At 43.1% G+C, this 72,089-nt stretch overlaps 1 protein-coding gene across 1 annotated transcript; it reads right to left on the reverse strand.

Annotated features, from left to right (window-relative positions):
* Nucleotides 1–25,135: 25,135 nt before the first annotated feature.
* On the reverse strand, nucleotides 25,136–59,379 carry RBP2 (retinol binding protein 2). Its single transcript, XM_006257986.3, has 5 exons — nucleotides 59,272–59,379; nucleotides 45,688–45,816; nucleotides 34,153–34,331; nucleotides 31,185–31,286; nucleotides 25,136–25,378 (listed from the first exon to the last, which is right to left on the reverse strand). The coding sequence occupies exons 2-5, from the start codon at nucleotides 45,758–45,760 to the stop codon at nucleotides 25,325–25,327; spliced, it is 408 nt and encodes a 135-aa protein (XP_006258048.1). The 5' UTR covers nucleotides 45,761–45,816; nucleotides 59,272–59,379; the 3' UTR covers nucleotides 25,136–25,324.
* Nucleotides 59,380–72,089: the final 12,710 nt, after the last annotated feature.

Here is a 72,089-nt window from a genome sequence, read left to right on the forward strand (position 1 = left end):
TTGAACTTCATGAGATGTCTTTTGGACCAATACTCCAATTCGTCTAGGTAACTTTGAATCACAGCTCTACCCTCCAGTGTATCTACTGCTCCCCGCAGCTTGGTGTAATCTGCAAACTTGCTAAGGGTGCACTCTATGCCATCTTCCAGGTCGTTGATGAAGACATTGAACAAAACTGTCCCCAGGACCAACACCTGGGGCACTCCACTTGATACCAACTGGCTGTCAACTAGACATTGAGCCATTGATTACTACTCTCTGATCCCAATGTTCCAGCCAGTTTTCTATCCACCTGACAGTACATTCATCCAGCCCATACTTCCATAGCTTGCCTGTGAGAATGCTGTGGGAGACTGTATCAAAAGCCTTGCTAAAATAAAGGCTACACTACATCCACCAGTTTCCCTGCATCCACAGAGCCAGTCACCTCATGATAAAAGACAATCAGGTTGGTCAGGCATGACTTACCCCTGGTGAATCCATGCTGACTCTTCCTAATCACCTTCTTCTTCTCCAAGTGCTTACAAATGGATTCCTTGAGGACCTGCTTCATAATTTTTCCAGGGACTGAGGTGAGGCTGACTAGTTTGTAGTGTCTTGGATTCTCCTTTTTCCCTTTCTTAGACATGGGCACTATGTTTCCCTTTTCCAATCATCCAGGCCCTCTCGTAGTTACCATGAGTTTTCAAAGATGATGGCCAATGGCTCTCCAATCACATCAGCCAACTCTCTCAGCACCCTTGGGTGCATGCCATTTGGCCCCATGGACTTGTACATGCACAGCTTTTCTAAGTAGTCCTCAACTTGTTCTTTCACTACTAAGGGATGATCTCCTCCTCCACAAAATGCTGCCTGGTGCAGTAGTGTGAGAGCAGACCTTGCCTCTGAAAACTGAGGAAAAAAAGGGTGTTGAGCACTTCAGCCTTTTCTGCATCCTCTGTCACAAGGTTGCCTCCCCTGTTCAGTAAGGGACCCACCTTTTCCCTAATCCTCCTCTTGCTACTGACACACTTGTAGAAACCCTTCTTGTTCCCCTTCACATCCCTTGCTAACTGCAACTCCAACTGAGCTGTGGCCTTCCTGTGGTCTGTATTCTTCCTTAGTTATTTGCCCATGTTTCCATTTTTTATAAGCTTCCTTTTTGTAATTTAGTTTATGAAGAGTTCCCTGCTAAGCCAAGCTGGTCTTCTGCCATACTTGCTAGTCTTCTGCATATTGGGATGGTTTGTTCCTGCACTCACAGCAGGGCTTCTTTAAAGTACAGCCAGCTCTCCTGGGCTTCTCAGGGGATCCTGCCCATGAGTTCCCTGAGTGAGTTGCAGTCTGCTTTTCTGAAATCCAGGGCCCTTACTCTGCTGCTCTCCATACTTCCTTTCCTTCAGTTCCTGAACTCAATCATCTTGTGGTCACTGCTGCCCAAGTTGCCATCCATTATTACACTCCCCACCAATTCTTCCCTGTTTCTGAGCAGCAGGTCAAGAAGAGCACAGCCCACTAGTTGACCACTCCAGTAGTTGCACCAGGAAGTTGTCCCGAATGCACTCCAAAAACTCCCTGGATTGCTTGCGCACTGCTGTATTGCCCTCCCAGCAGATGTCAGGGTGACTGAAGTCCCCCATGAGAACCAGGGCCTGTGATCAGGAAACTGCCATTAGCTGAAGAAAGCCTCATCAAAACCTCATCAAAACTGTTTGAAAAAAAGCTGTTTGGAGAAAGCCTCATCTTCCTCCTGGTCTGGTGATCTATAGCAGACCCCCACCATCGTGGGACTCCTACCGTGCCCCACTTTCTGGTGAACCTGACTCTTATCCCCTTCTGGAATACTGGTTCTTAGGGTAGGCCTGGAGCCAGCCCTAGCAGGACCCAATGCTAAACCACTGGTGCACCAAATAAAAGTATCTCAGCACTCTAGTAAATCCTCCAACTTTTTCTGAGTTGGGTAACAAAAATAAAGGCCCCTTGCCAGTAGAACTCAGTCTTTCACTGTTCAGGTAAGCTTTCCCTGTTCCCAGGATTGCAGAGTGGCCTAGCCTGCTCACTGCAACTTCAGGAGTCCTGCTTCTCTGCTGCCAGGAACTCCTCATTGTATGGCTCCCAGAGCTGAACTACCTGGCCAGCTGAAGTCTTGGGCTTATATAGCTCCAGCCCAGCCCTCTCCTGGTCAGGTGACTCTCCAATCAGCCCCCTCTGCCACCTGCAAGACTGCCCCTCTGGGTGCTCGCACACTTAAAGGGGCAGGTGTACCCCAGTGCCCTACCACAATTGGATTGCAGCAATTACCATGCCATTGAACTCCAGTCCATGACTGGGAAGATCCAAGCCCACATTCTCTTCAATAGATTCACTCCTGTTGCTGAGGAGATTCTATCTGAGTCCTACTGTGGTGTCAGACCACTCAGAGTTACAATAGACTTGATCTTTGTTCTTAGACAGCTGCAGGAGAAATGTTGCAGCAATACTGAGATCTTTACATGGCCTTCATTGACCTGACTAAGGCCTTTTATTCAATCAACAGAGAGGCCAAATGGAAGGTCTTGATGAGATTTGGATGTCCACCAAAATTTGTTACCATTATCAGACTACTTCATGACGACATGATAGCAACTGTCCTAAACAATGGCTTAGAAATGGACCCCTTCACTGTTAGAACTGAAATCAAGCAAGAATGCATGATAGCACCAAACTTTTTTCCCCATCTATATCACAGCTATTCCATACCTCATCACTGATAGACTTACATCTGGAATCAGCATCCAGTATCACATGGATGGGAATCTCTTTATCATCAATTGATTATGTTCCAAATCCAAGATAACCAACATCTCCATTACATTTATGATTGTAATGTGAGCCCACTCAATTGGAGTGCTCCAGGTCATTCTCAACTGCTTCTGTGAAATGTATGAAATGCTTGGATTCACTGTCAACTTCATGAAAATCAAGGTACTTTACCAACCCAACCCAAAACAAACAGATGTTCCCCTACGTATTAAAATTAAAGAGCAGTCCTTAATGAATGTTGAGCATTCCTCCTAAACGGGCAGTCACCTTTCCAAAAAGTAAACATAAATGATGATATTCAACATGAAATAAAATCTGTTAGTGCTGCTTAAGATGTATCTGAAATCACATCTTTGATAATCATGGCATCAGGACCCAAATGACACCTCTCATCTATCAAGCTGTTTTCATCCCTACCCTGATGTGAAACCTGTCATCCCTACCCCCTGTGAAACCTGGACAACATCAGAATCATTTGAAAGTCTTGGATGTCTTTGGAAAATCCTCCATATAAATTGGTAGGACAGAAGAATGAATGCAAGTATCTTGGCTCAAGCAAACACCACCAGCTTCAAAGCCATTTATAACATTCATGCCACATCAGCTCTGTTTGACAGGATACGTCATAAAGATGCCTGACCACTGTCTCCTGAAACAGGTCCTATATGCCCAATGAGCCAATGGTCACTACTGTAGAGGTGGGCAAAAGAAGATATTAAAGGACACCTTGAAGGTCTATCTGAAGAAATGCACTACTAACATTGAGCACTTAATTGTCCCCAATGGTGCTGTGAAGTAGGACAAGGCATTGACCATTTTGACCAAACTTGTCTCATTAGGGAGGTAGATAGGTGAGAGAGGCAAAAGGAAAGTACTGTGACCTGACATCACCAGGTTCCACTCTTTCCTCCTGGAACTGTTTGCCATGCCTGCAGTCAAACATGCAGGTCTTGGATTAGCCTCTTCAGTCATCTCCAGACTCACTGATGACTTCTCTATGTACCAGCAAACTGTCATCCTTGTATCAAGGAACTGCCGACAAAAATGCAGGTCAAAAGGTGGTCATCACAGACTGCCTTCTGATGATGATCCATGTACAGAATAGGACACTGGGGATAGAAGTCTGTATGTGACAATTGTATGTATCTGAGTTTGCCCAACATATTAGTTGTTGCTTATACAGCTTCTGCATGTGCACAAGTGTTTAGGAAAAGGTAGAACTATATGAAGGAGTACAAGCTTCCTACAAGTGGTCATGGAAAGAGAATGGAAAGATATGAAAACAGATACTGTAAGCAGGACCCAAGTTGGGCTGGGCACTGGTCATAGTGCTTGAAGGGGAGGGAGAGCCAGAAGCCAGAGGAAAGATTAAGGTGGTGTTGCTTTTTTAACCAAAGGGGATGGAGTCAGTCTAATTGGATGCTGGGAGATAGGGAATGAAGCAAAACTGGGGTTTTCATAAATTCTCTTTGCTATAGATTCTATAAGTTTCCATCAAATATATATATATATATCTATATATATAGATATATAGATATATAGAGATATCTATAGATATAGATATCTATATATATATAATTTTGTGATCTGTGTGAAAGAATTGGTGGCCTTATTCCAGTCTTGAAATCTTTCTTCTTAGCCACTGCTCTGCACCTCAGTTGAGATTCCCATTTTTGTCCTTATATCTCAGAGAAATCCAGGAGTACATAGGCAAGAACTCTAAATTATCTTTAGTAGCCCAAGAAAAGTCTAGAATTGTGTTTTCAGGCTTAGAGACTGTCCCTGTACAGCCACATCTACACCAGAAAAGGTTTGATGAGAAAACATACCGATTTGGTTGTGAAATAAGCTATGCCAGCAAAAACCCTTTAGTGCTGTTATAATTACATAAACACAAATATTTTATCTGGTATAGGAACAATGTAAAAAAACCTCTCATCTCTACCAAACTTAGTATACAGACAAACATTTTTAGTGTAGATATGGCATCAGTCAGGGATGAGCTTATTAAAAGGAGTGGTTGAGTGCTATTTCATATCTAATTGCAGGGTGAACATTTTGACAATTCCAAGTTCAATATAGTTTTTACTTACTGTGGAGTTGACTGAAAATTAAGGTTTTACAAATAAGTGTTTCTGAGTACCATGCAAACAAATCTTATGTTCATCATGCATTCAAGACATTATTTTTTAACTTTGGTGTCAATAAATTCACTTCTATGATACAAATGTTACTAAATTGAATGTTAAGCATCTAAGTAGCTACCAAATCCCAAGACTGCCTGTGCTTGGTCTTTGGATAAATTATCCTGACAATGGCATACATAATGTGCAGCATGTTGTACTATAAATTGTCTAAAAAGAGTATATTAAAAAGTAGTGAAGTAGGGAGTTGAAAGTAACAGAAAGATATGTCGTTTTTATTCAATTTGTTTGTAATGACTCAGTGGCAGTCAGATACCACAGGAGATGAAGTAGTTTGAGTCATTTTTCTTTCTGCCAAATGCACATGATATTTCTCTACTTGTGATTGCTAGTTATCAGGGACCTCCAGAATTCCTGAACTGATATCTACTGATTTCTCTAAAATAATTCTTTTTTGTAATATGGACTTTTATAACATATTTAAGCTCCAAAATTATCTTTCCAAGTCAGTTGTATTTATTATTTATATTAGATCAGTATATAGAACAGTGGTTCCCAGGTTTTTGGATGGTGACTCTAGTCCTGAGCTTGGAACCCCACTTCCAGTTAGTTGTCTTGATATTATGTGTGACCCATGCATGACCTTTTATCTGATTCAAGTCCATGTAGGCTAACTGAAAGTCTGGGACTCATGAACCCTCTCATAAGGCCTCTGGGGTCAGAGTCTCAAGTTGTATGATCACAGTCTCAATTCTTGGGGACTGCTGGTTTGAGGCCTGAAAATGCTCAAGTTACCATTGTGTTGTGCATTATTCAAATGCATTATCAAAGACAGTTCCCTGTTCTATTTTACAATCTAGACAAGATGGACAAGAACAGAAGGAGAAACAGAGGCAGAGAGAAGTGAAGTTGATTTCCTCAAGTTCAGAGGCAGAGTTAGAACCCATGTTTCTTGAGTTCCAGTTGACTATGTTGTACTTCACTAATGCATGTTGCCAAAACCAATGCTTTTGATCTGTATGTCATAAATTTAACATATTGGATTAGACTATTTTCTCTATAATTCATAACGTGTCCTATTGGCAATCCATGAATTAAAAATGTGTGTTGGTTTAAGAGTGATTTAAAAATCCCTGCTGAAATAAGAAATACTTACTTATTTTTAAATATATACATATATATAGGACATATATGGGATACATATGACAATAGGACAATTTATTGATTAAAGTGAAAATCATCTGTTCATATACACACTCACACATATATATACTTGATAAGCAGAGTCCATAATGTTGGAAATTAATCCACGAAAAACAATGTAAATATTTTTAAAGAGTTTTATGAAGACTTTTTTTTTTTTTACTATGCACACACATTCATAACTTCCACTGAAAACAAGGACTAAAATATTTTAACTTATTTTATATTTGTTTCTTTGTCAATTTGCCATAATGTAAAGTGGAGGAAGTTAAGAGTTATTTGTTTCCTGGCAATTTTTTAAAATCAAAGTTAGTTGTAAGGACTTAAAATTGAATGTTGCATTTTGTCAGATTTTGTATCATAAATTTGGTCACTAGGTGGTGCTTAAATTCTGTCCAAACCTACAATTATTCTTGTATTGACTGAGGCTATCTAAATCCAAATTGAACTGAGAGTTAATCAGTTCAGTTATGGCAAAGATCATTTAGATGTTAGCATTTGTTTTATCTTTCTGTAGTGATAATCTTGGAGCCTTTTCTGCTTGAGTAAATGAAAAATAATTTAAATCCATTTTTCACAGGTTCTCTTAACTTCAGCCTCTTGTTCTTTCATCAGACTTCCTTTACAGCTACACTTACAATGTAGTATCCTGATATTAAAAAAAAGATCATTTTCAAAAGTAAATTTTTCATGCAAAATATGACATCCATAGCATGGCCTTTTTCCATACAACTTTTACATTTGAATTTACCAGTAAAAGCAGCTCAGCTCCTGTGGGGATACAGTTAGTTATACAGGCTACATGTGTTTTATTTGATATATCTTGTTTCTGTGCAGGTAGGGTATCTTTCTACTCATAACTGCAGCAATACTAGTGCTGTGTTCATTTTATCAGTAGAAATCATACACCCTGACTGACATATTCACACTTATACCGAACCTGCATCTAGGCCAGGCTTTAGAGAGGAGGATATTTTTTGTTTATCTACAGAAGAGGTATATCTGCAGAAGCAGCAATCCCAGACTTCTTCTTTACTTCAACCAACCAGCCCCTGCCCCAGTAAACTTTAAACCTGGAGTCAGACAAATCTACATGAGGAAATACTAAAACTAGAATGTTTTTGGCACATAACTAGGATGACCATATGTCCCAGATTATCTGGCATAGTCCCAGATTTTGCAGGCCATCCAGATGTCCTGGCTATTGGTATAAATTAAAGCAAAGGTCCCAGATTCACACTGCTGCAGGCAGATGCAGAGGCTGCTGCCAACTGCAGTGCCCAGCTGGGCTCCTGCTGAGCAGAGGCTGGACGCAGGGCAAGAGGTGGACTGAGTGGGCCCTGGGCAAACAAACTTATGGGCCCCTACTTAATACTGTATATATTTTTTATAATTTGTATATAATTTTTATAATTTGTAAAATAAGCACAACTGGGCCCGTTCTTTATGTAGGGCCCTAGGCATGCATTTAGTTTGCTTATGCGTTAATCTGGCCCTGCCTGCCTGGGACAAGGATCAACCAGAGTGGGGTGGGCTGGGGGAGGGGCTTGTGCTGGGATCAGGGCTCGGGCAACTCCACGGATGAGCCAGGATGGCCACCTGCTGCTGGTAGCCTTGTGCCCTGCTGCTGCAGTCACTGCGCAGGCCCTGGACAGTGCATGGAGGCCCCAGGTGACTGGCGGTGGCAGGGGCTGCTCCTAGCCAGGTCCAGCCTGTATGCACAGGGGATGGAGCCTGGCTGAGGACCTCCATGTTGTTCTGCCCCACCCTGCCATGTCATCAGGGCTCCTGGGAGCCAACGGGCTGCTGGGGGGGAGGGGGGGCAGTGTTTGCATGTTTGCATGCATGCTGTCTCACCCAGCCCCTCCTTGGAGCCATGGGGTCAGAGCTTAGTTCATGCATGCGCATGTATGTGTGGGTGTGCATGCACTTTGCTGTGCTAACCCTCCTGGCCTTGCTCCTGGGAACCACAGGGTTGGATCTGTGTGCATGCAAGTGTGTGCCTGTGTGTGGTGTGGCAGTACTGTCACTGCTCCCTTGCAACCAAATTTCCCAAACCGTGGGGAGTCCTGCGGGCCCAGAGCTTGAATAGCCCTGCTGTACAGGCCTTTGAATGAGAATCTCTCATCCAAGGAAAACGTTTTATAGAAAATATACTTACTACATCCTTAATTTTATATAATTCTTAAGATATCATTTCTGTCTTTTTACACAAAGTTGCCTACAACTGTTTCTTCATCACCTTCCTGGCAGCATAGCTATATGTTAAATTATCTTGTTTGGCATCCTTGAAAAATGGTAAATCGTTTTCCTAATTATATTGAATATATTATGATTACTAACAGCAATGATGAATTCACAATTAAATAAAAATGCTGTGACTGGCTACCCAGGCAATCAGCACCCAAAGGTTACAAAGCTCTCCATTTGAAGTCAGAAGCAGGTGGAGTCATAATTCATTAGGTCTCTGACCTTGGAAAGGGAAATGAAAAAATATTTCTTTTTTTCCCCTCCATGATTCAAACTAAGGACTTAAAAAAAAACCCCCAGTGAACTGAAATGAATCACTATAAGACTGAAGACATAGACTTGGTGACAAACATGTAGATACAATGGTCACAACTGGTGACCCTACTCCTGAAGCCTGGATGTACTGGTATACACCCAGAAGGCTACTTGCCTGAACAGAGTTTTCCCTGAAGTTAATCCTCCCCTGGACACTGAGACCTGATGTTGCACTAGATATGAAAGTACCCAGGCTGCCTGATTCCCATTTGGTTGCTCCCTGGGGTCCCTGTTGGTCTGCAGTCATTACAGTGTCCTGGGCAGGAGAAAGAAGGAGAAGGTTGTAGAAGTGGTGGGCTCCCTCCATGTTCTGCGGCTAGTGGAGGTGAATACTGTGTGAAGCAGGTAAGGGCAAAATCGGAAAGAGGTTAATAGTGCCATTAGGGGCTTAAGGATGAGATGTAAATAATTATGTTTAAAAAAACCTGAATCAGACTCACTGAAGTTATTTAGTTCAAGTGGAAACAATATTTTTACGTAAACCAAAAATAAATAGTGAACCCAGGCCTTGCCACAGGGGTGTCAAACTTAGGGCTGGACGGCTGGATCAGGCCCACAGTTGGGGATAGAGTGGGAATTCAGGGATGGAGTGAGTGGAGAAAAGCCTGCTGCCACTAGGTCTACCACTGTGTCCAGTTCCAGTCCTGGAAGATCCCCAAAGTCCTGGGATCCAGTCCACCAAAAGCCCTATGCTCAATATATGGCCCAGGGGGGCCAGGTGAATTTGACATTCCTGGACTAGAATATGAGAATGTGAAAGTGACTTTGAATAGAAGTTACAAATGGAACTAACTAGTCTGTTTTAATTGTCCAAGATGAGGGAGTGCAAGAAAATAGATACAAGAGTTTCAAAATTTTAAAATAATTCTTAAACATTAACAATCTAAGCTGTTGTCATTGGTAATGTAGGCAAAGAAGCATGGTCATTTTAAGTGATGAAAGGATACATTTTCAGAAGAAATAATGGCATAGTGCTGTTAAGTGCAGTGGAGCTACACTGATCTATACAAGCTGTGAATCTAGTCCGGGGTTTTTAACTTGACAGTGTCCTTTTAAACTAAGAAATAAATCTGCAAACTGAATGAAAAGGTTTGAGAGTTTTATGCCTGCTTCTTTACACTGGTCCAAAGTAGCAAAACAGGCTTTCATTTGTATCTGCGTAGCCTCAATGCATTCTAAGTCTCCTATCATTTAAATCACAGGCTCCAGAAGTATCCTGGATTTTGGTATGACTGACGGAGAGGACAGGGCTGTGACATACTAATTACATGAAAATGTTACGCTGTGTCTTAAATGCTATTACAGAACTCTAAGAAGTTGGACTCTGTGCATGCCCAGCCTTCTTAAAGCTTGATTATGTTAAGCAAATAATATTTTTTATCTCTCGGCATTATTCATGTCCATTTAAAGGACTGACTTTATTTTAGAGGTTAAGGAAAGCCTAAAACTTTGTGAATAGAGTCAAGGCATCAGTCTACATCTGAGCTCAAGGGCCTGAATCTTCCCTGCCCATTACCTTGCTTAGTTTTAAGTGCCTCCTAAAGTGTGTTTTAAGCACCAGTGGCTACATTAAGAATTGTTCTACAGGCCCATTGGGCAACTGCATTTCAAAGGGGGTCAGAGCAGGTATATGACCATCTTTCTGGTGAACATCGCCCCCATGTAGGATGTTCCCATAACTCTTCAGTGTCCCTAAGGAATTTTCTAATACAGAGAATGCTTCAGTATAAGGCAGGGCCTGGAGCAGATCAGGCTGGGACAGAGAAAGGGGAAGATGTGGTCAGGCAGCTTGGTATCATCATGTTGCTGTCAGCAAAGACTATAGCATAAGGAAGCCAAATTAGAACAGTTATTGGCAGAACCTAACTACACTGTCTCTTGCAGCTACCTGGCACAAGGACAAATTTGCTCCTACCCTTCTGATTTTGGAGTATTTTTCACTCACTTTGCAGAGCTCTAAAGAGGCAATAGAGAATCAAGTTTTGTATCCCATTTTAAATTATACAAGTTCACCAAAACAGAAATAGTTCAATTATGATCACACAAAGCTTCTCTGGAAAACAGTTACTTTGCTTTAGTGAGGTTTGATGTGGTAACATTTTAACTAAGTGTTCATGTTTTTCATATATTCAGTTTGTGTCATCAAGGAAAGCAATTTGCTGTAATGCTGCTCCGGGCATCCATTAGTGGCAAACGGCAATCTGTGTTTTTAGAGAACTAAGGCTGTTATTTCAGAAAGGGAGTCATTCAACTCTGCCTTAATCCTCTACCCACTAAAGCTCATCTTCAAGGTGCATTTCTTGAATATTTTACTGGCTCTTACTTTTCAAAAGTGTTTAGAGAATAAGAATCTAATTTAGATAAATCTGCTTGTCATTTATTTCCAAAAGTCTGAAACAATATATATAAAAATTTAAATTAACAAGTCACTTTTTTGGAGGTAACTAAGAAACTAACCATATGTCTTATGGCCCTGTTTCCAATTCTGTATTGTAATCAGCCAAATGAAAGAAAAACGTATAATGCTTGGATGTTCAGAGACGTATATAGTAGTCTTTCATTAGCTGATGTGTGAAATAGATATCAATAAAAATGAATGATAATCAACATTTTTTTCCTGATACTTGATTGATCTTTTGAATTGTAAATGCATTAAACTCTTTGATTGCTATGTCTAACACAGTGGTTTTCAACCTTTTTAGACTCAAGGCATCCCTGGAAAATGCCAAATCTTAATTTGCACTCATTTTTTGACTATGGAAAAGTAATAGAGCAAGTCTTCAGTTGCAAAGAACTCGAAAAGGCCACAGCAGGTTAGAATGTTTTTAACACTTCTTATTTGAAATCTGTGGATTTATCTTGTGAATCATGTATAGGTGTTTGCACACATGCATAGGTGTGGCAGCACCCTTGTTGAGAATCACTGATTAATGTTAAAGACTTCTGATGATTAGTGGATGCTTATGTGAGTTTTTGTGCTAATATCTTTATGAAATTGGCACATAAAACTTTAATTTAAACTTTCCATGAGCCGTGTCTTTTTAATAAATAGAAGTAAATGTTGAAGTAAATAGAGTTTGAAGGCATTTATAACGTTTGTATCAAAACTCTATTACAAATTCTATGGCTGTTATAAACTTATACTGGGTACTTTTTCCATTTATCAGTAAATATAAGAAAACTGAGCTTCATTCTTTCAAATGAGGGCCTGATCACATATATACACTGGCTACCATGAGTAGTCCTGTTGACTTCAGTAGCAATTATAGTGTGAGTAAAGGTTGCAAGGTCAGGCCCCAAGTCTGTAGTTAATTGTACTTGCAACAATAAAGTGAGCTGACATTTAGTTAAAACCAAGTGAAAAGGAGAGATGAAATTGCACATTTTGAGAGTATACCCTTGACTCAGTTGTCATGCCAACTGAATATTACAAAGGCTTCCCTGGCTTTTGGGACAAAGGCACAATAGCCTCTCTCAGACCAAACAAAGCTAAAGAAGAAAGAGTGTTCTCAAAACAACGTGTTGAAAAGATCTATTTAAATTATTCAGGTAGGTTGTAGGATGTTATTGGAAGCACTGGTAAGGAAGCATTGCATTAGAGAGACCCTCCAATAGCATTTTGGCAAGTAACTTTTACCATTGTTACAACTCCAGAGAAAATATGTACTTGAAATATCATGTGATTCAATTACTGCAGTTCCCTTTTGCCGAAGTGCTGCACACATTTTGAAAAAAAGATTAGTGAAGATAACAAAAACAGCAAAAGAAAGACAAATCAGCTTTATATTTGAAAACTTCCCAGTATGTGAGACGAAACAGGAGTATGTACCAATAAACCTACACTTTTAAAAGTTATCTATTAAAAACAAATAGCACAACAGTAGCAAATGAAAAAATGAAAAAAGAAACCCAGAAGGAATGAAACTGAGGAAATAGGTGACAAATGCAATTAAGAAATTGCAAGGCAGGAAAGATGAAGGGAATGCTTATATTTACCTTTGTCCCTGCAGCCAGCAGCGGACAGCACATAACAGCAAACCCTGGATTCACAGAGAAAGGAGCTGTTTAACTTCCATACCTTATGTTTTTCTTTTGAAATCACAAGTGAGATTCACAGGGACAGTGTCTGTGACAGGGCTTACCTAGATTTTCAGAAAGCATTTAATAAGCAGCTTTATGACAGACTGTTACCTAAACTAGAAAACAGCAGGATCCAAAGTATAGTCAACCTGAAAATGGCTTCAGAAGAGATGGCAGGACTCCCAGGGGGGTTTAAGGTTTTTTTTTTCTTACAATGCGTGTGTTTATGGTTGATAGAGGGACACGACTTGTTTTTCTGAGGATACAAAAGTGGATGCTACAATGGCCCAGGATAATGAAAGAAGTCAAAACAATTTGAACAGGGAGTTGGTTTAATTCTCTAGTGAAACTGAATGAAGATAAGTTCCATGTACCACATGCTAGTCATACTAGGAATGCCAAACAGCCTTCCAGCCACAAACCTAGCCCTTTGACTTCATATTGAATTAACACATGAAGAAAGTGGAAGCATCAGTTTAACACTGCAACTATTTCTTCCCTATATGGTAAACTCATTTTAAAGTGAAGAAAATACCTACTGTATCATTCTCACAGTCTGCCAATATCAGGGATGCCATTTTGCACAGTATTCCTTAGTAGCCTCATGGATCTTATGCAAATCACACTGTGAATTTGCTTAAATTCAATACAGTTTCCCCTGTTCCCTTCAGAGCTCTCACTTCACTGTTCCTTCCTTTCTTTTACTGGCATTTTTGTGTGCATTTAGGAAGAATTTTTATCAAGAGACATGGGGGAAGGAACAAGAGGAAACCTTAGTTTTTGTTGCGGTTAGTGTACTGGAGGAGTAGATCAGGTAGGATTAAGAGATGGATAGGCACTATAGGGCTATGCCTTAATTCCTGAATTCTGAAGCCTTGCACAGACATCAGAATTAAAGGTTACATTAAAAAAAGAGATGCCACTTTTTGTGTTTGCAAACACCAAATAGAAAACATGACTCAGCTGTACCTGCTGTATCTACAGATAGTCTAACACAATACCCCTGGGGGATGGGACTGCCTCATTCATTACTGCAAGTGCTAATGGCAACACTTGCTGCTCATCACTTCAGCTAGTGGATGTGCAAGACAAGGAAGACTTTGGCCCTTGTTCTCAATCCTGCTCCAGTCCACTCTGGTGTTTGGATGTACACAGTGACAGAATGTAGCTCTGTGCATGTGCCTAGGCGTCTGCATCTCCTCACGTAGGGTAGTCTTGCTACCAAGTCCTTAGGTTCCTGAGCCCTTGATAACTAAAGGCACCTATACACGTGCAGCACGACTGCTCCGATGCACTGTATATATATTCCAGCAGACTCCAGTGTCATGTGTATCAGCAGCCCTGTGCTGAAAAATGGTGATAGGGGCACTTTAACTAATGCTCATTCAATGAGCTTTAGTTAAAGTGCCCCACCACCATTTTTCACCATGAGAACGCTGATACATGTAGCGCTATGGAGAGCCACTCTAATTAAAGTGCCCCCCCTTCCCGGATCACGTCTTTAAACACCTTAATTCTGTCGTGTACCCTCTCAATTGACCTTTTTCTTTTATTTGGTGATGCCTGAAGCACTGCAACCAAAGTGTTATAGTTAGAGCAAGTGTGAAACTCAGAAAAATTGACAAAGGGTCTGCAACTCCTGAAAAGCTTGTTCACTTAATTTTATTTTAAATCTCATTTTCACAAGATGTTTCTACCTAAGCTTCTAATCTTCACCATCTGCATAACAAGTGTAATCATCAGTCCAAAATTAAAATATCCACAATCCCTGCCCTTCAAATCAATCACAAATTAAAACTGAAAGCAGTCTGCTCTAGTGGGGAAAAAAATCTGCATTAGAAATCTGAATGTGTCCATCCCCCCTAATCTTTCCTCACTAAGACTAAATGTGTACTCACCAGTTAGAAAGAATGCAAACAAAGGTTGTAATTAAATGGCTTTGTCGGTGCAACTTTATTTGTCTTCATGAGGCCTTAGAGTAAATGCTTATTTAACAGCCCCAGGCATTTTGCTGCATGGTACAGAAGAGTTTATTAGGAGAGGACAATGAAACAGAAATTTTTCACAACCAGCAAAATCAAAGTTAGTGACTATGTGAATATGCTCATAGGAGCTCATGGAAACCAAGGTACGCAAATACCACATGGCTGGATGCAGATGGATATGGAAAAGGAGTACAAACTGGAAAGAAGTCATTGTGATCTAAAAGTTGGATTTTCTACAACCCTCATTAGCCTAATACTTCTCCCATTGAGGTCCATAAACATGATTTATCTTGGAATCATGTAGGCAGTCCTATAATATTAACTTTTCTCTTGGTCACCTGCAATGCTGGCAGAACCTCCTGAAATTTAAAAACTGTATCTAGAATCCATGTAAAAGCATACTGGTGTTGCACAGAGGTGAATCTTCTGGACATTAAGGCTATTGCATAGATGAGAATCAGCATTGTCTTGCCATTAAAATCATATTCATATATCTGTAAAAAGATTTCCCCGGCAAGGGTCTGTTTATTCTGCCTCATTGCTATCAATGTGCATTCAGAATTACAGTAGTTTTCAGGAGGTTCCATGTTGTTTTCTTCTAGCAATAGTGATAATACTGAAGAACCAGATACATTTTGCCAAAACTGACTTTTATTTGTAAGATTTGTCATTATTATATTTGCATGTACGCCTTGTCACATAAATGAGGTATTGTTCTGAAATAAAAGTAATGACTATACTTGCAATCATCTTTGTTGTTTCTGATGATAGGAGACATACACAGTGCACATTTAATATAATACATGTTAGAAAAACTCTTCATTTTTTGAGCAATTTCTCAATCTTTTTACCTACATCTCCCATTTTCCTGCCATAAGATCATAGAATCATAGGACTGGAAGGGACTTCCAGAGGTTATCTAGAACCAACCCACTTATCTCTATCCAAACGGTCCTGTACAAACCATAATGTCTACATAAGACTGCCATCAACCCTGACATAACACAGACCCTAACCTGCCACAGGAAAGGCAGAGCTAATGTTCTGTTTCTATGTAATATCAATATATGCTCAAAAGGTCCTAGGATGGGCACCACACCCTTCACTGCAGAGGGAGGCAAAAACTCCTACTGTCCATACAGTCTGTCCAAAGCTACTGGGGTAAATTCCTTCCCAATATGGCAACCAGTCTCACCCTGGTTAGAGGGTCGGCAAAACCCTCTATATGGATGGAAGCATATCAGGAAATAGCCAATTTTGATATTGGCTATTTCCAATATCCGGAATATTGGAATGCTTATATTTACCTTTGTCCCTGCAGCCAGCAGCGGAAATATCTAGCCCGGAATATCTGGCTTTGGTCCCAGCAGGAGCATTGGCACAACCCAGTCAAAGTCCCCAGTCATTGAGGGAAGCTTAAAAACACTGACACATAGCAGAAAGTGAGGTGGGGGCAACCAGCAAAGCTCAGAATCATGGAAAATACCCATAGTAGAACATAGGCATAACTATGCCTAGATCATCCCCAACCAGTGGTCATCCAATCTCTGCTTCAACACCTCCAGTGATGGAGAGCCCGCAACTTTCCTAGGCAGTCTATTCCACTGTCTCACTGTTCTAACAGTGAAGAAGTTTTTTGGTTTTTTTCCGGATATCCAATCTAAACTTACTTTGCTGCAACTTCAGGCCTTTGGTTTACATCCTCCTCTCTGCAGCAAAAGGTGTTTTCCCTCTTCTTTATGGCAGCCCTTCAAGTATTTGAAGATTGCTGTCATGTCCCCTCTTAAGTGCATTTTTCACAAGCTGAACATACCTAGCTCCTTCAGTCTCTCCTCATATGACTTGCCTTCCAAGCCCTTTATCATCTTTGTTACTCACCTCTGGACCCTCTCTATTTTCACCATGCCCTTTTTAAAATGTGAAGTCTAGAACTACACACAGTACTCCAGATGAGGCTTAACCAATGCCAAGTAGAGAGGCACTATCACATCCTGTGTCTTGCATCTTATGCTTCTATTGATGCATCCCAAAACCACATTCGCCTTCTGTGCAGCTGCATCACACTACAGACTCATATTGAGGTCTGTGGTCTACCATGACTCAAAAGTCCTTTTCCATAGTGCTGCCATCCAGCTAGTTGTTACCCATTTTATAGTTTTGGTTTTGATTATTCATTCCAAAGTGTAGCACCTTGCATTTGTCCACAATGAACATCATCCTATTAGCAATAGCCCAACTTTGCAATGTGTTGAGAACCTTCTGAATTGTGTTCACATCCTCCAACCTGTTCACAATCCTTCCCAGTTTCATGTAATCTGAAAACTTGCTTAAGAAGCTTTCTATGCCACGATCCACACTGTTAATAAACATGTTGAACAGCATCAGGCCCAGACTCCTGTGGGGCTCTGCTTGAAACCTCCTGCCATTCTGACATGGATCCATCAATAATTACCCTTTACTTGCAACTATTGAGCCAGTACCTAACCACCTTGTAGCAGTTTTTTCTAGTCCAAACATTTCTCCAGTCTGTTTATGAGAAGCTTGTGAGGGAGTGTAACAGGGAACCCTAGCCTTGTTACTAGAAAGCCAGGTGGCCCCTTTAAGACCAGAGCCTTCTGGGCACAGCCTGCCAGCAGAGCAGGGGTTAAACTCTGAGCCCAGATGGCTGGTCAGCTGAGGGGGCTTCAGGTGACTGGAAGAGGGCTCAGACCAGAACTACATAAGCAGTGTCTGAGCTGGCCAGGGGAACCCCAAGCTGCAGAGAGGGTTGACTCATGAGGACTCACAGAGAAGCTGCAGCAGCTCCACAAGAGAGAGAGAGCAGCTGGTGGTGGGATGCAGAGAGATAGAGACCCTGGAAATGTTAGCAGGCAAATTGCCTTCTTTACCTTTATTTTTTTGTTATAGCCCAGGGCTTATTGTTTCTGTTCTATTTTAAACTAGTGGTTTGTGGATGAGGCTGTAGGGGAGGTGGAGACTTCATTAGCATCCACGGGACACAGCTGGAGGGCTAGAGAGCTATAGCAGGCACAACCATACAGGACACACAGCCCAGAGCGGAGGGATGCACTAGTGCCCCAATGTTGAGTCCTACCTAGCGGGCCTAGGCTGGGAGGCCTTGCTATAGAATAAGGGGCAAAGCCAGGGGAGGCTGAGGCCCCAACAACTCAGCACCACAGAGGTGCAGCATTAAAGAGACTGGCTTTAAACTAGCCTGGTGCCATGGTATAAAGGGCCAGGAGCCCAGAGTGGTTTGTGGTGCTAGGGCCTCCAAGTTAAGTCTTAGATCATGGACCTCAGCTGGTAGGCCTAGTCAAAGAAAAGGGAGCAGAAGCTCAAGAGGCTGAAGCCCCCACAAAGGGACATTATACAGGCAACAAAGAAACATCAAGATGTGGCAGGCGAGTGAAGGGGAGTCTGTTCCCAGCAGAAAGGGCAAATGTAGACACTCAGGAATACTCACAGGCACCCCTAAAGATTGCTAAGGATGGCACTCTATTACAGGGAGCTTGTCAAAAGTCTTGCTGAAGTCCAGATATACTATATCCACAGCATTCCCTTCATCCACCCAAGCAGTTACATTGTCAAAGGAGATCAAGTTTGATTGACACAATTTTTTTTTCATAAATCCATGCTGGCTGCCTGTGATCAGCCTTTCCTCCTCCAGATGTGTACCTATGGCCCTTCCTTAGGATATGCACCAGTAAGTTCCCAGATGGTGAGGCTAACTGATTTGTAGTTCCCCAGGTCCTCCTTTTTGCCTTTTTTAAGAGGGGCACTATTCTGGCCCTTTTCTAATCCTCTGGTACCTGGCCCATTTCCCATGACTTCGTGAACATCATTGCCAAGGGCTCTGAGATCTCCTCTGCCAGTTCCTTCAGGACTCTGGGATGGACTCCATCTGACTCTCCTGACTTGAATTTATTCAGACCCAACAAAAGCTCTCACATTGTTTCTTTTGTTATCTCTTACTTCAGCTTGCCCCCTTCTTTAATGAAATAATCCTTATTAGATGTCCTAATGCAGCTTAATTTTTTATGAAGATATAGATAAAAGAGCTGTTAAGTAGCTCCACTTTCTTTTATCTTCTGTTAGGAGTTCATCCTAGCTTGTTAACAGAGGACCCACAGCTTGTTGGTTTTTCTTTTCAGACCAATATACTTAGAATCTCTTCTTGTTGCCCTTAACCTCCTTTGCCAGGTGCAGCTCATTCTTTGTCTTTGCCTTGCTGATTTTTGTCCCTGCAGGTTCTGGCTATTTCCTGATATGCTTCCTTGGTGACCAATCCATTCTTCCATTGCCTGTACACTTTCTTTTTGTATTTGAGGTATTTTAGAAGCTCCTTGTGCAGTCACATTAGTCTTTTGCCATTCCTCTTGTTCTTCCATCATGTCAAGACAGTTTCTTGTTGGGCTTCCAATCCTGTGCCCTTTAGAAGCTCCCAGCTGTCCTCGTTGCCTTTATCCTTCAGCCTATCATCCCATGACACCATGCTTATTTATTCCTTGGGTTGGATGAAATCCACCTCTTTGAAATCTAGGATCCTAATTTTGCTGACCTTATTCTTTTCCTCTTTCAGGATATGGAATTCTAGTGTATCATGATCCCTTCCTCTCAAGTTACCCATCACCTTCACATCCTCCACCTATTCTTCCCTGTTGGTCAGGACAAGATCAAAGAGAGAGGCTCCCTGTCAGGAAATCACCGTATACGGATGTGGACCTCTGTGTCCCCTTGACATTCACTTGCCATTCTTATGCTGGACAGATGCCAGTCAGTCAATTAGGTCAGTGCTCCTCTCAGTTCTCACCTGCCATGACTTGATTGAACTGGGAAGGGGTGATGACTCCCCGACCTAGAACTGACTGCCGCCAGTCAGATTGTAAGGAAGGGCAAACGAAAAAAAAAAAACCTCCTTGCAAAACAAAGACAAAAAAAAAATAAAGACCCAATGTGTCTGTTTATCCACTTTTCCCCATGGTGCTGGGGTTCATAGTGGCTGCTATCCCTCCTCTTCTCATTCAGTTCACAAGTTCCCGATTGCTGAAGCTACAATCAGGCATTTTTTCCCCCTTCAATAATTAGCGTCTCACTGGCTCAATTAACCGCCCTCTGCAGCCAATTAACGCAGAAATGCTTTTTCTAAGCTCCTCTGAGCTATATAGACTCTGTGGGTCTGCTGCCTCATTTCCGGGGACTTCAATCCAGACCAGCAGGTGAGCAATTGCCCTCTCTGCCAACCCCTTCTTCTCCTCTTTAACTTCCTTCCTCCTGCTGGTGTATTGGGCCAGAAATAACTCCCGGAGCCTTGATTGAACCAATCCGGCTCACCTGGTGAGCTGATAAGGCTGAGCCTGGGCAGATCAGAAGCTCCCTCCAGAGCTTGGTCATGCCACTGCTGCTGGACATACCCCCCCTGGCTGGGGAGTTTCTCTGGGCAGGTATCCTTGATCTTTTCACACTCCCCTGCTTGTATCCTCTTTCTGGAACAGAATGTTGTCCTTCACACAAGTTAGGAACTGGCTTTACATTTTACGTTTGGCTGCATTGTTCTTCCAGTACATGTGCAGAAAATTGAAGTCTCCCATCTGTACCTTCCCATAGCTTTTGGATAGAATTGTCACCTGCTTGAAGGAGTGCCTCATCCACCTCCTCTTTCTGATTAGGTGGCCTAAAACAAATCCCCACCATTTTAGTGGTGCTGCATCTTTCACCTTTCATCTTCACCCAGATGCATTCTCCTTTTCTGTTTTCTTCCTCCTGAACCAGGGAAAAAGTGTATGTGTTTTTGATATGTAAGGCAAGGCCACCACCTTTTGTGTAACCCTCAATGTTGACATTCCAGTCATAAGTTCTGTCTAACCAGGTCTCTGTGATGCCAATCAGATCATAGTTCTTTTCCAGCTCATCTTGTTTATTCCCCATACTTCCCATATTTGTATACATGCATTGGATGTATTTTGCATTTTGAGCTACTTGCTTCCCTTTTGCACCACTCGCTGCAGTCCTGTGGTCTTCTGGCCCTTTCCCAGAGTTGAGTTGCTGTTTCAAGTCCTTTCCCCTCTGGACTGTGTGCTTGGTACTGTGTTGATCACCATTGCTCGTGGAAACTAGTTTAAAGCCAGATGACACCCAAAGATCCTCTTCCCAATTCTCCTCAGGTGAATCCCATCTCTTGATAGCAGTCCTCCTCCCAAGAACATCCACCTGTTCTCAAAGAAGCTGAAGCCTTCATGTTGACACCACCATCTAAGCTACGTGTTTGCTTCCAGTATACAATGGTCCCTGCCTGGACTTTTGCCTTCCTTGGGAAGAATTGAACACCACTTTGCTCTTAATCCTCCTGCCAAGAGACTGATAGTCACCTCTGATCTGCTCAATGTCATTCCTGGCAGTATCATTGGTACCTACACATACAAGCAACAAAGGGTAGTGGTCTGAAGAATGGATGTGTATGAAAGATGACAGTAAAATGCCCCATGACTTTTTATGGGAGCAAAGTTTAGGCCAGTGCTGTGAGCCTAAAATGCTCTATTCTTACACCAGTGCTATTTCTATCTGAAAGTCTTGGTGGGGAGGGCATGCTACTGATCCTCAGAGTTATACTCAAACTACTAGGAAATGTTTTCACTACAGTACAATCCCTCTTCAGCTCCCTGGGTCAGGAGGTTGCTGGTAGCTACCCCTCCTTTCAAACTAGATTTAAATAATATGCATTATGCAGACAGAATGAAGTGCAAATGACAGCCCCTCAAAACAGTTGAGACAATACTGTATTGCCCAAGAGATGAGGAATTCTGAATGTGCATTCTCTGATTTACCAGCAAGGCTCTTTCTTTCAGTGCTGTATTTCACCTGCAGAAAGGGAGATAAGGGACTTTGAGCAGCTTGGAGACCAACCTAACATAACGAGTATTGTATAAATTAGTGTACTTTTGCAAGTAAGTGTAGCACAGCACAATGGATCACTCCTCATCTGTCTCCAGTGCTGAGCATACAATTCTAAAGCATGTTAAGAGTTCTCACATGTCAAAAAGTGTACAGCTAGTTCAGAGGCAACAGAAAGAAAGGGCTTGTTTTGCAGTATAGAAAACCTAACTGCACATTTGCATTAACCATTTTCAAATGCCTGAAACTATTGGCTCCAGAAGTCGTGCATGAAGGTAATTCTATTCAACTAGCAGATCCAGTTTCCTGATCAGTGCTCTTTTAAAAATTAAAAGTTCCCTTATGCATCCTTGATTTACATGCCCCTAATGTATCTGGTAAACTTGCCTGTACCAAGAACACTCTGAACCATAAGCATAAATATGAAGTCAGCGAAAGTGCTGGTTTTCTTACTCTCAAAACTCAATGCTTATTATTTTTAAAGTAATGACCACTGTATGTGGAAATGTAACGTTCTTTCCGTTGTTTTTTGATTTGATGTCAAGTTATTTGATGCTATGAAGCTCAATTTTTTTTTTCCTGGGAAGTGCTAAATTTGGAAATTAGTATTCAGAAAATAAAAGCATGTACTTCTCATGCAGTTGCTTCATTTCTATATTTCTTTGAAAGTTTAATAACCTTTGAACATTCATTTCATGTGGTTCCTTTAAGAGAAGAAGACAGCAGGGGTCCCAAGGCAGGAAATGAGTGTCTGTTTCCATTGAAGATTCCAGATAAGGGTTCAACCAGTAATAAGGTGTTTACCAGCTCTGAATGCAATATCCCTGTGGGCCAAAGTCAGGACATGTATGGTTTACTCTTTTGTTAGATCAGAAAAGCATCCGTCTTTGATCAGAAATCACCCAAAGCAAGATACACAGGATCAATTTCCATCAGTTGATGCTAACTTTAGTTCACAAAAAATGTTTATCCATACCTGCCCAGTACTTAGATGTGCCTGGGTGTCCAGATGTATTTGTGGGCAGAATTGTCAGATTTATACAAGAACTCTGATACCTACGTGGTCATGTATTTTGCTTCATGATTCTAGATCCAATTTACTAAAACATGGATCTTGTCATTCATAGTTGGATAACAAATAACACAAACTACACATCAGGTAGTGAAGCTGTAGAAACCCAGAGTTCCCTCCAGAGGGATGCTTGCTCAGGCCTGCTGGAGCCTTGTCTGGTCACTGAAAGTATCCTGGAAGCCAGCCTAGAGCAAAGAGGTGTCTTATCTCCTTCCCACTCTGAGACCCCAGCCTTAAGGTCCCTCACCCTCCCTAGTTCTCCCTGGCCCTGACTCAAGGAGCTAGCATCCAGGTCTGTTTCTGAGAGATGGACTTTTGGGGTGACCAAGTGCAACCTACAGTTCCCAGCAGTGCAGCAGACAGTCACTTCAGTAAAGGTAAGACTAGCCAGCCAGAGTTTCTCTATCCCCTCCAAAGGGGTTAAGCAGTCCTGCCATCCCCAGTCCAGTCTTCACAGCCCTGAGTACCCCAAAGATACTTCCAGTTTTTTCTCACTCCACCCAAGGTCTTCCAATTTCTCTCAGACATTCTCCCAGACATTTTTGGCCCCAGACCTGCCAGGCTGTTTTTTCCAGGCTGCTCTCCCTTTTGTCATGTTTATCTCACCTTTGTTGATACGCCAGCACAGCTATCAAGACTGCCGATTCTAGAGGTCTATTTTGTCTCTTCTGTAGACAGCATTGGCACTTAACTTCCTCCTTCTCTATGCACAGGCTAAGCAGGTAATCTGAGGCATACAATATTATATCAACCAGACAAACACAGTCAACAGAAATATCACAGTAAAGCCTGTGGTCCTTCACAGAGTTATGGAAACATTTTTTTCTTTAAGTATATGTTCGCTAAAGGAGCAAGGACTAGCTATGGCCTGCTTGCCAATGGTTGTATAGGTTCCCAAACACAATCCCTGTCAATGTTCCCTAGGCCTAATTCTGTATGGCGTAGCCCCTGAGTTGACAGGTTAGTTCAATACTTATGACCTCTTTTGAGATAACCAAACATTTCTAATTAAGTCAATGGATTTTGTGGTAGAGCATGCCTGTCTGTACTAAAGTCATCAACACAAAGGCCATCAAACAGTTGTGAGATGTTTAACAATTTTCAGTAGCTATGGATGTGGGCCAAATTCAAATGAGTGACCTAAATGTGAAGTTGTGTATCCTATTATCAGTCTGAGCCATCTTGTTGCTTGAAACTATGTCACAGTGACCCAGAACTAAATTAAATAGGAAAGTACAATGAATGTCAGATTTGCACTCGGTTATCCAAACATATTGTGGTTTTACAGTACCATGGACAGATGTACTGTTGTTGAGATAATTGGGCATTGTCAGATTCATAGATTGTACGGCTGGAAGGAACCTCAGAAGATCATCGGGTCCAGCCCCTGCACCAAGCAGAAAAGATAACTGGGGGTTAGGTGACCCTGGCAAGGTGACTGTCTAGTCTCCTCTTGAAGACTTCCAGGGTAGGCGATTGCACCACCTCTGGAGGGAGCTTATTCCACAATCTGGACACCCTGACTGTGAAGAAGTTTTTCCTAGTGTTGAGCCTGAATTGGTCTTCCAGGGGTTTCTGGACATTACTCTGAGTTTTCCCATCAGGTGGCCTGGTCAACAGTTGCTCACTGAGCACTTGGTGTACTCCCCTAGTAAAGCAGTAAGCTGCTACCAAGTCCCATCTCAGCCTTCTTTTCCTCAGGCTAAAGAGTCCCAGACTCTTCAGCCTTTCCTCGTATGGCTGGCTGTATAAGACTCTGATCACACGGGTGGCTCTTCTTTGGACTCTCTCAAGCTTGTTCATGTCCTTGTTAAAGTGCAGTGCCCAGAACTGGATGCAGGACTCCAGCTGTGGTCTCAGAAGTGCTGAGTAGAGAGGAAGAATCACCTCCTTGGTTTTGCTGGAGATGCATCGATTGATGCGTGCCAGAGTATTATTTGCCTTGCTGGCTACAGCATCACACTGCCGGCTCATGTTCATACTGTGGTCTATTATTACCCCCAGGTCTCTTTCATTCACGGGTCCCTTTCATTCATTTATACACCTACTTTTTTCCTGTGACACACTGGAGATTCGCCACTTTGGAACAGACTTGATTAAATCGAGTCTGCTCCACACACAAGCTGAGGTGAGCTGCACTGCATGCAGCTGTATAAGCAGCTAAATGCACAATAGCATGAAGAAAATGGTGGCAGTGCACTTATGAACTAAAGCACCCCTGAGGTGTCAAAAGTGTGCTGCCACCATTTTCTCAGTGCCAATGCACATTTCGCTGCTTATACAACTGCAAGCATCGCAGCAGTGGTTGCATGTGTAAAAATGCCCATTGTGAGTGTTTATTTCTAGCACAGCTGCAGAAGGACTCACCATCGTGCCTCTGGAAACATTACAAAGATTCTAAAAATGAAGGAAACCTATTATTGGAACAATTATTTTTATTTAACTCCAGACTGAAAAGCATGAAGCCTTACAACATACATAAATGCTTCCACGTTGTTGTTACAATATGTTTTTGTATATAGATGGCAGGGACAAGCAGTGATTCCATTTTTTTTTAAAGAAAGCATAAAAATATGATGATAATCTAGTTTGGATTTCCAGTCAGTTTAAATTTTCTTCTTAAATACTTGATGGCACACCTGGTCTTCACAAGTCAGTTCCTACGGTAGTAAAACAATTGGTAAGTTTAAATTGATTCCAGTATGCAGCAACTCCTCTCACAAATCACTGAAAGCCAACAGACCTCCCACTTAAGAAAGGATTTTCCTTATTTTTTTTTAAATATATTTTATATAACCTATCAGTTGGCAATGGCTAATCTGTAGCAATTAGATTTTGACATATGAATTAAGCTTTAAGAATATAACGAGTAATGTACTGAAATTGCCCCATAATGGTAGAATTTTGCATAATCTATTACTAAAACAACCTACTATAATTTATAGGAAGCACTGAAGCAACAAGGGAATGACAGCAAAACGGTGGAGGGAAGATTAAAAAAGAATGGGGACAATTGCAGTAGCATTTCAGTAGACTTAATGTGTGCCTCTACATGTGTGGGGACGCTGCTCCAATGCACTGTAATACTCTAACTACTGCTTCTAAGTCTTCTTGCTTCTACTTCTTGCTAGAACTTTGCTTTAGGGAATGTATATTTGTCTTGCAGAATTTTTTTTTTCTTATTTATAATTCATTTGAGTATTAGTAATCAAGTCTTCTGGAACGTACTAATTAACACACTGGAGCGTACTAATTAGCTTCTGCATCTCATGTATACGTGTTCCTGTGCTTCAAAATGGTGGTGGGGGTCCAATAATCTTTAGTTAAAGCACCCCCACCGCCACTTTCAAGTACAGTGACACTGATACACAAGACACTGTGGACACTTTAAGCAGAGTGGCTCTCGGAGTCGCTCTAAGCCCTACCATCCCCACCCCTTCCAGCACGTAAAAAGATGCATAATGTGCTTGTCAATTAGGCCCTTCTGTTTTCAGAGATCTCAGGTTGAATCCTGGTGCCAATAATTGAAACTTCTGACAGTGAAATAGTTGGCAAATTTTGAATTTATATTGTAGCAGGGTGATAAAACTATGCCTGCCAGCTGGATGGGAACTTGGTTTTGACCTAGATGGAAGAAAACAGTATATTTTTTTATTCATCTCATTGTCCTTCCAAGCATGCAAGCTTAAAGAAGAATTAGATGACCAAGTTAACCACTACCAGCATAAAATGTAGCTCATTTAACTGTACAGAATTAAATGCTACAACAAAATACATTGAACTAGATCTTCAGATGGTGCAAGTTGTCATTTGTTCACTTCAGTCAATGGAGCTACACCAAATTATACCACCTGAGAATTTGGCTGTTCATCTGATGCATAAGGAGAAAAGTTCCAAATACACCACTAATGCATACTGTCCAGCAAATAATTAATTTAGAGCTCAGTATTATAGCCAGTCAGCAAGTTCTAGGATCAAAAAAATAGTTTTCTGATAGGCAAGATTGACAAGGACAGCTGTGTCCAGATGAGAGAGCTTGTGCATGAGTGTGTCAAAGCAGTTTGAGATGCCACAAGAGGCATGCCAAGAATGAAAAAAAGGTTCCCCTCTAAAACTGATACTGTGAAATCCCAGTATGAAAAAAAAAACCATGCTGGAAAAAACAGGCACAGGGTGCACTCCTAAAGCATGCCCAGAGGCAACCAGAGGCTGGGCCCTCCAAGGAGATACTCTGGCACCTGGCCAGAGAGTCTCTATGGGTGCCTCATGCCCCTGCTGCTCCAGCACACTGTCTCCATGTGGTGGGGCAAATAGGAGCAGGGCAAGGCTCAAGGCTGCACCAGTGATTGGACCCAAGCTCTAACCCTAGTAAGTAGGGATGTGGGGGTGGGGGACTGTGGAGGTGAGGGGGAGTGTCTGGAGGGGGGGACTGTGGGTTGGAAGACTATGTGGGAGGGGTGGGTCCCCTGCCCGACCCCCAACATGGCACACTGCCCTCTGCAGCAGTAGCAGCTGTTGGGGCACTCATTCCCACTTTTGGCAGAGACCCCCAGTGGCTGCACCTGGCACAGGGCGCATGCCCTTGGGCAGGACCGGGTAACTCTTGCTGTCACTCGCAGTCCCAGCACTGCACTCAGAAGCTGTGCACCCTCAGGCTGGGCTGGGTCTTGCCTCCATGAAGCCAGCCCAGCCCAATGGTGTGTGGGGCACATGGAGGCAGGACCCAGCCCGGCCTGAGGGCATACAGCTTCTGTGTGCAGTGCTGAGATCCCAGGTGACAGCAAGAGCAGCCCGGTCCTGCCCAAAGGTGCAAACAAGCAGGCCAGGCCCACTCCCTGTGTCATGTGCAGCTGCCAGGACCGGGCATGAGAGCCCCGATGGCCACCGCTGCTTCTTTGGAGGGGACTCTGTGCCACAGGGGTGGGGGCAGGGGAACCAACCCTCCTGAGCTGTCCCTGCTACCGCCCCACAGTCCACCCACACCCACAACCCCACCCCCACAATCCACCCACAAACCCCCCAAAAGCTCACCCCCACAAACCCTACACCCACCCCCCCACATCCCTTCCCCCTCCCAAATCTCACACCTTGCATGTCTAGCAGCCAGATGGGATGGGACCTGCTGGCAGAAGCAGGGGTGATACGCAGGGGATGCACACAGGTGCACAGGCACCCCCTTGGCATGGTGGTGCACCCCCTGCAAAAAGACAATGCTGACAGGGGCCCACACCGGTGCTGGGACATGTGGCCCTAGCCTGGAGGGGTGTGGGGGCGTCCTGATCCCAGGAATCACTTGGGGAGCGGGATGGGCTGAGGGAAGGGGTGGAGGTGGCAGTAAGGGTGTGCGTAAAAGAGAGAGAGATGGGTGTCGGGGATGCGGGGATAGCTCTGGGTAGGAGAGGCCTCCAGAGCTGTGCTTAGAGCCTCCCTGACCCTCTAGAGCAGCCTGTGCAGGGGGAGGCTGGTGTGGAAGGGAAGGGGCTTGCCCAGCCAAGGATTTCCCATGAACAGCATGGGGATCACTGGGACTTGGGCACAGGCACTGGGAGCAGAACAGCAAGGGCTGGCACTATGCAGAGTCACAAAGCCATGGGTGGTACAGCTGCAGCTAGACTCATGTCCTGATGCCAGGAGGGAGCAGTCAGTGCCAGTAAGGGCAGGCAGGGGCTGCTGGTTAGGAGTGAGGGGCACTGGAGGGACTGTGGGTTGAGAATGAGGGACAAGGGCAGTGGCAGAGAGCCAGTATATCAGTTCTGCTCAGTGCCCCACATCCTGGTGAGCTCCATCCACCCACCACCTCAGTGTTCACGAGCTGCGCCTGGTACCTTAAGGTATGTAGAAAAAACATTTAAAGTGGTGTCTATGGCCGACTCTCTGATTCTCCAAATCAGAATCGAATCTTTAGTTTCAACTCAGCCGAATCAAATTGGGACAGTGATCCAAATCAGTGAATTGAATCACTGTCCTCTGAATGGGGCTGAAGCCAAATCCAAATCTGAATTTAATACAGCCTGCTTCACACGCCCCTAATGGCTGTGCCTAGATACCAGCCCCTTGGTTTCAGACACAGGCCCCTCTAGGCCTCCTCTCACCACCAGTCCCAGACCATCTGCTTTTTGGAGCACCAGCCCCTCTAGGTCTTGGCCTTAGCCAAGCTTACTCTGCTGGTGTGCCTTAGCCAAACTTACTTTGAAAGGCTTAGAACCCAGGATGCCCCAGGCACCATGCTAGGTTCCCTCTCCCCCCACCCCAGCCACCATCCAGCCTTGCAGCTTTACACAAACCCCAAACAACAACAACAAAAGCAAGTATGTGGAACATCAATCATCATATATAGTAGGGCTGTGCGAGGCTTTGCACTGTGGTTCAGATCCGGAGATTTGGATGCTTCGATGATCTTGACATGCTGTTTCAGACAAAGTGCTGGCTTCGTTAGGCTTTCCAAAGTGGTTCAGAGCTTCTGAATCACTTCGGAAAAGCTTTGGAGCCGCTTCGGAGATCCGGCCATAGGGTATAATGGGGAATCAATGAAATATCTATAACTTTGCTGTTTTTTGTTTGGTTTGGATGAAACTTGCAGAGGTGGTAGCCCCTGCTAAGAGCATAAAGTCTGCCGTGTTTCAAGAAGATCTGTGCAGGGGTTTGGGAGGAACTGTACCCCAAATTCCTGAAAGCAAAACTCATGTCACATGTATGTGTTACACCACAGGGGGGTGAAAACTACAGAGGTGGTGTCCCTGGTGAGGCCACAAAGTCTGCCAAATGTCAAGGAGATAGGTGCAGGGGTTTGGGGAAAACTGCACCTCAAGCTGTGGACAAGCAAAACTCGTGACATGGGTGACACCGTGTGTGTTAAGGCACAGCAGGATGGAACCTGAAGACCCTCTAGCCCCTGCTGCAGCCATGAAGCCTGCCAGATATCAAGGAGATAGGTGCAGGGGGGTTCTGGGGCCCAGCACCTCTGGGTGCTGACAGACAAAACTCATGACATGGGTGCTTGTGCAACTGACTGTGTCTGTCTTGGGGCAGTTGATTGTCTGTATTGATTATTTTCTCTCCTTAGTCTGTGATTTTGTACGTGTTAACCCGTTCTCGTTAACTCGTTGTGTAGTAGCTAGGTACCGTGTATTGAGCTGGTCCCTGAGTGAATCATGATTTATTGATAACTGGTAACACAGTAGCTTAGCAGCCAGGCCTCCAGTAGTTCCCTCCCCTCCCTGCCACTCCCCCCGTGCTCCAAGACAGACACAGTTGCACAAGCACCCATGTCATGAGTTTTGCCTGTCAGCAGCTAGAGCTGCAGGGCCCCAGAACCCAGAACCCCTGCACCTATCTCCCCAACAGCTGGCAGGCTTTGTGGCCGCAGCAAGGGCTACCATCCCTGCAGCTTTCACCCTGCTGTGCCTAAACAGACAGTGTCACCCATGTCACGAGTTTTGCTTGTCCGCAGCTTGAGGTGCAGTTTCCCCCAAACCCCTGCACTTATCTCCTTGAAACTTGGCAGGCTATGTGGCCTGAGCAGGGGCCACTATCCCTGCAGTTTTGACCCCACTGTGGCTTAACATATACATGTGACATGAGTTTTGCTTTCAAGAATTTGGGGTGCAGTTTCCCCCAAACCCCTGCAGCGAACTTCTTGAAACTTGGCAGGCTTTGTGGCCTCAGCAGGGGCCACCACCCCTTCAGTTTTCACCCCCCTGTGGTGTAACACAAACGTGACATGAGTTTTACTTTCAAGAATTTGGGGTACAGATCCCCCCAAACCCCTGCACTGATCTTTTTGAAACTTGCCAGACTTCATGCTCTCAGCAGACGCTACCACCCCTACAATTTTCATACAAGTCAGACAAAAAACAACAAAGTTATAGATATTTGATTGATTCTCCATTATACCCTACGGCCAGATCTCTGAAGTGGCTCCAAAGCTTTGGAGTTGCTTCAGCCGGATTGAAGCGGGAACCTGGTCTGGAGCTCCAGATCGGATCACTGGCATCCAAATGGCCGGATCCAAAGCCAGATTGAATAGCTGCCTACTCTCACAGGCCTAATATATAGCACACCTGCACAGCTCATTCCACAGTGAGGGTCTGAGTCTTGAACTCCAGGCTCAGGCTTATATGGCCCTTGCTCTTTCCCCTCCTGGTTATGTGACCTGGCTTGTTATTCCAAGGCCCAAGAGCTGCTAATCCCCTATTCAGCAGCCACATGTTTTGTTGTCTGCAATTTGCAAGCTGAGCCCTGCAACCTAATCGGCAGCAGATACAAATAGCACAGTTCCTTCCTTACAAGCTCTGTTTGCTTCAAGTAACAAGGGAAGGGGTCCCTTCTTACAGGGGTTTCTAAAATTTAGGGATTAGAGTTGCCTGAGTAAAAACTATTGTAAATGTGTGTATACCTCAAAACTATAGTACTTCGTTATGTTGCAGTTTCATTTAGGTGCTTACCCCCCTTGAAATCTGCTCTTACCAGATGCAGTTTGTCTCCTTCAATCCAGTGTTTCCAGCCTCTGTTGTTCTTCTCACCCTTCTGGACACATACTAGTTTATCACCATCCCAAGTCACCAGTGCCTGTGTAAATGAAATGATTAAATCCAGTAAGATAACTAGCAACCTTGGAAAAGATCGACACATAAGAAGACACAATTGCAATTCCAAAAATATTAACTGCTTGTGTAAGGATAGTAGTAGCCCAGCTGGCCTTTGGTATAAACTGGTTTGCTATCAACATCCAACTATTTCTTTGATACAACAACATATATTATTTATGCATAAGAGGGGAATTAGATAAGTGACTCTACAATGAGTAATGAAAGCATTAATAAAAAGACTGTAAGTTGCAATAACTGGAAATCTGTGGATCATGACAACTTAACACCTATTTCTGCCTGCAGCAGACTGCAAGAGAAAATGTATGGTAATGTCACCTGATACAATACACTTATAAGTTATTTTATCATGTCCTTCATGTACTGTCTCAAAGAACTTTAGACAGAGACAGTCACATGCTTAAAGGGAAAAAAAAACCTTTCACACTGAACTTGAAATTGAATAACTCACTGAAGGGGGAGCCCAGAGGAGAATTGAGTTCTAGGTCAAGTAGGCAGGAGCAAATGAGCAACCTAACCTCCTTCGCCTTCAGATGTGTGGAAGGAATAGAGACAAATCAATACTGGGGAAGTGGAAAGTGCTTTGGGTGTCCGTGCAAATGAGGTCAAAAAGGCAGGATGGAATGATTCCAGAGTTCTGAAAAGCAGGAGGGCCATTAGTCTTGGGGTTAATAGGAAACCAGTAAATGTGCCTCTGCACCATCTTCCTATCTGGGGGTTGGGGGTGGGGGAGAAGGAAGACTGTCGGCAGCACCGTGGATCCTCTAAAGCTGAGGGATTTAGGAACACTGTAAAGAATGAACTTCATTAAGAAAAATAAAGTAATAAAGACATGGCTAAAATTACAGTCCAATCTAGTCCAGTCAGTGCCCACTTAGGGGTGCATTTGGGAAATTCTTCCAGAGATAAGCAGGCATACAGATAAATGAAACAAAGAAGAAAATTTATCTCAGATTTCTGATCTGGAAAACAAAAGTTAAAAGTGGCAGGAAGCCCAGAGATGTTGGTCCATGAAGAGGATTTCAGACTTTGAAAGGCTCTGTAGCTTTATATTGCTTAACAGTAAGAGGAGTGAATCAAAACCAGTAGGAAGAGGACAGAGTGATCAGAGAGCAAGTCAAGAGAAATTAATGTCCATATGCTAAACAAATCATAGTGTCATCTACAGAGCAGAGATGTTCACGATTAAAACTGCTATTTATATGTTTAGAAAAGTCTCTATCAGCTTTATACTACCTGATCTTCTAGTTCAGTTGAAGATGGTTATTTCTTTTATGGAAAAGTCTCTCAATGATAGAAAGAGAAAACTCATTCAGTTTCAGGTAACTTGTCTTATTAACTGACTGGTTAAGTGACAGTCTCTTTAAATGACCAATTCCCTTTTTAAATATGCTACCCAGTATCTTCCCATTCATTTTTGTGAGTCACTGTTTTTGTTAACATGACAATAAGGAAATCTTTTACAGAGGGGTTTCCGAGACTAATAGTTTACTGCTCTTTATATATAAAACCCCTTTCCCCCAATTTATTCAGAAAAAAATACTTGTTGAAATGATTACCAGTAATATCAAAGATAAGGCAGAATTATAATGGGACAAGCTGTCTTTTATTGCAGCTAGAGAAGGGTGGTGAGAAAGAAAGGGACTGGTGACACTGGGGAAGGAGTGTGATGAAAAGGTTTGAAGTTAGAGATGGATCTAGGGAGACTTGAATGCATTGGTTTAAAAACCTCACAATGCTCATTGAAGAGAGGGGTACAGAGAAAGATTCAAGCAAATTCAAAGCACCAGAAAAAGTCCAACACAAGCCTATTACTTCTCTGATTTCCATCGAAGTGAAAGGAATCTACTTGAACATGTAAAACTAGTAGTAGTGAAAAGAGAAACTGGCCCTATTGATCCAACAGTGTCCTCCATTAAACCTATGCTACTCTACAGAGGGATTAAAGGAGCCGCAGAAGAGCAGAAGCTTTACCTTTTTGTACTGCCAACTTCTTGACAATGAGTGAGCTTCAACCTTCATTGTCATCTGAGGCTAGCAGCAGAAGCCGAGTTTGTTTCCTCAGGTGCAGTTGAGAGGGACAAGATAGTTAGGAACCGAGAAAGAGGACAGAACCGTGGTTATCAGAACTGGTGAATGAGCGGCGAAGAGGGAACTTGCTGAAACAGCTGACTGTACTTGTTAGGGGAAAGTTTCAAAGATGCGAAGAGGAGTTTCAATGGGAACTGGGCACATGACCTTCACCCTCTCCCCCACAATGTAAGTGTTTCAGGGGAGAATAGTAGAAGAGCAAAAAAGAAAGGGGGCTTTTAAGGAGTTAAGTAAATTTGCCATATGGTTCAGGCCCTCATCTTTCACACTTTTTTTTCTAGACCTTGCACTCCCTTCTACTGGAGAGCCACATGTAAAGGTCTCACAGAAGCAGCCTCATTAAGACTTGGTAATTTTAGAATAATGCAGGGAGGGAGTTTAGTAGTTGTAAAATTTAGATTTAATATGTAACTTCGCTAAATTACATATGATAAAATATATTCCTTTCTTTACTTTTAAATATATAAAACTACAAAGAAGTTTATTAGAGAGAAACTGGAAAGTTTTCTTGTGAGGATAAATATAGGTAACTATTTCTGTCACAAATCTGAGAAACCTTTATTTGCATATAAAATAAATACATTAAATGTGAAAGAAAATTTGTCTTGAAATGCAAATGACCTGCACGTTATAAATAAGCATTTATCTAACATTGCTTTTCATCATTTTTTTTCCTCAGACCTCTTGTCCTGGTATGAACTACTCTGTAAATGGAAATTAAACGCTAAGGTTTATACCTTTACCACTCTGTTGTCAAGACCTTTGGTGTGTTCTTCAAACTCCACTCCAACAGTGAAATTTAGTTCATAGTTTCTGAAAGTGCTCAGTGTTTTTGTCTTGAAATTATTTCCATCTTGAATAAATTCCTTTGTTTGTTTCAGGTGTTTTGCAATTTTACGAGTGGCAAAATCAATATCTAGTAAAAAGCAGAAAATAGGAGTCTATGATAAACCAAGTCAAATTCCAATTTCTGTTACAGAGACGGAAAAATCAGTTTTTATCTATGTACACAATAAAAAACATAAATACAATTAGCCTTCTCATTTACAGGTAAAAATGCAGTAGCTGTATTCTAGAATGGCTCAACATTTTTTTTTTAATTTGCAACTTTTTCTAAGGTGTTTTGAAAATGAAATTTTGAGGAAATTATTTGTTTTTCAAAATGTTCTGAATTTATTTTAAAAATCATGTTCAATTTGGGAATTTTCCATCTCCATTTTCCTGTCTGCACCCCACTTTTTCTGTAATTAAATGGAAGGAAAAAAAGAGTAATAAAGGGAAAAAGAGAACCTTTTTGGGAGAAAAGATCATTTCCAATTCTTGGTGAAAAATTTCAAGAAAATAATACATTTTCCCATATTTTTTCCAAACCATTCTGTCTTTTGATTGGCTTTGCTCCTTTCTATAACAGGATCTTAGTATGAATGCTTAATAGATTCTTGTTGAGTAAATGAACATATCATAATCAGTATTTTGATCTTTTCCAGGGCAGGGAATGGATTAGAGTCAGATGACCTTCAAGACCCATTCCATTCCTATCTTCTGTGATTCTGTTTGATCCAGTTAATTTTGGTATGTAGCTTTTAAATTATAGATTATAGGTTAGGATTATACTGCATCTGGTGTCTGAGACTGTATTGCAGCTAGGACTACACAGTAGTATTGCATCACATGAGTATCTGTAAGTGCCTTTTACTTCACATTTTCCAAGAAATTTGAAGCAGAGATTACACTAACAAACTGTTTACAAAAACAATGCCAATAAACAGCTAGATAAGAGCTACACTACTGATTGTCCCTAGAAAGCATAGGTAGAAACTCATCTAAATTGGTCAGACTTTAAAAGACAGAAATGGATAAAAATATTTTCCAGCTTCTACTTGGGTAAAAGATGGAAAGTTAAAGTAGCCAAGAATACTGCATTTGACTTCATTTCTCCCTTAATATATTCTGTTAGCATGTATTTGTTACTAACTTCCTTAAATATTCCTTGTTTTGTTCATGATGAAGACTAAAATTATAATGCAACAAACTGCTTGCTACTGGGTGCATTGAAAGATATCTCAAAAGAAGAATATATATTAGCATCATGACTTAGTCTAACCTATATGATACACCTGATGCCAGCTGCATTACCAGCTACAATAAATATTTTGACCAGCTAGCAATGAATCTTATAATGGTGCTATATGTTGTCACAACCCAGTGATTTTGGTGCCTCGGCACGGTGGAATTTTCCCGCCACATGAGAGCCTCTTGCAAAGCAAAGGTTTTCTGTTGCAGCAGAAAACCCCTGGTGCAAGAGAGTTCCCGCCATTCGAATGCAAATTTGTGTCCTGCTATTGGCCAGCTCTAAATTATTCATACGTGGCGGCTAGTAATTGGCTTGCTAGCCGTTTAAAAATTCACGCGACTTCCGCCCAAGTCGGAGAACTTTGAGCACGCTGCAGAGTGCTTCAAAAAGAGATCTGACTTGCGGCTGAGCTGATCGATAGACTGATCACCTATCGATTCTTCTCCCCGTCACCGAGCGCAATCCCAGACGTACCCTATTCCCGCCGGCTTGATTTGTATACGGAAGAGCTAGCCTGAGCCTTATCAGCTGGAACAACTGACATAGTTGTTCAGACGACCGGACCGTTTTCGTCGCAACCACCAGCGACGTAAGTAAAGTTTTACAACCATTTGTGCGGGCCGGGTCTGACCCTGGGCCCTTTTCATCGCTCTGCACGCGGGCTGTGGCCAGTAGCCCGGGCAGGCCGGATCGGAGAGGGAGGTCGCCGAGCTAGAATTAGGCACAGACACGTAACGGTTGATTTTAAGATTGTTTTACTTACACCGAGATGGTCGTGGTGTAGGCTGAGAACTTGCTTGAGTTGCGGTTACAACAGAAAACACGAACACACGTGGAGGTTGCAAGGCTCCACGCAGACAGAACACGAACAATCACATGGAGGTTGCTAGGCTCCACGCAGACAAACTCCGGATTTCCAGGACAAGCGTGCATTAAACTCGTCGTTACGTCTTATAGTAGGCTCCGTTCGAAGACGGGAAGAGGTGGGCGGTGGATCAGGCCGCCAAACTCCTCTGAGTGACACACAGGGTTTCTATTACCCTGCCGCGCACACCCAGAGTCCCCACGAGATGGATGCGGAGTCCTCTTTGGCTTGGGCGGAAACTGTTCAAGCCTCTTATATGGCTAGCAGGCCAATCGCTAGCAGCCACGTGTGAATAATTTAGCACTAACCAATTGCGGGGCACAAATTTGCATACGACGAGCGGGAAACCTTTGCACCATGCATTTCTGTGCTGCAAAGGAAATGCACCCTGCAAAGATTGCTGCAAAGTGGCGGGAACACTTCCCTGCACGCAGGTTCTCTGCGCAGCAGAACTCCTCCGTGCAACGAAGCTGTAAACCCACGGGGATAATTCTTAGTGCCGAAGCACACACAAAAAAAATCAGACCTTTGGGTCATGACACCATTAAGCTTTCTCGGCCTCTCTATTCACCAGCCCGCCCGACGAACGAGTAATTATTAGATCACCTCGAGTCGGCTTTGGCCGTCCGAGACATGGTGACGAGGATGGGATCAAAGGGCACGGTGATAGAGAAGAACCTAATCGGGTGCTGCCCCTTGTGCACCGGGACCCGCCACGTAGAGAATGCCAACGATCTATGGGCGCATATCGCTTACCACCAGGCGGTAGAAGGGGATGAAAGAAATATTGATGGTTTCTTCTCCGTAAAGAGAGAAGAAGCCGTAGTGAAGGAATGGAGAACTAAGCTATCCCTTGGGGAGTTTGGATGCATAATGAGGAGTGACCGGGTCTATTATCGACCCCCAGGGGAAACCTCAACCATATCCTTAGCTGGGGCGAAAGCGCGGAAGGCAGAGAAGCTGACCCCCGCTCAAGAGTTCACTCAATGCATTCGATACTTAAGGGAAGGAGGGGAACCCAACCCCACTGACTGGTTCAACTGTCCGGATTTGGTGCCTGAGTCGCGGGGCCATGAGCTCCTCGTTCAGCTCCGGGAGGATTTGGAAACTAAGGGCCGTCATGTGCCGAGATGGGGTCTAACTAAATGGAAGAAGGGAAAAATGATGAATGTGCTGTTCCGTACAGTAGCGGGTCTACTAAGGGAATACGCAAATTTAGAGGCACAGATGCATACGGCGGGTAAGGAATTGCTGGAGTGTACAGCAAAAGGCTCCGGAGCGGCGCTTATCAATAGCGCCGGCTGCATGATGCCGCTGGCAGAAAATGGCGCCGAGAGAAGCGCGAGCCATTAGGGGAACCCGGAAAGGAGGGGCGGAGCTTCAGAAGACCCGGCGGGGATCCGCCTAGCGCCTCCGCCCCCTGAGGTGACGTCGTTCCCAACGGCCCCGCCTCCTTGCCAAGGGGAGGGGGCAATGGGAGGAGGGATGTACCCAACACTCCCAGATGAAGAATTTAACTCTTCCTCTACCGCAGCTCACCCGATAGCTGTGATGAAGCATATTGCAGATGGAGATGGTGCTACGCGTACCACTGTTATCTCACGCACACGCACCCGACCAGAAATTCAAGAGCTTTGCAAGAAATCTAAAATAAGATCAGAAGAAACCTTGGCAATGTGGTTAGGACGGTTAATAGTGGAATTCGGATCTGACACCTTAGACAAAGAAGAAGCGAGTGCCTTGACCCGACAAGCGGAATGGAGCGGAGGGCGTGCTACTGACTTGAATGTGGTCACAGACAGTGCCCACTGGCCCATCCCGCTCCCAGCACTCATAGTGGGACAGGTAACGTACAAATTTCACACCTGGCACGAAGGTCATCCACAGAAGGCTACTGCGGAGCAACTCCTCCTGGCTGTAGTTGGGGTGTCATATCTCTCATGGAGCCCGAGAACAAATCCAATGGGACTAACAGCCGTGCAACAAAAAGAGAGATGGGCTCATCGCCACCTATCGGACCCTGGGGCAATCCCAACGCCCTTGGAAGCTATAGATACCTGCGTGGAGGTATATGGAGGAGCAAATGCCGTTACACTCTGACTCTTTTTGAACCCAATGGCAGGTCAACCGGTGGAAAATCTCTTAGGCCATCTCCCACGTTTACAAGCACTTATGAAACAAGGTGAAGAAGCTTCTGATAATATGAGGGACCGACCTTCAGCATACCCAGACAAAACACAGAGACCTAGATATCAAGAGCACATCCCTCAACGAGAGCCATGGTGGTCACCTCCAAGAACCCCGAAGGAAAGAACGACAAAGGAAAGGAACATGTTTGGTTTTCTCCTCGCCTATTCTGGACTCACAAAGGCGCAGCTACGAATTTTGGGAGAAAGAGGTCAGTCTCGTTTAGCCAAAGCATTAGGATTCAGATTCAAGGACCCATCAAAAAATGAGTAATGGCTGTCGGCTCCGCCGGCAGCCTTCTCCAGTTCAGGCCTGACCCTACCGATTCTCGACCATACGCCGAACTCACTGTTTACAACCCTACCAATCCGGATGACCAACAACAAGCATTCTTCCTTCTCGATACTGGAGCTCAAACCAATGTGATTACCTCAATGATACCTCATCAAAAGACCACCAAAACAATCAAGGTACAAGGGCTTAACGCTATCGCCATCACAACGAAGGTCAAATTTTGGGTCCAAGGCTACCGATACCCCCCAGAGGCTGTCCTAGGGGGCATCAATATTTTAGGGATCTCGGGGATAAGAGCGCTTGACCTTAAAGAACAAGTGCTACAGGCATTACCCATTATTATCCCAAAACAGGATTGGCATCGACCAACGCTTCGTAACATCTCCACCTGGCAATATCGACCGATCCCAACTAAGGGTCCTCTAAAACAGTCCCTTACTGACCTCCTGCGGCGACTCGAGCGACGAGGCTGTATTAAGACCGTAACAGCCAGCACCTACCTGTCATCAGGATGGGGGGTAGCGAAACCTGGAAAACCTAATGAAGCCCGGTTGGTTGTAGACTATAGAGAAGTCAACAAAAGGTGTCAGGTACTTCAACAACCTAATCCTTCTACTCTGCCACAATGTATGTTTGAGATGGCACAGTTCCAACAAAGTAAGTGGGTTGGAGTCACATTGGATCTTAAAAATATGTTCTTTTCCATCCCGATAAATGACCCGGAAGTAATACTAAATATGTGTATTGATGGCATTATGTACAGGTGGACAGTCTGTCCACAAGGATATTGTAACGCTCCATCACTAGCTACTGGTGCCATGAATAACACCCTAAAGAATTTTCAAGCGTTATACTCTCTTCCCCCAGAGAAGGAATTAAAAATTTGGAGTTACGTTGATGATATCGCCATCATGGGTCGCGATAGTTCCGTAGTTACTAGTATAGTCAATCAACTAGTCACTCACCTTCAGAGTGAGGGATGGACGATCAACAAGGAAAAGTCGTGTTTACATCCTGTAAATGACATTACTTTCCTTGGTACTCGATACATCGGTTCCATCCACCATGGAATTTCGCATGAGGGTCCTAACATCGATCCATTAAAAACATTCTTCCCTACTACTAAGAGGCACTTTCAACAGCTTTTGGGTCATCTGAATTGGTATCGGCATTATATTGGACCTAGTGATTTGGCACTCCTCACCAAATTTCAGCGACAGATCCGTAATAAATCCCGAAAGTCCACGCCTTGGACAAAAGGAGATCAGCGGAACCTGCTTCACCTGCTAGCCATGGTTAAAGATACACAACTCCATGCCATCGATCTGGGTGAGTCACTAACCATAACCCTCGGGTTCACCACCAACCACGTGTGGGCTGTTGCACATAACCCTCACAATGAGCTAGTATATACAGCCCATAAGACGCTTCAAGCGGCACAACATCAATATGGAGCTGTAGGAAAAATCCCCCTAGCTGAACAACTGGTGGAACCTTTAGCAAGGGGGCATGGGACATTACGCGCTCCCAGTGCCACATTGTTACCCTTGCTGGATGTGGAAAGAGTTGACCCACATTTTCAGGGGGAGTCTAAAACCTGGAATACGCTAGTGCTTACCCACCATTACAACTGGCATTGTTGGAGGTTGGAAGACACGGTACCTGATCCAAGCCCAGAAGATGAGGAGAAGGTCCCTACATTGTATGGAACTTCTGCCACGGCATGGATGGCCTCAGATGGAACCTCCCAACATGGCGGCCCATGTTAAGCTTTCTCGGCCTCTCTATTCACCAGCCCCTCCGACGAACGAGTAATTATTAGATCACCTCGAGTTGGCTTTGGCCGTCCGAGACATATGTAAATGAAATAATTTAACATGTTTCTCCAAGAGATTGAAAAATGGTTTGGCTTGTTAACCATTCTTTAGCTTTTCTATGTACAAGTTAATCATTGTCAACTTGGCAAAGCCTTGTACCAATGGAATCCATTTTCTTTGGTGGATTCATTATGTTACTGCTGAAGCATTAATTGAATTGAGTGAAAGGATTGGTTAGAACAAAATGTGACTTTAAAATAGGAAATAATGTTCTTATTCAAGTATTTATACTCTAGGGTTCTTAGATATATTTTATCTGCTGCTGTGGATTATCTGCTGCTCTGGGTCTGATTTATAGCCAGGTAACACAAAATTTAGATCTCCCAGAGGGAAAAAAAGTCTACACTTCCAAGGGAAAGCTATTTCTGACTAATATATTAGTCTTGTAGCTACTGCAAAAAATCAGAGGAGGTTTTATTAAGGCATACTTTTCATAACTGCATTTTGAACAATACAAGCAATAAAGATGAAATATTGTTCTATTAGATTAGATTAAAATACTTTGTAACGTGCTTATGAAAAAGTTACAATTTCTGGCTTAAAGGGCAAAACTATTCGTTAATTAAAGTATAGGAATGCATATGTATTAATTATAAGGATGGATGAACTTCAGAAAGTATAGCTTCAATGTGCTTTGAACCTTAACTCCTTAATATGTAGAATATCAACCAAATGTAAAATTGGGAGAAGCAGAGTGGAAGAATATCTCTCCACCATTTCCATGTCATTTCCTTTCACCGATAACAGTTAATGAGGGACAGATTCTCAGTACCACACAAAAATAGGCCTCTGTATATTACTTTACTGCAAATTTAATGAATACTTTGAATATGCCTGAATTGCTATACATAAAACATGGTGGCTTAGTGAAAAGCCTGCTCCAAAACCAACTAGCACAAATATAACTTTTCTACTCCAGCCCCTCACCAGAGATGTTCTGGAGGAGATAGCTTTGCAATCCACGGAAATTCAACAGGCATCTTCTCTGTGGAATTTGCACAGGTAATTCAATGGATCAGATTATCTCCCAGGAAAAGGTCTGTGTCTCTACTTCTTGGCTTGTCATGTTCATTTTTTGTGTCCTGCATTAATGAAGTCTGGGTCACTTAGCAGACCAGGATTTGTTATTGGCTTGAACTGCTGAAGTTCCCATTCAAGTCGATCTCTCACTGCTAGGTGCCTGCAGGCTGGCTTCCACAAGGGAAATCAAGAGGCTAAACTGGATCAGTTATCTTATTCTTTAATATGTCTAATACAACAGAGAAAACTAATAAGATCAGACACAAATTAAGTTTGCTTGACTTAGCCTATAGTAAGGTCATTATAAACAGTCCAATGAAGTGGATTTGGTTAGGTGTCCTGTTCTAATTACTGGCTTAAACGGTTTTAAGGATGCAGCAAAGATTAGATGATCATGCCTTATCCAGCCCAATGTATGCTACAAGTTATAATACAAAAGGAAGCAGAGAAACAGAAAACATACTTGTTACAGAAGGATTAGAATTAGAATGTGTAAATATGGAAGCAAAGGAGGTTTAGGTTGGATATTAGGAAAAACTCTCTCACTAGGAGGGTGGTGAAACACTGGAACAAGTTACCTAGAGAGGTGGCGGAATCTCTATCCTTGGAGGTTTTTAAGGCCTGGCTTGACAAAGTCCTGGCTGGAATGATCTAGTTGGGGATGGTCTTGCTTTGAGCAGGGGGTTGGACTAGATGAACTCTTGAGGTACCTTCCAACCTTAATTTTCTATGATTCTAATTAATACATACCCTACCTCTCACTGAATTTAAATAGAAGGCAGGGCCGAGTGAAACCTTAAAACACTGATTCTCAACCTTTTTAAACTCAGGGAACACCTTGGAAAGTATGAGCTCTTAGCTTTCCAGTCATTTCTTGACTATGGAAAAATTACAAAGCAATTATGCTGCTGCTGTTGCAAAAAAATAAAAAAACCCTCAGAAAAGCCACAACACATCATATTCTTCTTGATGCTATGGATTCTATTTGAAATCTCTTGGTTGATTTTGTGAATCATGTGTAGGTGTTTGCATACCTCGTTTTCAGCAGCACCCTGAGGCCCCCTTAAAAAGACCTCAAGGAACTCTAGCGTGCCAGGGCAACTTGGTTGAGAACAAGTCTTAAAAACTAACTCATTAGTCGTTAATGAGTCTGTCTTTAAGGTGCACCCTGCCCTACCTTCTGCATGATGTCAGACTAAAAGGGCTACCTACCTCTATTCATGAATTGAAGTAAAACTTGCAGCTTAAATTCTAGGTGGAAACACTGATCTAAAGACATGAATATTACTAACAACTGCTGGGTTTCTTGACAAGATTTATAAACGAATATGTATGAGCAGGTATGGCTGAGTTAAATGCACCAATACAACAAGCACACACCAACTGCAGAAACTTCCTTAGCCTGACGAAGGGTTTTGAACCAGAAAGCTTGCTTAATAATTATTTTCCAGCTATTTAAGTTGGCCTAATAAAAGATAGCAGATACACCCAAAGAACCTTGTCTGCCTATGTCCTTAGACCAACACGGCTACAACCTACACCCCACTACAACAATGTACTTGGCGATACTCAAGGATTGAAGGAGAAAACAATGTTGTACGATGCCCCTGTCAAATTAAAAGATGTTATAAAACCTACTGATCCTCTTAGAAAAGAGTTACAACATACCTAAGGTGAATGCACAGACGCCATACTAGAAATAAGATGGGTGTACCAGCTGTTAAGAGAACTTTGCAAAGTCACCCAGAGCAATCAAAAAGTCAGTTTTCTGTATGCTGCATTGCCAACAACACAGCCAGCAAAAGTAATCTGTTACTTCCTCCCCCCACCCTCAAATGCATGAGTTTTGTGTTAAAATCATTATTTTGAAATACTTCTGAGCCTTTAAGGTGTCTTAGAGGAACCTAAGCCTTTTCAGTGTTTCCTCTGAAAAATATAAAGGCTAAAAACGTACTTTTCTAAAAAAGCAGAAGCTAAGATTCTCACCTTCAGAAGCTTGGGTTTTCAGAAAAATATTTGAAATATCATAGACTCATGGTAAAATTGTGCAAGGTGACAATTTTGCTTTTATGTATTCCTGTCTTTGTCTTTTTGAATACGCTGAAAAGTAAGCATTAGGGATCAGTGATGTGGATAAAACTCTATTAGCAAGCTGGCCAAATCACTAAACTTTGTTAGCTTCAACTTAGGACTTCTGACAGCTATCCATAAATCAATCACTAAAAGATGTATTCAGAATGTTGTGAAAATTGTTGTGTAATTGCCTAGCTTGCGTCCATGTGTGACCAATATATTTTTCCTAACATGTTATTATCTACCTAAAGGTGGATAAATTATGTGCTCTTACTGATTCCAGTACTTTGAGCTCTTTTTATTGCATCACATGTTTACAAGCACCTGTTTCAGTATCTGAACCATTCAGTCCTTTAGTTTTCCAATAGCTTGCCTTAGTATACACCATCAGGTTATTAATGCATAATGCATAAGTCTGATAAGTCTGATCTCTGCTTCTGAGGAAAAGCGCAAGCGACTTTGTTCTAACAAGACTCGTTTGCCAGTGTCAGAGTTACAACGATGTCAGCTACCGTGAGAAGTTAGTGTGAAAGGCAAACTATAAGAGACAATGATGGATAGACAACAGGTCACTATATACAAGTCAATGTGACTACTTATACGAATAAAGACTACTTGGGTATATCCAGGATTGGGCCCCAAAAGGTTGTAAATTGTTATTAGGAGAAAAAACTAAAAACTGACAGTTTTTGCTGCTTTTTAATTTGCAGTTCAGACTAATAAAATACCCTTCCCTGACAACCTAGCTTTAATTAGCCAACTGCCATTATTTTTTATCATTGATCTGACTGTCTGATCTAAAGTTTGTAAAGTATGTAGACTTCACAAGCAGGGAGAACAACTCATTCTGCACCTGTTTAAGCAGTCAGGTGGAATACCTGTAGTTGGGGGCACGGGAAGGGTCTCTGATCCTTTTCATTCCATTTCTCATTCCTGTACAAAATTACTTTCTACATTTTTTGCACTTTGGGGAATACAGTCCTATTATAGGAACAATGGAAATGAGACAATCAATTTCTTCAGAGTATACTGAAATAATTTTTAAAAATGTTAATTGGTTCTGTGATTCAGTGCCTATTCATCAAAATAAAGGCCTGATGCTTCTATTAAAATGAACAGGTGATTTACCATTGACCTCAATGAAGCCAGAATTTCACCTAAGGACCAAATTTACATACATATAATGAGCTAGAAGGGTAAGATATATTTATTTGCATATGAACAAAAGCATTTGAAAAGAAATTTGTATTGAAAAGTTCAAATGTAAAATGATAGTCAAAGCAAAAAGATACATTTATCCCTTATAAAACTCTCACACTGTCATTTATAGTAATTGAATATGGTAATATGAAAGAAAATAAGATTGGAATTGGCACAATCAAAAGCTTGATCTTACCTCGTAAGTCAAGCTTCCTTAACTTGCTCCTTGCACTAAATTAACACTATGATGATGATCTTCTAGCATCTAAAAAAAGGATTCTAGTTAAAACCCTAAATTTTATTGCTGTGGAACTACACTCCCATAACAACTGTTGGGAACTTTTGCCTTATGACAAGTTCTTATAGTTTTTACCATGCAAATTTTCAACTGTATCTGCTAATTCAACTGCAGTATTACTAAGAGCTAATGGCTACTTTTTTTTTTTGCTCCAGTGCTCTGAAATATTTTGTTATTTGCTGAGAGAACTGCCCATGTTTATCTAGACACATTATAACAAGCATATGATTTTTGGTGTGGTTGCCAGAAAATATTATGTTCAAAACATATTACAGAAGTAAGAGTTGTCTGCTATTAGGTTTTTTTTAAAGCATAATTTACTAATAAAACTTTTTGTCCCTAAGTATGTACAGTATATCAGTATATATATTATTTTTTATTTACCTAAAGCAACCATGTAGGCTTCAAAGTTTTCATTGGATTCCATTTCCCACGTTCCATTGTAATCAGCAGGCATTGTGGCTAAGAGTTTAAATCGAAGGACAGATCAAATGGTGAGCCTGGAAGCAAGAGCTGCAGAAAGAATGTTTTGTAAGTCTCTCCTTTTTATATCTTTTCATGGATAAAGTTTACGGTTTTCCAGATAATAAAGTTGAAGGGTCAGAGTGATAACTCAGCAGAACTTTGCCTTCATTAACAAAGTTCAGGAGGATAGCAGGCAGGCAAGGAACTGGTTTCTGAAGCAAGAAGTAACAGAGAAAATGATTTTACATTGACCTTTGTAAAGAACTGCAAGCTATTATGGGTACAATTTCGAAACATGTAAAACACAATGACAAATTTAAGCAACCCAATTTAAGTAACCCAGAGTAGATTCTTTTTTTCAATTCCCTTCTCCTGCATGCCATTTGCCTCCATTAAGAGCTCAGCCTTGCATATCTTGGCTATGTGACAGATGAAAGATTGCACCATATTTTTAAAGACAAAATATTGTTTTTATTTAATTTTTACTTTGATTCAGTTTCATCCGTTATGATACAGTTTAAGATATAATTAGTTTGTACCACTGCTGTCCCTCTTCATAGATGTCATATGTGGACAGATGTGCTTCATGCACTAAATCCATTTGGGCACGTCCACACAAGTGTGCACATGCATCTTGCAGCGTCTCAAAGCCCTTTGAGATGCTGCAGGAGGCATGTGTGGGAATGAAAAAACATTCCGTACACTGCAGATTTGCAGCACGGGGGCAAAATTAGATCCCTGGATATCCAGGGATCAAAAAAAATGCAGGGGAAAAAGTGGGGCAGGGCACAGTCTGAGACCATGCCCTGAGGAAATCGGAGGCTTAGTTTTCCACAGAGACACTCTGGTAGCCAGCCAGAGCATCTCTATGGCTGGCCCTTGCCCCAGTGCTGAAACACGCTGCCTGCCTGTGCAGGGAGCTAGACCTGGGCTCCATGCCAGTAAGGGGGGGGGGGGGGGGGCTAGAGGACGGGCCCATGGGGGAACCCCTGCCAGCCCCATCCTCTGCCAGCTCCTCAAGCCCACCAGATTGCTGCCCCACCTGGCCCCATTCCCTGCCTGCCCCCCCACCCCGTGTTGTGCAGGGGGGCTCTGCCAGTGACCCCAATGGCAGCTGCTACGGCTGGTGAGTGTGGGGCTTTTTTTATTTTTAAAGTGCTGGGAGGTTGGAGCCAGGTGAGGCAGCCATCGGGGGGGAGGTCTGGGGGTGCAAATGGGGGGGGTGGGGCTGAGCAGGGCAGCCATTGGGGGGGGCTGCAGGAACTGGTGGGGAATGGGGCCAGACAGCATTCTTGGGGGCTGGGGAAGCAAGGGGGTTGAGGCATGTGGGCCCTGTAGCGGGGGTGGTAGCCCCTGCGAGGACCATGTGGCCCCTGTTGGGGGGCTGTAGCTGCTGTGGGGGGAATTCTGTGAGCTGTGTAGGGGGGCTGTGCCCTGAGGTGGGCAGGGGACCCACTCATCCTGAGCAGCCCCCCCAATCTCCCCATGATTCACCCACACCTACCCACACACCCTGCAGCCCTCCACAACCACCCATATCCCCCCACCCCCTTCCCAACCTCCTCTTGCAAACCCCACATCCCTGCAGCACACACCCTGCATGCCCAGCTGCCAGATAGGATGAGACCTGCTGGCAGGAGCTGTAGCTGCAGGGGCATCTGTTCCCACATCCTGGTTAGTGAAGGAGTCAGGGGGGGCTCTAACTGCTCTATGCTAAGAAAATCAAAGGCAAACTGCAAAATATATAGATATTTAGAAGTCATTCTCCTGCCGTGTCTGGGGTGTCCTTAGGTCCCTCCGGCTGCATCGTCACGCATCCTGCAGTCCCTGCGGGACAGGGAGGCAGGCCTCACATGGCCCCACACAGCCTGTTATGCCCCCGGGCCGTGTGAGCTCGGAGAAACCGGAAGTGCCGCGGTGGGCACTTCTGGTTTCACTTTATCTTACAAGCCGGCATGCCATTTAGTGGAGCATGCTGGCTAGTAGGATGCCAGATACAGCTTTTACTGTAGTGGTCTTCTGTTTTAATTGTGGAAAAACATGGATTTGGGGGTATTTTACAGAGTGACTTTGGGATTTTTTAACAGGAATTTTTCAGTTTTCAAATAGGGAACACCAGAATTCCTGCTAGGAAGGTAAGTGGCAGGACCTAGGCAGAGGAGCCTGCTCAGAGCTGGCACCTTGAACCCAGCTGGCTGTGGCTGACCTCCTGGCCAACTGGAGCCAGGAGGACATGCTTTGACAGTTCAAAGCAGACCACTGCACTGGAAACATCTGGGTGATAGCTGCCCAGATGGCCAGGCAGGGGCACACATGGCAGTAGTGTCGCACAAAGGCCAACTCTGCAATCACAGCCCACTGGCAGCTGGCCCAGGGGGGCAGATGCCTCTATTGACTGTGCAGTCCCCATCCGGGTCTGGCAGGTGTGCAGGAGGTCACAGCCAGGCAGAAGCCCCCACTACCGGACAGTTGCAGTGCATAGAGGGTGCAGGGAACATTCAGGGCTGCTGCAGCAGTCCAGCTGGCACAAGGAGTAGTGTCCCCAGGTAGCAATTGGACGGGCCCCAGAAGCTCCTGAGAGTCAGTAGCTCTGAGCTACTTGACAGGGCAGCTTTTTGTACTGATGGGGCCAGGACAGGGCAGCTTTATATACTGCTGGGGACAGCACAGGTGCTGGCCCCTGGCTCCCCCTGGCTGCAGATCCATGAGGAGCCAGGCAGGGTTATTTTGCCCCAAGTGGCACAATTTGCCCCATACCAAAGTGCATGTCTGGGCACGTGCACTGAGGCAAAAAGCACCAGCTCAGATTTGCACTGCTTCTATTTGAGCTGCTGCAAGCACATGTGCTTACATGTGTGTACGTGCCCCTTGGGTGCATTAACTGTTAGTAAAGATGTTCCAGATTAATACAACTGAGTTCAACATTGTCAGTGACTTTTAATTAGGCTGAAACTTGGTGGTTTGGGTTAGAAATCTCTAGTGGACCTTACAGGCCATAACATATTATATGTCTTAGTTATGAACTTCACAATATATCCCTCATCAGAGAGGCTAACAGAATGCATGATTTTTACTTTGAAGCAGGGTCAGGGAGGGAGAAGCTTTCTCCTGAAGGTGTCTGAGGAGCAGGCTTATTAGTTGTGTTCTTTTGCAACTTGAATCTATTGTGATGCTCACTAAATTAGAATTACAATCTGATACACTAAAATGAATGAGAATTTCTGTGTAGAAAAGTGAAGGGATCCATTAAAGCCTGAGCAGGATGGGCATGAGAACATGGATCCTTCCTTCCCACTATATTCTAGCGCATCTGCCTGCCCTGCTACAGATCTTGGTGCAGGGACAGTGGATCCTCTGGTAGTGCTACCTCAGTATGGCAGAAGGCTGCTGCTATGGGAAATGAATGTCTTTACAGAGAAGTTAATCCACCAAAGGTTTCCTCATGGACCCAAAAACCAATGCAGCAGCAGAAAGAAGAGAACCCTCGGTGCAGATAAGTCTCTCTTCTCCCTTTTCTGGTCCCTTGTACAGGCCTGATTTTCTCCTGCATGGCCCTATCTATATATAACTTTCCTTCTATCAGGTTCATAGACATTAGGTTTCATAAACATTAGGGCTGGAAGGTACCTTAGAAGGTCATCGAGTCCAGCCCCAAGGTTCCTTACACCACCTCTGTTCAACCCTCGTCATTGCATCCTACAAGCCTTAACTGGCATCTTTGGAAAATTACTTCAAGCTTTTACTTGGGTATTACCCCCAATTCCCCTCCTATGCACACACAAAACTATCGAAATAAAGTGTTGAGGGTATTTTCAATCCAGACTCCTTTGTCAAGCTGAAGATTCAGCCTGTGGCCTGGATGCAACATTTTCTTAGGCTGATAATCTACTCTGTAATGAGGAAGGTGTCCCCTTGAGTTAACCTAGAGCTGTTGAAGTCCGATTCTTCTTTCTTGAAGACAAAACAAGACAAAATATATACAAAAGGAAAACAAAGATAGAAAAGACACCATTGGTCTATAATACTTATTTGTAACTTTATTGCTAGAGACAGATTGGCTGTTGAAATGATGGGATGAGCCTTTCTGAGACTTGCCTAAATTGTATCTGTTTTAGGCTGTTTAAGAAATATTTTTTAACGTTTCTCTGATCAGGGGCTCATAATAGTATATTGCAATAGAACCTGTCTTGTCTGGCTAAGCTAGACTCATTAAATACAAGACAAAAAAGACAAAGTTTACCAAGGGAATCATTGCTTGAAGTCTTTAAATGGAGATAGCTTTTTGAAAAAAATTCAATGATCTAATTTAAACAAAAATTACTGAGTTTGCTAACATGCACATGTGTAATAGGGAAAATTATTTTTCCCTAATGCTGGAATTACTGGGCAGAAGGCAGTATTATGAAGGAGGTCAGACTAGACAGTTGTAATGGTCTCTATGGGTGTATGTTGAAATTTGTGAATGCATACAATAGCATATACAGGGTATTTAACCTGAACAGGTTTTATGTTGCAGGATATTTTAATTTGAATTTATTTAGTTTTATATACTTGTTTTCTAAGCCTTCCCTGGGTAGTAACATTAATGAATGTGTGTATCTTTTTATCTTATACACAGACGACCCTCATATGCTAAAAGAGCATTGATGTAGCAAAGTCAAGTGCTCAGAAGTGAGGAAAGTTGCATATACAAGCTTAGTTCAGCTGCTTGTGCTTATGTAGAATGTCACTATCTTCATAGGTGACTGGTGCCTCACCCCAGTGACCAGGCAGTGACTGGGGGGGTGGGAGAAGAGAGTCCCCCTGAGGCCGATCACACTGACCGGGGGGGAGGGGGGGGTGGCTCTCCACCGCCAACCTCACTCACCAAAAAGCGGCTGTGGTGCTTTAGGAGAGGCCCCGGGACTTCCTCAAGTGCTTCTGCTGGTGACCCTGCTCCCCACCTGTTGCTCATGCACCACCTGGGAGCGTGGCCGCTTCACCTGGCAGCCCTGCTCCCTAGCTGGTGCTCGCAGGGGGGCACCAGTGCTCCCACCTGCACCCCCGTGCACCCCCTATGTGTCGCCACTGAGTATCTTATATGGTCACAGGCACTTCTACTTGCTTCCTGCAAGAAAACTTAATGAAAAAAAATTTCAAAGTTGTCTAGCCTGGCTGTATTTGGGTAAATTCTCACAGAAACAGCAAAAGAACATCTCTGACAAAGATCCAGCTCATGGTTTGAACACTCTAGTACAGTAGTGCTTAATCTTTTGGCCCCACAGACTAGGTAAGTGGTATGGGGCCAGTCCATGGGCTGGATCAGGCCTGCATTCCAGAATCAGGCCCTGTTCAGCCCTATGCCACCCTTTTTGGTCCCATGCCACTCTATGCTGCCCCACTCAGCCTGGCACTGCCCCGTTTGGCTCTGCTTGCTCAATTTAGCATGCAGACCTATGCTTTCCAGCCCATGGGGCTCCCCAGGGTCCAGGAATATGACAGCAGAGAAGTAGCAACTAGCTGTCACCACTCCCCTGCTGCCAAATTTTTGGGCCAGTGGGGAGCCCTGAGGGCCAGATCTGGCCTGCAGTTTAAGCATCCCTGGCTCCAATATAATGTGACAAGCTTCAGATGTCCTTGGAAGTAGGCATCATTGGTACAGATCCCTGAAAGGATTCACTGGAGGTCACCAAGGAACAGTCTTTTCTGAACTTCTCAGGACATTATAGGTCTGCATGGCTGCCAATTCTAGGCAAGCAGGGGTGTGGTGGCTGAGCAGTTCTGACATCTTGCTCTGGCTCCAGAGACACGACTTTGAGTTTTACTCTGGACTTGTCCTAAAGGCTGCCCCCAACTGTGAATGGATTATCAAGCTGTTTGGGCTGGGATGTCAAAAGTGACTGAATATGATACTGTGCACATTATTCCTCTGTGCTGTTAGCTATTGAACAGTAACCAAAGGCCTGTTTAGGTGCGAGTAGATCTAAATGGCACTCTCTAGTGTTATAATATACCTGTTAACAATGTAGCTTTTCTTATGACTATACATCAGCAAATATGATTTTGGAACTTTGTGCTTTGTCAGTGAAAGAATGGCTTTGTATCTTTGATTCAGAGCAGACAGGGATAAGGACAGCTCTAGTTCTTGCAGGTTTTCAAATGAAATATTACCTTCTTTTTACCTGCACTACCAGCACATACAAAAGAAAAGCATATAATGGCATATAATGAGATGTCAGGAGATCCTTGATGGTAAGTTTTAAACAAACAGAATCAAAGTGAATAGCTTTATTTCATTTTCAGGAGACTGGGAAGTTATCCAAGTAAAAACTAGGGAAAAACTGTAACTTTTGACCAATTGCTTGTTTGTTTTAATCTATACTTGTTTGCTCATCTTCTGCTTAGGGGCTATCTTCTGCTCTGTGTGTTACCTATGGGGCTCTGATCTCAGCTGGTATCCTAGATACCTCGCTCCTTGCTTTCTTGCACTATGCTGATAATAAATACCTATTCATGTCATTATAACAAGGTAAGAGGTGAGAACAAGTCCCTGTTCTATTTTCCTTCAATGTCTACAGAGATGCACTGATTTACAGCGGTTTGACCCAAAGAAGAATTTGGTTTCCTATCTTCAAACGGTTAATTATGGGTATCTAAGGAAAGCATCAGGCTAAGTGTCCACAGTTATCTTCTGAAATCAGAGCACATGCCAGTAGAGTGCAGCTTGTTTCATAGGCAGAGAATTACCATGCTCTACAACTCTAGTACTGATACAGTTCTGCTTCATTTTTGGAAATCATTCTGGCAAGATGGAGCTAAATCACTTAAGCCAGTATAGGATAGTTTTTTGGTTTGCCTATCATTTATTAAAAGGCATGTCTACATAGCTCAGTGCAGCAATACAAAAATACCCAAGCTAGCTCTGAATGATGTAGCTGGGGTACTGAAGCAGTGTAGCTCTGTTAACAGTTATTTGCCTAGGCTAATAAGTGCTGCTGAGAAGCAGGGTATATTAATCCAGGTGGACCACTGTGCTAATGCTGTTCTACTGCTTCCAGTACCCAGCCTAGCTTATTCAAGACTTGGGTAGCTGTATACAGTAATGCATGGCATGTCTAAAGTAGTAATTTTCCATCACTGAAGATGGATTTAGTGAAATTCAGAGAAAATAAGTGATCCCATGACCCTTTCATTTGACCTGTTACACTGCTTACCAGTAAGTAGCAAATTTTGTTTCTATTTGTATAAACTGTGTTAGAAACATGCTAAGCCCATATTTGCTTGACAGTCTGTAACAGTCCTCTCAAGTAAATGCTCAATTAGCAGTTTGCAAATGTACTAAATTCTCCTAATCAAGACATTTTGTAAGTAGAGTTAATAAAACATGAAGTATTGACTTGAGAGGCTGTTGTGATGCCTTCTGAGTTTTTAAAGTGTACTGTGTTAAGGTGCACAAAGAGAATTTTAGTTTACTAATCAATAACTTCACAGGCAATAATGCCTCCATCAGATTGTAAACCCTGTCTAAATAATATAGACCCAATTGACAGTGACAACTGCTGCATCAGTGCAGGTGCTGTTATTACAATCTCATTTTAAGCCCCAGTTGGAAAATTTTAAGTTTGCAGATCACTGATTCAGTGGAATCATAGGAGTCCATTACCAACTAAAATGATTTGTCCCTTGTGACATCTTTGGGTTTTAAAATGTTGCTAATTACCCATTCCCAAATTGAAATTACTCTGATTGTTCTATGTATAAATATACTTTCAAAAGGGCAAAGTTAATTTAATTTCTCTACTGACAATATGCCATTGTGAAATGAAGAAAAAGTGGTCTATGGTATTTTTTGTTTTTAATTCTGGCACTCTCTCTTCACAGGCCACTGCTGTTGAGGTTCATGGGGTTTCTAGGTACAGCAGAACAGCTGTATCAGGCCCTGTGTTGTTGATTTTTTTTTTCCCAGTAGTCTTCCAGTATGCGCGTTAAAAACAATTGCTTCTGACTTCATATCCTGTGTGTCAAGTTTCAGGCCAAAGCAAGGTTTTGTTGTTCTTGTGGAAAAAAAAAAAAAGCAGTATTGTGAAAAACTAGAAAGACCTTTCACTTTTTAATGGTATAAATGGCCTTCCTAGGCTAGGTTAGATATTAAAAAAACCTGAAGCAGAATTGATCTAAATTATGTGGTTTTCTGTAAGCAGCATACTTTAGATCAGCAGTAAACAGAACACACATTTGCTCTTTGGTTGGAGGGAGCGTTACACTGGGTTCCACCATTTTTAAACCAGTCTGTGTGTGACAAACTTCTGTTCTGTTACAGGTATAAACCAGTTTTGTGTGTTGAACTTCTGTTCCCTTATAGATATAGACTGATCTGTTCACTTATACTGGTAAAAGTGTAATATCTGTACCTGACCTTAGTCTCACGTATATATATTATACGTGAGACTAAGGCAACTCCTTTGTAGGCAACTCCCTTGCAGGGGTCAGAAGGAAATTCAGTCTGCTTGCTTTGTGAGATTCAGGTTGCTCCAAACTTAGGGGAGAGTGCACATTTGACAGGGTCTAGGGCAGCCTAGACTGTGACAAAATTCTCTCTGTGGTCTGCCAAGGAATCCACAATACCGGTGCTACCTTGAAGACAGCGCGGCATGCTTGCTAGTTTGCACTCACTATGCTCCTGGTTTTTCAGTTTTTAACCACCTAAAATATACAAGCCATGGCAGGGAACATCTGTACTCCCTAGTTGATAGTACAGCAGCCATTTAAGAGTAGAGTACCATAGCAGGCTGACATAAGCTGTTCTGAGTGTCTGAATAACCCTGGGGAAGTCAAGCAACACACTCCCAGACACCTACTATTATTTTTAACTTGCTATCACATATGCATTCACTTGATTTCTTTTTTTAAGTTTCATCACTGAAGATATATACAGTGATAGATGCTGCTGCAGAAAGTATCAGAGGTGCTATCTCACCAGTCACAGAATCATAGAAAATTAGGGTTGAAAGGGACCTCAGGAGGTCTTTTAGTCCAGCCCCCTACTCAAAGCAGGACCATACCCAACTACATCATCCCACCCAAGGTTTTGTCTAGCCTGCTCTTAAAAACTGAAATTTTGATTTTTAGCACATCTCCAGGTAGCCTGTTCCTGTGCTTTACTACTCCCTAGTAAGAGAGTTTTTCCTACTTTGTAACCTTAACTTCCCTTGCTGCAACGTGAGATCATTGCTCCTTGTTCTGTCACCACTGAGAACAGTCTAGCTTCATCCTCTTTAGAACCAACCCTCAAGTACTTAAAGGTTGCTATTAAATCTCCTCTCAGTCTTTTCTTCTGCAGACTAAATAAGCAGAGTTCTTTCAGCTATGTTATGTTCCCCAGTCCCCTAACCATTTTTCTATCCTCCACTGGACTCTCCAATTTGTCCACATCCTTCATGGAGCAGTGGTGGGGGACAAAACTGGACACAGTACTCCAGATGTGGCTTCACTAGTGCCAAATATTTCATGGCTGAAACAATCTATTTGCATGTGATTCTGCTTTGAGCAGGGGGGTGGATCCTGAAGTCCCTTCCAACCCTAATTTTCTATGAAATGAGGGAAGTGATTTTTCCCCCCCCTCTAATCTGCTGGCAATGCTACTAATGCAGCCAAGTATATGGTTAGCCTTCTTTGCAGCAGGGGCACAAAGGGCAACTGTTGGCTCATATTCAGCTTATTGTCCACTGTAAACCCCAGGTCCCTTTCTACAGAGCTACTGCTTAGCCAGTCATTCCCAGTCAGGACAGAACAATTCCATGGACTAGTACAAAGTGCAGGACATTGCACTTGTCCTTATTGAATTTTGGGAGATTTCTTTTGGTTTAATCCTCCAATTTATCAGGGTCTCTCTGAATCTTAACCCTACCCTCCAAAATATCTACTATTCCCACCAGTTTGGTGTTATCTGCAAGCTTGCTGAGGGTGTACCCCATGCCATCTTCCAGATGGCTGATGAAGATATTGAACAAAACTAGCCCCAGGACAGACCCTTGTGGCACTCCACTTGATACTAGCTGCCAACTAGATATTGAGCCATTCACTACTACCCATTGAGCCTGACAAACCAGCCAGTTATCTACCTTACAGACCATTCATCTAACCCATACTTCTTTAGCTGAGAATGTTGTGGGAGATCATTATCAAAAGCCCTGCTAAAGTCAAGGTATATCACATCCACTGCTCTTCCTGAATACACAGAGCCAGGTTGGTCAGGCTTGACTTACCTTTGGCAAATCAATGCCAAATGCTCCCAAACACTTTTTCCTTTTCCAAATAAATTAGAAATTGACTCCTTGAGGACCTGCTCCATGATTTTTCCAGGGACTAAGGTTAAGCTGACTGGTCTGTAGTTCCCTGGATCCTCCTCTTCATTTTCTTAAAGATGATGTATTCCCCCATGTCATTCTTTAGACCGATGTTTATGCTTTCAGCACGACTCCCTGGATCTGTACCTTTTGGGATATACAGTTTGGCTTGATGACTCAACTGCTATAGTGCCAAATTCTCTCACCTACTATGGCTTTGATATTGAAATTTGTTGCTGATGGGAGGAAGGTAATTTGTCCCCGATCATGGCACTCTGTCTGCTTAGGTGCTGCCTTGCGGGGCTCTGCCTCCCCTAGACCCCACCTAATGCCATCCAGCTGTTAAGAGTCCCAATAAGGTAAGTAAGCATTTGCGGTCTTTTTGTGGTCCCCTCACTAGAGAGTCCATAAACTGTTGAACTCTTACGGTAATTCAGCCCTGCTACTCCACCTCACTCTCTACTTGCACCTCATGAGAACTTCTATGACGGATGAGTCATATCGGTCCACTTTCCATAGACCAAAAGAGAGAGTGAACTGTATAGTAATGTATCACACTCTCCTTTTTACTTACTCATCTGATTCTTCTTTCTCTTACTCTTTTCCTACAGTGTTCTTGTCATCTGCTAGCCACTTAACTCTTCTGAGTAAGTCTGTAGGCTCCTCCAAGCCTTCAATCATGGGAGTCAGTTCTGGTTCCCACCAGTCACCCCTTCCAGGGCATTCCACACTGGGACACGGCTCTCCACTGCTTCGCACATACACTTCTGGTCCCCCTTCTGCAGGTTCCCGGTCATCTTTTATCTGGGTGTTTAAGTTCCACTCTGCCAATCAGAGCTGGCAAATGCTCCTAAAGTGTGCTGGCATTGGTGGCATGGTTTCATGTGCCCACACAAGAACCTCTTCTTTCACCACCATTGACTACTCACCGTCTCCCCAAACTGTGCTGACTAGTGTAGTGGTCTGGGTTCATTCTCACACCCTTAGTAATGTTTCCTTAAAGTCCTACCAGTTCTTCCGGACTCTTTTCTCCCTCAGACTGGCCTTCCAGAGGATTCTGCCCATCTGTTTCCTGAGTGAGAGTCTGCTTTTCTGAAGTGCTGGGTCCCTACTCTGTTGCTCTCTTTTCTTCCTTTTGTCAGGATCACGAACTCAATCATCTCATGGTCGCTGCTGCCAAAGTTGCTATCCATTTCTGCATTCCCTACCAATTCTTCACTATTTGTGAGCAGCAGATCAAGAAGAACATGGTCCTTAGTTGGCCTTCCCAACACTTGCACCAGGACATTGTCCCCAACACTCTCCAAAAATTTCCTGGATTGCCCATTTCCTTCTGTATTACCCTCCCAACAGATGGCAGGGTGATTGAAGTCCCCCATGAGAACCAGGACCTTTGATTGGGAAACTTTTGCTAGCTGTTTAAAGAAAGCCTTATCCTAGTCTAGTGGTCTATAGCAGACAACCACCATGACATCACCCTTGTTGCTCTTCCCTCTGACCCCACTTTCAATAGGGCTTTCTCTAGTTTCATATTAGAGCTCTGAGCAATCATACAGCTCTTTTACATATAAAGCAACTCTTCCTCCACTTCTCTTCTGCCTGTCCTTCCTGAACAGTTTATACCCATCCATGACAGTATTCTAGTCATGCAAGTTATTCCACCAAGTCTCTGTTATTCCAATAACATTACAGTTCTGTGACTGTGTGAGGACTTTCAGTTCTTCCTGCTTGTTTCCCAGGCTCTGTGCATTCATGTACAGACATCTGAGGAAACTAGCTGATTACCCTGCTTTCTCAGGAAGAATAAAAAGGTCTTCCCTGTTGCCCCCTCCTGCTTGCACTTCCTCCAGGTCACCCACTTAACTCAAGACTTTGGTCTCCATCCCCCACTGAACCTAGCTTAAAGCCTTTGTCACTAGGTTAGTGAGCCTCTCTGTGAAAATGCTCTTCCCTCTCTCTTCATAAGATCTTGTCTCTTCCTAGCAATCCTTTTTCTCGGAACGACAACCTATAGTCAGAGAAGCCCAAGCCCTACTGTCAACACCATCTGCACACCCATGCATTGATCTTCAGGATGTGTTTGCTTCTCTCTGAGCTCTTCCCCCTCGACCAGAAGGATTGAAAACAACACCTGAGCCCCTGTCCCCTTCAAAAGTGATCACAGGGCTCTGGGTGCAAGGGTGATCTGCTCAGGGTTCCCCTGCCCTCCCAGTGTATCATTGGTGTTCTCATTGATGAGTAGTATGGGGTAGTAGTCAGAGGGCCAGAAGAATCTTAAGAACATCCCTCCATGACATCTCAGATACAGAGTCAGATCAAGCAGCAGACCTCCTGAGATAACAGGTCAGGCTAGGAGATAGATGCCTCTGTCCCTTACAGATGGAAGTTGCTGATCACCACCATCTATAACTTCCTTTTTGTGGCAGTGGTATCTATCTTCCCAATCTTGGGGAGGCCTGGTGTGGCCTCTTCCACTGATGGAATGTACTCCTTCCCTTTTGTTGGTAGGGCCTCACCTGTTCTCCAGACAAACTGCTGCAGGTGGGGATAAACAGTTTTGCTTACTATCAGAAGTAACAAGCTTCCACCTTCCTGGGAATCCATAATCTCTTCCTTCGCCAGCACCACCTCTGGCAGCCCTTCCTCTGCAGTCCTAGTGCTCTCCTCCAGCACCAAATCAATGAAGTCCTCATAGCAGAATATGCTTCAGAGCCTTGTCGCTTCCTCCTATAGCTCTTTTTCCTGCTGCCTGAGGGACACCACCAGGAGGCATGGCTCACATTGCAGTAACTCCCCCACCTGGTCATCACTGGAAGGAATCTGCAAGCCTTAGTCTCCACAGCACCAAACCAGGACCTGGGTGGAAGCTTTGGTGAGCAGTTCTGTCTAGACAGATACCTTTCAGGTCCAAGCAGAGGAAGAACTGGCAGTGGCTCTGGTATTGTGTCTCTCCAGCTATCTCTGTGGGGTACTTACATCCAGTGCCTATCTCTTCCTGTCCCCCTTATCAAGCAGACCTTCTCTAGCAAACTTCCATATAAGCTGGCCCGTTTGCTGCCCCTTGATCCTGAAGGCTAGGTACAGACAATCAAAAAGCCCGAGGCTGAACTGATTCAGTCTTTGCAGGCTAGTCTAAACTGCACAGATTACATTGAAAAAGAAGTGAACAGACATTTACCTTTGATTCAGGAAATGCAGCCACATGCCTGCAGTGACTCAGGCCAGAAGCTGCAGGTGCTATAGCAGAGCTCTCAGGCTGTGTTCACTTCCTCTTCCTGCTGCCCCTGAGGTCTCTGGGACTTGTAGTCCAGAATTCCAGCAGGAGGACTCTGCAGAGTTGCTTATCACTTCCTCTTCCTGTTTCCAGGTGCCTCTGGGATTTGTAGTCCATAATCACAGTCAGCAGTAAGTTTGAGTGGGGGAAGGAGTGTTTAGCCCCCTTCCCTGGTCCCAAACCCCAGCTAGGGTTTACCTGGGGCAGGAGTCCTCCCTCCCCCCACCCCCCCTTCAGACAGCTGCATCCCCAACCAGGCTTGCCCCCCCCTCTTCCCCCTTGATAACCAGTTCACACTGCTCCAGTTAGAGAGCAAAGGTATAGGGACAGTCCTGCTCTCTGAAGCAGGCAGATAGCCCAGCCCAGCCCAGGGCTGGAAAGCATGCTGGGGGACTGTGATTTAACTTGAACTAGGAAGGGGTCTTGGACAGAAGTTTGATAAACTGGTTTCATCTAAATCAGTCAAGTCTGATACTGCATTCAACCAGGTTTGTCTTTAATCAGTTTCAGCCATTTTGAAACTGGTTTATGTGCACTGAGCTTCTGTTCTGTTACAGGTTTAAACCAGTTTCTGATGACTTAAATTGGTTTGTGTGTAACTTCTGTCGTTAGCCGAAAAGTTCCCTTTCCCCTGCTAATCTGCTTCCTCTAAGCAAGCTTCCAGTGAAGGAAGATGAGAGAGAGAGAGTTTCTGGCAAACTCCCTACTTGCTCTGGTCTCTAGTTAAAATTGCTCTAACTGCTGAGTTTTAGCTACTTACTTTGAATATCTAGGTGGGTTGTGCTTAATTAAAGAATGAACTTACCTGAAAGGCTGTCCTTTAAAGGGGGGGAGGTACAAACAGACCTATATGCTGCTTGCAAACTGCCCTGTTTCCTATCCTTTTTTACTCATCCCCTGGTTGCTTGGGGAGTCTTCTTTTCAACTCTTCTGGGCTTGGACTGGCTCTGTCCCCTTGTTAGGGCTTTTGTCAGATACAGGCAGTAATCACTCAGCTAGCAGCACTCTCTGGGGGCTCTGTTCAGGACAAGTACATAGAATCACATCTTGCAGATAGAAGCAAGTTGAGGGAAGAAGCTCAACCTACGGCAAGGTGTGGCAAAGGAGATGCTGGCATAAGGGAATTAGTGTAAAAAGTTGTTTAGCTGCTGGAAGAAGGACTCAGCCACCATACTGTAGGTGAGGAAGAAAAATGCACAGCAGGAAGGAACTAAACATGTAGGGAAAACTAGCCAGTATGGCAAAAGACCAGCTTGGCTTAACAGGGAACTCTTCAGTGAGCTAAAACACAAAAAGGAAGCTTGTAGGAAGTGGAAAGTTGGACAAACAACTATGGAGGAGTATTTAAAAATTGCTTGGGCATGTAGGGATGAAATGAGGAAGGCCAAAGTGCTAGTACTGTGCTGGAGCTGTAGCTAGCAAGTGACATGAAGGGTTTTTACAAGTATGTCAGCAACAAGAGGAAGATCAGGGAATGTGTGGGCCCTTTATTAAATGGGGGAAGCAACCTAGTGAAAGATAATACAGAAAAGGTTGAAGTATTTAATGCCTTATTCTTTTTCACCTCAGTCTCCACAGGCAAGGTCAGCTACCAGGCTACAGCACCTGACAGCACAGTTTGGGGAGGAGGTGAACAGCCAACAGTAACAAAGAACAGGTTAGGGACTACTTAGAAAAGCTAGATGTGTACAAGTCCATGGGGCTGGCATGATGCACCCAAGGGTGCTGAGGGAGTTGGCTGATGTAATTGCAGAGTCTCTAGCTGTCAGCTTTGAAAAGTCATGACGACTGGAAAAGGGTAAATACAGTGCCCATCTTTAAGACAGGGAAGGAGAATCCAGGGAACAACAGACCAGTCAGCCTCACCTCACTCTCTGGAAAAATCATGGAGCAGGTTCTCAAGGAATCCATTTCTAAGCACTTGGAGCAAAAGAAGGTGATCAGGAATAGTCAGCATGGATTCCACAAGGGCAAGTCATGCCTGACTAGTCTGATTGCCTTCTACGATGAGATGACTGGCTCTGTGGATGTGGGAAGAGCAGTGGCTGTGATATACCTTGACTTTAGCAAGGCTTTTGTACAGTCTCCTACAACATTCTCGTAAGCAAGCTAAGGAAGTACAGGTTGGATGAATGGTCTGTAAGGTGGATAGCAAACTGGCTGGATTGTCAGGCTCAATGGGTAGTAATCAATGGCTTGATGTCTAGTTGACAGCCGGTATCAAATGGAGTGCCCCAGGGGTCAGTCCTGGGGCTGGTTTCGTTCAATGTCTTTATTAGTGACCTGGAAGATGGCATAAAGTGCACCCTTAGCAAGTTTGCAGAAGACACCAAGCTAGGGGGAGCAGTAGATACACTGGAGGGTAGAGCTAGGATTCAGCATGACCTAGACAAATTGGAGGATTGGACCAAAAGAAATCTCTTGAGGTTCAATAAGGACAAGTTTAAAGTCCTGTAGTTAGCATGGAACATTCCCCGTGCACTGGTACAGGATGGGAACTGACTGGCTGGGCAGCAGCTCTGCAGAGAAGGATTTAGACAAATTGGAGAGAGCCCAGCAGAGGACAACAAAAATAGTTAGTGGGCTGGGGCACATGACATCTGAGGAGAGGCTGAGGGAACTGGAGTTATTTAGTCTGCAGAAGAGAGGACTGAGAGGGGGTTTAATAGCAGACTTCAACTACCAGAAGGGCAATTCCAAAGAGGATGGAGCTAGACTGTTCTCAGTGATGTCAGATGACAGAACAAGGAGCAATGGTCTCAAGTTGCAGCAAGGGACATTTCAGTTAGATATTAGGAAGAATTTTCTCATTATGGGGGTAGTAAAGTACTGGAACAGGCTACCCAGAGAGGTGACAGAATCTCTGTTCGTGGAGGTTTTTAAGACCTGGCTAGACAAAGACTTGGGTGGGATGGTCTAGTTGAGGATGGTCCTGCTTGTAGCAGGGGGTTGGACTAGACTTCCTGAGGTCTCTTCCAACCCTAATTTTCTATGATTCTGTGATTCTAAATCAGGAGGGAGTTGTCAAAGGGACTCCGCAAACCCAGACTGACTTATCCCCTGTTCCCTTCCCCTATCCTCAGTAGCCCCAAGTGACACTGGTCACTTTGATTATTCCTAACTCACACTGTTTTTGCAAAATCAAATAACAAAGAAAGTATATCTTATTGCAGGTCTGCTGTGAACATCTTTGCGCCAGGTTAGTATCCTGGCTTCAAGCCAAAAATTTTGAATAGATTAGATGGCTCAGGAAATTGGAAACAAGCTCTGGAGTTTTTTCTCTTTACTTAGGTCACTAGTTCAAACCTAGTATCTTCAGGGGAAGAAAAGAAGTTGTTACTCCTCATATTTGTAGCTGCCAGCTGAACTGTCCTTTCTTCTGGTATGTGATATGCATTAGATATTTCATTACAGTTCCTAAGTCTTGATGTAAAACAACAAAACAGAAATCAACCATTTAAATCCGTAGGAGCAACATGTGTGGTATGACTTTCAGCAGAGAGCCCAGGGACAACGACAGCCCTATCTGTCCTAACGGTGGTCCCTTGAGGATGGCTCTGAGGTGGGGTGGTTTGCAGTGCCCCTGCTGGGCAGTGCCTGCTCTGGGAGAGGTTTTGGCTTCAGCTTTCACTTTTGTCAATTTGGCACCTTTCAAAGGCATTTACATTTACTTCAAATGAGAAAACATAAAAATCCATTTTAAATCAATCTTTTAAAAATAAGATAGTTGGCTTCCTGCCAGTGGAGTCTTTTTCCTCATCTGATCAATGACTCTGTGTCCTCAATCAGTCTCTCAACATCTTGTGTCATCCTTTTTAATCCTTCTGATCTTGCTTAGTTCAAATGCAAGGGTTATCCACTGCTTGGAAAGAGGCCTCTGCCCCAGGTTAGAGCTTCAGGGTCACTCCTTGGGGACCAGTCATTGGAGACATTTTAGCAGTGGCACTAGTAGACCTGTTGCTGCATTTGACAACAAGGAAAGGACAACTCAGGAGTGTGGCTGCTTTTAGAAAAAGGATGGGAAGGAAGGCTCCATCTAAGATTGTGTAGTCCGCTCATGCTAAGACACTGACTGAATCAGCCCTAACCTCTGCAGCAGCCAAGATACAACGCCCATAGGGCTTCTGTAGTACAGCAGCCAATCAGCAAGGTTTTGTGAGAAAAGATGGCCTTAATTATCCAAAGAAATGTGGAGTATCTAATTTACTACTCTGAGCAGCAGCATTTCCCTACAATTTTGTTCTTAGCGTGCACATAATATTTTTCCTCCATACACTTCAAAGACCTTTACAAAGATGGGGAAATAGTACTACCTTTGTTGTATAAACGGCAACATGAAGCGACTGGTCCAGAGTCATGCTGCATGCCAAAAGACGAGCTAAGTAAGGAGTCCAGGGATCCTCGCTCCATACCCTAGAGCAGGGGTGGGCAAAATGGTGGATCTGGCTGGTAGCCAGATTCCATTTCCCAGCAGCCCCTGCCTGCGGGGCTGAGGACATTTCCATGAAGCCCCCAGCAGCAGCTGTGATAGGCAGGCCCAAGGTGTCCGTGGAGACTGGCTCCAGCAATGCTGGCCGGGCATGCCGCAGAGGGAGCTGCTCCACAGCCGGGCTGGGATCTCGTGGCTGTGACAGCGTGGTCTGGAGCTGGGGCAGAGCCGCAATCCACTGCCTGCACGCCCCTGCCCTGGAGTTATAATGAGCTGTTGTGAGCCAGGTCAGCACTCCACCCCCAACCACAGCTCACCAAAAGCGGCCCTCGCATGTGTCCGGGCAGCTGGGATGAGGCTGCAGGTGGGCAGGGAGCAGAATGGTTGGGTGGGGCTGGGGCTGGGATCAGGATTGGGGGGCAGCGACAGTGCAGGGCCAGGGCCAGCCCACAATCTGCTGCCTGCACGCCCTTGCGATGGTCGCCGCTTCCATGGGCAGGGCTGTGCAGAGAGTGGATCGCAGTTCTGCCCCAGGCCCTGGCCCCACGCTGTCACTGACCCAAGATCCCAGGGTCCCCATGGAGACTGGCCGGGACCTGCGTGGGCAGGGCGTGCGGCTGGGATGGGGCCATGGGCAGGCGGGAAGTCGTGTCCATGAGTGGAACAGGCAGGCAGGGCTGAGGTGAGGGTCTTGGGGCAGTGACAGTGTGCAGCTGGGGCCTGGGGCAGAGCTATTATCTGTTCCTTGCATGCCCCTACTCATGGCACCAGCATCTGTTGCAGGGATGTGCGGGGAGCAGATTGTGGCTCTGCTGTAGGCTCCGGGCCCTGGCCCCATGCTGTCACCGCCCTGCAATCCTGATCCCAATCATCAGCCTTGCGCAGCCATGCTCAGCTGGAAGGAGCCATTGCTGGGACTGCCAGGAAATGAAATCTAGCTGCTGCCCACCCCCACAACTGTGCACTGGAGGGCAGTAGGACTGATCACATGCACCATGGCCTGGGCTGTACCCCCATGCCTGGGCTGGCTATGGACCAGACAAAAATGCCTTGGTGGGCCAGATTTAGCCCCTGGGGTGTATTTTGCCCACCCCTGCTAGACCTTTCTGTAGCTGGGATAAGAATAGTGTCCAACAGGAGTTTTGTCACTGAGTTCAGTGCCACGAATACTTTATTAACTAAGCTTTTTGTTTCAGCTGAAATACCTGCATTAGCTGTTCATTAATATCTGTGTAACTGTAATTTATAACTTAATTGTATTTATTCTATAACAAAGTTTTGCTGTTGCCACTGTCAGTTCTTATCTTCATCAGATAAAGTTTACATTATTCAGACATTGAACTGCAGGGCTAATTGATGGCTTATGAATGGAAAGTTTCTATAGAAAGCAATATTTCTTTTTCCTCTGATGTTTCAATGACAGGCATATTTTAGCAAAGAGAATAAATATCCCATTTAGCCTGTTCATGCTTGACCACCTTAAGTGGCATACTGTCATTTAATATAGGTTCTTATCCATTACAAGAACATTTTAAAGAATTGATTTTGCTAAATAGAAACAGAAATGGGTTTTCTTTACCTTAGTTTGTGAATCGCTTTGAAGCAACCCTCTTAAATATCTTAAGCTTTTTGTTATCAACTTTACAATCTGTTGAGGAAAATTCCCTTGATTCTAAAATCCGATTTTGTTTTTAAAGTTCACAATCCAAAGAGGAAATACAGTCAAGCCACTTACACAAAATTTCTCCATTACACTCAAAATCCCCTGACCTCATTTGGTCTCAGGGAGTCATACACACATAAAACTAGCACCTTGAGGCTGCTCTAAATTAGATCCAGTTGAAGGAGGTCTAAAGTGACTGCTGGTGTTCATTAGTTCCCTTTTTCAGCAGTGTTCCTAGTTGGGGTAAGGATGAGTATGGAACTGTTTTGCCAGTTACTAAGACAGCTGGAGAGACCCTTAATCAGGGAATATCCATAGCTGATTATACAGCCTTCTGACTGCTTTGTGCAAGATTTTTACTAGATTACCTTTGAAAGTTTTGCTAGAATATGTATTTAGTACCTTATCAGGTGAAAAATCCTATTTATAGCCAATTAAAACAACAATTTTGCTTACTCATAAACAGATGTTCTCAGTTTATTGACTCTTTCTGCAACATTTAGGGCATGAACAGGACTTTGTCAGTCTTCTCTTTGTATGTCCTTACATTGTTAGGCATCCCCACTCTGAGTATCGGTTGACAGAAGGATTCTTTTGATCAGTCTCTTTTCCATGTTCCTCCAGCTGCCTACCTGCACACCTGCCGTGGAAAATACTCTGACCTTTTTTTTAATACGTTCCAGATATTTCCACCCTTCTTTCTAGTAAAGTTTAGAAAAGGGTGGTGGCTGAGTTCTCTAATAAAACCTGGCACTCCATTTAATACCTTGCATGAAACAGCTGCTTTCAAGTGTGATTAGAAATCTGTCTGTCCTTCTGGTAGAGTTTCAGCTGTCACATCTATGTGTTAAAATGGAAATAACACTTGAGTTAGAATTTTGTAGTTTTGTCTTTTAGTTATAGCTTTTCAGTGACCAAATCCTTGTTTAATGTGTTTAAATGAGGGTGCTGCATTGCCAGTCATTGATATTGATTCTGTCTGCACTTCCCAGTGCCTTGCAAGATTTTGCTATGATATGTTAAATTTTTCTCCTTTCATTCTCCAAAGTAAAGGAATTCACATTAGAGTTGCATTTTTGTCATTGATTATTAACTTATCTTTTTGCAGTGCTTGCTAGTCTGTTGGTCCTTACTTGAATGGTGGTTGAGCTGTCCCTTAGAAGAGACATGTTCCAGGTGTCTGTACATATAGATCTTCACAAGCATTCAAAGGGGGATGGGGAGGAGAGAAAAGAAAAGCTTAAAAAACTCCTCCAAAACCATAAATACAAGTTTCCTTTTGCAAAACTTACCCTTTGCTAATGAACAAGGTTTAAAATTCAGAATAGGAAAGTGAGATGCTCAGTTACTAAGAGCACCCGGAATGAGGGGGGAAGATACAATATTTAACATGGTCCAGAGAGACCTCCTGAAATTGGTTTAAAATTGTCAAATTTTGCAATAATATTGTTATAAAAAGATCTTTTAGAACCATGATTGGTTAACACTATGATGACACATGGACAGCAAGTTAGCAATGTCACTCTCCTGATCTGGAGTACTGGAAGCATGGGACTATTGCTTACAATTGTAAAGCCATTGGTAAGAATTTAGAAGTGTAGCAATGGTTGCTAAAGTAGGAAGGAATATTCAATTCTTGATTAGTTTTCAGTTTTGTTCAGGTGCTGTTCAGAGAGATCCTAAAGAGAGATCAGTGTGTTCAGTCTCAACCACATCTAGGGCCCCATCTTTTACCAGGTGTTAAAAAAAACACATGGAAATTACTGGAGATGAATGTACAAATTATGATCCTGACTCTGCATCATTTTCTGCTAGTACAAAACCACGTGAGAGTCCATTCTAGTCCCAGAGTAGGATGGGGCCCATGAGTGTGGTGCTTCTGAGATAAACAGCATCATGTGAAAGGTGCTCAGCATTGTAAACCTTCAAAGGCTTCAATGTTTAAGGTATTCAGCATATTCCCAGGTGGGAGCCTTAAATAAATATGATATTGTGGGTACACTAGAGATATATTGGCAGCAGCTGAGGGATTCCCTGAACTTTTCCAATGGTTAGTCTTTTCTCCCATGCTTGTAGTAAGATAAAGCCTGGATATTGGTGGTGTGGAACTCTAAAGGCTGTGTGTGTGTTGGGGAGAGATATTTATTGCTGGTTTATTAACATAGCTGCTGTGTATTGAGTCTGAGCTTTGAGAACTGACAAGTCTGTTTATTTTAGTGTATTTGTAAAATTTACCAAGGGTACTGTTTATTTAAAAAAAAATAAATAAATTGATATAAAGCCTAGGTGTGACAGACTATATTTCAGTAAATCTACATATATTGTATTACAGAACAGCAAATCATCTTTCATTGGAAAAGTAAATAGAAGGAGAAAAGGGAAATAGAATGAATTAGGTGATGAGATCAACTCTGAGATGGAGTCGCAAGTACGAACTGAGAACAAAAGTCTGAAAGAATTCCGCAGGGATCCAGGTTGCCTGCAAGTTTTGAAGTAGATCATGTTTGGTGATGAAAGTTTTCTCTGACTTACATGTGGTGGGCAGCATATTAATCTATTGATTAAAGGGTAATTGAGAGTTATCTTTCCAGTTTTGCATTAAAAGTTTTTCAGAAATTGTAAGTATGTCAATGAGCTTTTTAATGTACTAATCAGTGGCTCTTCAGACAAAAAAAAGAGAGAAAAGTATCATTGAAGATTAAATTTATGTTACATTTGTGTCTGTATTTCATGATGTAATCTTAGTAAGAGCCTGTCAATAACTGAGCTAAAAGCAGTATGTATGACTTAAGGAGCCCAAGTGAGAAAGACAGATTAACATTTTTGAGCCCTTTTTGCTAAAATTCATTGGAACTATAGGGATAACAACAAAGAAACCCTGGTTGGAGACTTTCCGAAAGTCTATACATTTCCTCTCTTTCAGTCTTGATTTCAGAGAGATACGTTTAATGACTGTATAGCATTCAGATGCTATTGTGTTCGAGCTCCAGAGATACACCAATCCATGGAGGAATGTCATCTTTCTAAATCTAAATAAGAGATCAGGTGTCTGAAAGTAATTGGTGATGTTAGTTGTGATTGCTGCATAGGCTATTCCTGCATTTATTTGTTTGCTAGCCTTAGAACTTTTTCAAAGAAGAAAAATAGCACATTCATCAACCACAATGAACAAGGATCACAATATGAATTGAAGTTGCATGTATTCATAAGTATAGATGCTAGAGGGTTTTTTTCTTCAACTCTATGGTGGTAATCAAAATATTTAGTCAATTAAATCACCTGAATATTGCTTATAATAGAATCACCAAAAAATGCTGCAGCTCTTGAGGGTCTTTTTAATTGATTTTAAACTATGGCTTTTTCATGGTAGATAGGTGAGCTGTTGGGATTTTTTGTTTTATTTGAGTTTTTTAGGGATTATCCCAGTTTGGGGGATTCTTACCTGTCAGGCACACAGTAACTGGTTCTTGTTACTTCCTACTACCAATTCTGACAAAGTGGAACCCCCTCGGAGCAAGGAATGGTGGTTAAAATGTGCTGTGCTCCAGCAATCCTAAAAAGATGTGCCTTTTAGGAGGAGGGCTATGCCCAGAACATCTTGCTTCATTATCAAGAAACTGCAACTTGTTCTTTTGAGGTTTCCCAGCTGCCCAGAATTTTGGGCTATGTTTTAGCATTCAGTATCTGCTGGAAGTTGTATGAAGTAATTGGTACATCAGACACTATAGTTTCTTCATAGCTGCTTCCCTCCCCCCAGTCACCAGATGGAACTGAAACGGATTTAATGGTCGATGCATAATAAAAGAGGAGGTCATTTCAGAGGCTGAAAGCTGCACATCTCTCAGTACAATATTCAACTATTTAAATATCACAATGATGCAAGGGACTAAATTCATGAATGTATCTTTAGTCAACATTGCCACAACCTTGACTAATATCATGGACACTGTAAATGGTCACAGTAGCAAAGTTCAAAACAGTTGGAGGAAAGTAAAAGTATTGCTGTTGGGTAATCATTTTATCTCTGTCTCCAATTACATTGGAAAAAGCGAATTGTCTTTGAAGACAGATTTGCTATCTCCCTTCAATTATGTATCCCCTGCATAAGCGAGTAAAGGTTATTTTACTGCGTGGCAATGAAAGAGATGTTACATCTCAGGCAATGTATCATTATTACAACCTTTTGTACTATGGCTATTAACTGAACAATCATATTAAGGTTGAGTCAATAACTGGGTACTTTGGAAGTTCAGGTGTAGTGGACACAAAAACTGCATTCAAAGTGCATTCTCTATTATGGTGCCATTCTGCAGGGTGCTCAGCTGTCAGGCTCTGAGAGACACAAGCACAGACTGAGCTTTGAAGTTAGCAAGTGAGTGTGTACTTCAGTGCTCTGCTGGATTGGAGGCAAAGTACTTATATTGAAAGATCCTGTCCTTGTGTGTTGTGAATGCTTGTAGTACTGGAATGCCCTAGTAACTGAAAGAAGAAAAATCCATATTAATACTATCCATGCAGGAGCCTGGGCTTAGAATATCTAGCTGCAATTACAGGTAGTTTCTTGTCTTTAACTTGTTCTCTCAGTATTTTATTGCAAAGAGATCTACTTTATCAGCAAACAGGCATTGATATAGCACAAAGCTATAGCTTTACAGGGCTGAATCTGATAGAGATAAGAAACACTTGAGGTATAAGAGGAAAAATATAGAGAAAGTAAAACTCTGATTGTCTTTTTATCCCCAGATGTTTTAGGAGTGGGTCTTTGGAGTTGCATCCTAACTCCTGGGGTGCATAGAGACCCTAATAACATCCAGAGAAGTGTTATAAATGAGTTAGGAATTAAGTGCAGATTTTCTTTCACAAAAGAAGTCTTAAGATGCATGCTTTTCTCATTGATCATATGAGCTTTGTCTTTCTCTTTAATTATATTAGTATTTTCTTTAAGAATTACCATACTGGATCCTGTGTGTAGTTTAATAAATATGGATGAGCTTTAAGAAACATTAAACTATATGAAATTTAGCCTAGGGGGGTGTAGAGGAAGAAATTCTGCAGAAGTTGGTGGTTTGATATGAGGACCAGCATTTGAATTCAGTGACTTTTTCTAGTGGGTTTATAATAAATGATCTCTGCCAGATCCTCCATGCCTTCTCTGATAGGGGAGATGGTACCTATTTATATGAAGTTACTTTCCAGTGGTTTAATGGGCAAACAGTTGAGAGTGTGAGTTAACTGAAATATGGTGCTCTCAGAACATTTTGTTGTATCAGTTTTTGACATCCCTTCTTGGGGTGGTCAAAACAAGCACATACTTGTCTTCAATGGTACTTCAGGTCTAGTATTCTGCTCCCAATTATACCACTAAAACTCTATCTAGGGAGAGTTCAGCCTAAACAATTCATCTCAATGTAGATGTAGGCTCTTAAATGCTTGGACTCTTAGTCCTTTAATGCTTGACTGGTCCAGTCCAGCTGTGACCAGTTAATCCATTCTCTTCAGGCCTAATGTGCTCCTTTTGCTCAGAGGAAGAGTGAAAGAAAGCTTTAAGTTGGAAAGAGGTTTTTAGATGCAGTGACTGATCTAGAAGAAGTTGTAAGAAGTCTGAAGGTTCCTAGAAAAGGAATGAGAGAGGGAGACTACTGGATAAACTATAATAAGGCCAGGTAGGGAGAAAGGCTTCTTGTTTATTGTGGGAACTAGAGATAAAACTGTATGGAACTTGGATGGAGTAAAAGTTTTTGAGAAGGAGTGGAGCTGTGTGGTGCAAGATGGGGTGGGGAATATCTCTCTATTATCTCAGGAGAGCTATTTGGGATGCACAAAATCTGGGTGAGGGGGTCTGGCTTGTAGACTTGGTTTGGAAGCAACAGGCCAACACCCAAAGGGGAGGTAGTAACCCTTTGGCACAGTTTCTTGATTAACTGAACTGAGCTTATTCTAGATCATAAGCCTTGCGTGTATGTAGCTTAAGAAAAAAGACAAAGCTAGTTGTGATTTTGAAGCACTGGTCCTTAGTTGAGCTGTGGTTTAAGCATTCCTTCTCCATATCATGAGGAATTTGATTAAATACTGGTATTATTTTTGTATTTACACCCATTCATTTATAATTTAATAGGCTAGTTATAGTGTGATGATGTGACAGAGCTCCTAGAATTTTCCTGGAACTGTAGGAGTCAGTAATACGAAGTAGGAATTAATATAAGGACATGAGGCTAGATTTTCGAAAGTATTAGGCAGGAAAACATTCTTGAAAATCCAACTTTTTTTAATCTTTATTTTCAAACGCTGAAATAACTTTGAAAAATGGTTTAAAAATATTCCATTGCTACACTGGGAGTTACAAATAAAATGAAATTTTAGTGTACCGTCAAATTGAATGTCTCATGAGAAAAGATGCTGCACAGAAAAGGTAATTTTTAGAGGACTTTTCATGTATGTTCAGAAACTTTCAGCTACGTGTTATTTCGGTTACAAAAATGTATGTGTAGTGACCTGCTTGCTCATGGCTCCTTCAGGAGAAAATTATGATGAGAAGGCAGATTCTTGTTCAGTAATAGGCATGTTGAAGAAATACAAGATTTTACCCTATAGAAAAGTTTCTGATGGAAAACAGAAGTAGTGATTTGACTC

This window comes from Alligator mississippiensis, chromosome 7 (genome assembly GCF_030867095.1).
Source record: "Alligator mississippiensis isolate rAllMis1 chromosome 7, rAllMis1, whole genome shotgun sequence".
Taxonomy (NCBI): Eukaryota; Metazoa; Chordata; order Crocodylia; family Alligatoridae; genus Alligator; species Alligator mississippiensis.

Excerpts from the sequence above, each read along its gene's own strand:
- RBP2 (XM_006257986.3), bottom strand. The coding sequence starts at position 45,760 with ATGCCTGCTGATTACAATGGAACGTGGGAAATGGAATCCAATGAAAAC. Across the intron at positions 34,332-45,687 it reads AGCCTACATGGTTGCTTTAG|ATATTGATTTTGCCACTCGT; the intron begins GTAAATAAAAAA and ends GCTTTTTACTAG. Across the intron at positions 25,379-31,184 it reads AAGGAGACAAACTGCATCTG|GAACTGACTTGTGAAGACCA; the intron begins GTAAGAGCAGAT and ends TTACTACCGTAG.